General features: G+C 36.1%; 5 protein-coding genes, 1 long non-coding RNA gene and 1 pseudogene across 6 annotated transcripts; 4 read left to right on the top strand and 3 right to left on the bottom strand.

The window, feature by feature from the left end:
* The first annotated feature begins 10,194 nt into the window (after positions 1 to 10,194).
* On the top strand, positions 10,195 to 11,319 carry LOC137815561 (uncharacterized). Its single transcript, XM_068618676.1, has 2 exons — positions 10,195 to 10,936; positions 11,168 to 11,319. The coding sequence occupies exons 1-2, from the start codon at positions 10,195 to 10,197 to the stop codon at positions 11,317 to 11,319; spliced, it is 894 nt and encodes a 297-aa protein (XP_068474777.1).
* Positions 11,320 to 21,341: 10,022 nt separating this feature from the next.
* On the bottom strand, positions 21,342 to 21,698 carry LOC137815560 (uncharacterized mitochondrial protein AtMg00820-like). The gene has a single exon (XM_068618675.1). It carries the CDS (start codon positions 21,696 to 21,698, stop codon positions 21,342 to 21,344), a length of 357 nt encoding a protein of 118 aa, XP_068474776.1.
* Positions 21,699 to 23,108: 1,410 nt separating this feature from the next.
* Positions 23,109 to 27,765, top strand: LOC137815559 (uncharacterized). The gene is made up of 5 exons (XM_068618674.1): positions 23,109 to 23,181; positions 26,334 to 26,581; positions 26,666 to 26,866; positions 26,957 to 27,164; positions 27,707 to 27,765. The coding sequence occupies exons 1-5, from the start codon at positions 23,109 to 23,111 to the stop codon at positions 27,763 to 27,765; spliced, it is 789 nt and encodes a 262-aa protein (XP_068474775.1).
* Positions 27,766 to 28,107: 342 nt separating this feature from the next.
* On the bottom strand, positions 28,108 to 33,882 carry LOC137815558 (actin-related protein 2-like; annotated as a pseudogene).
* A 3,046-nt stretch (positions 33,883 to 36,928) lies between these two features.
* Positions 36,929 to 37,285, top strand: LOC137815557 (uncharacterized). Its single transcript, XM_068618672.1, has one exon. It carries the CDS (start codon positions 36,929 to 36,931, stop codon positions 37,283 to 37,285), a length of 357 nt encoding a protein of 118 aa, XP_068474773.1.
* Positions 37,286 to 37,744: 459 nt separating this feature from the next.
* On the top strand, positions 37,745 to 39,084 carry LOC137815556 (uncharacterized). The gene is made up of 3 exons (XM_068618671.1): positions 37,745 to 38,017; positions 38,553 to 38,974; positions 39,057 to 39,084. The coding sequence occupies exons 1-3, from the start codon at positions 37,745 to 37,747 to the stop codon at positions 39,082 to 39,084; spliced, it is 723 nt and encodes a 240-aa protein (XP_068474772.1).
* A 19,737-nt stretch (positions 39,085 to 58,821) lies between these two features.
* Positions 58,822 to 62,942, bottom strand: LOC137815455 (uncharacterized). The gene is made up of 3 exons (XR_011081751.1): positions 62,553 to 62,942; positions 62,278 to 62,484; positions 58,822 to 59,236 (listed from the first exon to the last, which is right to left on the bottom strand). It is a non-coding gene; the product is annotated as an uncharacterized lncRNA (long non-coding RNA).
* Between the last annotated feature and the right edge of the window lie 8,781 nt (positions 62,943 to 71,723).

Below are 71,723 nucleotides of genomic sequence, written 5' to 3'. Positions count from 1 at the left end.
ACTGAGCTTTAAATGTTTTAACTGTTTACGCTCCAGTCTTTAATGCTTTGACCAATCTTTAAATGCAATTAATAGTTTGTTAAGATTTGATAACAAACCACATCTTTCATATATTCAGAAAAACAGATTTGAGTTTTATGAATGCAGATTTTGAGATTTTGAAAAGTTGAGATTGCTTAGAGATTGAGATTGATCAAAGTGTGTGAGATAGGATTTCTGCTTGTATTGATTTCAGATTTACTTCTGTAACAAGTGTAATCCTTGTATCTATTGAACAAGTTTCTTCTGTGTGTTTGCTGAGAAGTGTAATCCTTGTATCTATTAAACATCTGTGTGCATTATCTCTATCCTTAATCTCTTTAAATTCAGTTTTGATATTTGTTTACTGGTATAAACAACCGATTGCTTTTCTGGTGCTGTTGTTTTTACTTATTGTTTTGGCAAACTGGATTCCTTATCAATTGTTTCTTGAGATAATTTCATTCTTGACTTAAAAGTTTTCGAAATCCCTCTTTAAACCATTCACCCTCCCTCTAGTTTAAAGCCATCCAATCTAACAATTGGCATCAAGAGCTTGGTTCTTGAAATTTATTCAAGTGTGATCCTAAAACTGTTTTTTTATGGCTGAAAAGTTTTCTTTTGGGGAAGGTGCATGTTTAAACAAACCACCTTTGTTCTGTGGTATGAAATATGATTTGTGGTGCATAAGAATGAAATTCTTTGTTGAATCTTTTGATAGGAAAATATGGAATGTCATTACAAAGAACTATCTCATGCCTATATCTGAAAATGATTCTTCTGAAACTGAACATCTTGATTGTATAGCTATGAACATTATTGTATCTGCACTTGATTCTAATGAACTGCTCAAGGTTTCAGAATGTAGGTCTGCCAAAGAAATGTGGAATACCTTTGAAGAGTATCACAAGAATCCAATGAGTGCATTGATGGAAAAAGAAGAATATTCTGCTGAATCTTTCTCTTCAGAATCCAAAAAGAAGGGTCATGTTAAAACTAAATGTCCCAACAGAAGGAAGAGAAACTTCAAGAAACATGAGAAGAAAGGTAAATCAAGAAGAGCTAATAATGATAAAAGCTCATCATCAAGTAAGGAAGAAAAGGCAAACTTATGCTTAATTGCTGAAGATGATGATGAATCATGTAGCTCAAGTAAGGTAAGTTCATGTGCTTCTTTAAATGAACAAAATTATAGTGAATTGCTTGAAGCTTTTCAAGAAACTCATGATGAAGTTAATCAATTGGTTCTTTAAAACAACCGATTGAAAGAACTTAACAACAGGCTGGAAAAGAGAGTGAAATCACTTGAAGATGAGATTGAAAAATCTAAAAATGATTTCCAAAATCTAGAAAATCATTTAAAAAATTCTTCTTGCAAGTGTGACACTCTCATTTGCGAAAATTGTGAAAATCTTGAGAAAAATGTTCATTATCTTGTTGACACTGTGGACAAGCTTTCAAAAGGGAAATCTAACTTTGAGAATGTCTTGGCATCTCAAAGCTGTGTTTTTGGAAAGGCTGGTTTAGGTTTCAATCCACATAACCAACACGATAAGTTTTCAAAAAAAAATTTAAGAAAGCCAGTAAAACAACCGATTGTTAAATCGAAACAACCGGTTGTTACATGCTTTTATTGCATGAAAAAGGGTCATTCGGTTAGATTATGCAAAATAAGAAAGTTCTTTGTTCCTAGAGGCTACATGAAATGGATTCCTAAAGGATGTGAGGTTCCAAATGAGACAAAGAATTCAATTGGACCCACATTTGTGAAGGGACCAAATCTTGTTGCTTGAACTCATGCTTGTGCAGGAATTCTAAAGAAGTGTGAAGGACTAAGTCATATGATCAAGTTTTTGGAAGAAAAAGACCAACATTGAAGCTGAATCAATGCTCTGCATCTGTCCAAAGGCCCTCAACAGTTAAAAGAGGCTTCTTGATCATAATAACACATGGCTCATTGAAAGAACAATATAAAGGATAATACCTTCCTTTCTCTGTTCTTAATTTCTGTTTTAAAGTTCTTTCACATGGTTAAATATAAAAATGCTTAACTTCATCTGCTTTGAACTCTTTCTGCTCATGTTAAAATTCAAAATCATTTTTAAGTGCTGCAGAAAAACAACCGATTGTTTTGAGCCTGACAACATTGTAAAGAAATCAATTTAATTTCTACTTTGAATTTCTATCCGTTGCAGATCAATTTAAAGTGAGAATCCTTGGTCATTGAACCTGTGTTGAAAGCTGATAACGTTCAGTGAGAAGTTACAACAGTCATAAAGGAATATATTCCAAAATTTAGAAATTCAAGAGCCTTAATGACTAGTCAAAGATCACATGTGAAGACCAAGTGATTTTCAGCTTTTTCTGACGTTTTCTGTGCAGGGCAGGGTCAAGTCCTCTCTCTCTGAGAATCTGGTACCCACTCATGTCATTGAATGCTTTTGAATTCTATTACTGCTATAAAATCTGTTGCAGCTGATCTCTTCCACAAGAACAACCAATTGCAACATCTCTTGCAAAATCTATGAGTGAGCTTTTCTCTGTTTTCTTCTCTTCCATCATGGACTCAACTCCTTCCACCTTAAAGAGAGTCAAAACCAGAGTTGTAAGGTCTGGAGGAAGGCTAGAAGGATGGTTTTCTGGAGACAATGATCTAATTGAGAGATATAGGTTTGAAACAAGCACCAAAGTGATAAACAACCCCAAGGTTGTGTGCTTTTATTGGTTGAAAAGCCAAAAGATGGACAATGTAAGGAGGCTGCTCAAAGATCAATCTCTCAGAAAGTTCCTGAAGATGAAGGGAAACAGCTACCAAGATTTAATAAGGGTGTTCTACACAAATCTCAAGTTTGAGGGAAACAACCTAGTTTCTCATGTAAAAGGTGTAGATATGGAGATAACATATGATGTATGGGCAGCTGTTGCTGGTCTAAACTACTCTGGTCTCAAAATCAACAAGGGGAACCTTGGAGTAGTGGATGATTTCAACAAAATCCAATACTACAAGAGTTGCTTGAAGAACCAACATACTCAAGTTAGGACTTGCTCGGTTGGAGGCCTAAAGCTTGATGAAAGGTTGCTAGCCCTCATTGTGACTTGAATTCTAACACCAAGGGGGAGCAATCATTCTGTTCTTACTGAGGAGGATCTGGTGTACATCTTCTACATCATGAAGAAGATCAAAATCAATTGGATCCACATCATCAAAGAGCACATGCAAAAGGCAATGAGGTTAAGTGACTATCACTATCCATATGCTGTTTTGGTATCTAAATTTCTACTCTATTATGATATTTTGATATTGCTTTACTTTTTGAGTTGCGCAAATCTCACTTTTCAGCTTCATCGTTTTTCCGTTAAACGTTGAAAATGCAAACTTTAGCTTTTAACTTTACTCAGGTCTTTAAGTCCCTTCGATAATATTTGGGAACAAAATAAGTATTAGTGAACATTATAATCTACAAAAAAAATCATGGGTATCACTGAAACAAAATCTTTATAATATCTTATAATTATCAAGACTTTCTTTTCTCAAATATTTTACTTTGAATGCAGTTTCAAATCCTTCCCAAGTTAATATAAAATCAGAACGTTGTAGCATAATTATATTTAACCTGAATATTATACCACTAACCATATTTCGAAAAAATCTTTGATATATATTTTGTTGAACCAAGTGGTGTTCAAGCTTTGAAGAATCCAAACCCTTTGAAGGATGTTGAAGGCTTGGCTGTGCTTGCTGTTGCTGAGCTGTCTTAGTTAGGATCTGGGGTAGTTTGAGTTTTGTAATCTACTCTTTGATTGAATCCAAAGCATAGGCATTCTCAATCTTTTTAAAAGAAAAGTGTTTTTCAAACTAAGTGAAAAACAACCTATTGTTTTATCGAAACAATCGATTGTTTTATATTTAGATGTTTTTAGAAAAGATTGAAAACTGTTTTACAAATGGTTGAGCTGTTAAAACTAAAACAACCGATTGATTCGAGGAAACAACCGATTGTTTGTTTTGGTACCATAACAGAAAAACTGTTTTAGCTTTGATTGAGCTTTAAATGTTTAACTGTTTACGCTGCAGTCTTTAATGCTTTGACCAATCTTTAAATGCAATTAATAGTTTGTTAAGATTTGATAACAAACAACATCTTTCATACATTCAGAAAAACATATTTGAGGTTTATGAATAAAGATTTTGAGATTTTGAAAAGTTGAGATTGCTTAGAGATTGAGATTGATCAAAGTGTGTGAGATAGGATTTCTGCTTGTATTGATTTCACATTTACTTTTGTAAAAAGTGTAATCCTTGTATCTGTTGAACAAGTTTCTTCTGTGTGTTTGTTGAGAAGTGTTGTGTGTTCTTGAGGGGATCAAGATCAACATTCTTAGTGTTGGTGTGTTAGCCAAGAGAAGTGTGTGTCTTGAGGGGATCAAGGTCACTTTCTTTGTTGTGTTTTAAGTGATCTAGGTTTGATTGCTTAGTGGAATTCCTCAGTGGTTTCTGAGAAAACTGGATGTATCTCTGGGGTTAGAGCGAACCAGTATAAACATCTGTGTGCATTCTCTCTATCCTTAATCTCTTTAAATTCAGGTTTGATATTTGTTTACTGGTATAAACAACTGATTGTTTCTGCGAAACAACCGATTGTTTTTTCTGGTGCTGTTGTTTTTACTTATTGTTTTGGCAAACTGTATTCCTTATCAATTGTTTCTTGAGATAATTTCATTCTTGACTTAAAAGTTTTCGAAATCCCTCTTTAAACCATTCACCCCCCTTCTAGTTTAAAGCCATCCAATCTAACAATTGGCATCAAGAGCTTGGTTCTTGAAATTTATTCAAGTGTGATCCTAAAACTGTTTTTTTATGGCTGAAAAGTTTTCTTTTGGAGAAGGTGCATGTTTAAACAAACCACCTTTGTTCTGTGGTATGAAATATGATTTGTGGTGCATAAGAATGAAATTCTTTGTTGAATCTTTTGATAGGAAAATATGGAATGTCATTACAAAGAACTATCTCATGCCTATATCTGAAAATGATTCTTCTGAAACTGAACATCTTGATTGTATAGCTATGAACATTATTGTATCTGCACTTGATTCTAATGAACTGCTCAAGGTTTCAGAATGTAGGTCTGCCAAAGAAATGTGGAATACCTTTGAAGAGTATCACAAGAATCCAAGGAGTGCATTGATGGAAAAAGAAGAATCTTCTGCTGAATCTTTCTCTTCAAAATCCAAAAAGAAGGGTCAATTTAAAACTTAATGTCCCAACAGAAGGAAGAGAAACTTCAAGAAACATGAGAAGAAAGGTAAATAAAGAAGAGCTAATAATGATAAAAACTCATCATCAAGTAAGGAAGAAAAGGCAAAGTTATGCTTAGTTGCTGAAGATGATGATCAATCATGTAGCTCAAGTGAGGTAAGTTCATGTGCTTCTTTAAATAAACAAAATTATAGTGAATTGCTTGAAGCTTTTAAAGAAACTCATGATGAAGCTAATCAATTGGTTCTTTCAAACAACCGATTGAAAGAACTTAACAGCAGGATGGAAAAGAGAGTGAAATCACTTGAAGATGAGATTGAAAAATCTAAAAATGATTTCAAAAATCTGGAAAATCATTTAAAAAATTCTTCTTGCAAGTGTGACACTCTCATTTGCGAAAATTGTGAAAATCTTGAGAAAAATGTTCATTATCTTGTTGACACTGTGGACAAGCTTTCAAAAGGGAAATCTAACTTTGAGAATGTCTAGGCATCTCAAAGCTGTGTTTTTGGAAAGGCTGGTTTAGGTTTCAATCCACATAACCAACAAGATAAGTTTTCAAAAAATATTTAAGAAAGCCAGTAAAACAACCGATTGTTAAATCGAAACAACCGGTTGTTACATTCTTTTATTGCATGAAAAAGGGCCATTCAGTTAGATTCTGCAAAATAAGAAAGTTCTCTGTTCCTAGAGGCTACATGAAATGGATTCCGAAAGGATGTGAGGTTCCAAATGAGAAAAAGAAATCAATTGGACCCACATTTGTGAAGGGACCAAATCTTGTTGCTTGAACTCATGCTTGTGCAGGAATTCTAAAGAAGTGTGAAGGACTAAGTCATATGATCAAGTTTTTGGAAGAAAAAGACCAACATTGAAGCTGAATCAATGCTCTGCATCTGTCCAAAGGCCCTCAACAGTTAAAAGAGGCTTCTTAATCATAAAGCACATGGCTCATTGAAAGAACAATATAAAGGATAATACCTTCCTTTCTCTGTTCTTAATTTCTGTTTTAAAGTTCTTTCACATGGTAAAATATCTTCTTTAAAATGCTTAACTTCATCTGCTTTGAACTTTTTCTGCTCATGGTTAAAATTCAAAATCAGTTTTAACTGCTGCAAAAAAACAACCGATTATTTCTTCGAAACAACCGATTGTTTTAAGCCTGGCAACATTGTAAAGAAATCAATTTAATTTCTATTTTGAATTTCTATCCGTTGCAGATCAATTTAAAGAGAGAATCCTTGGTCAATGAACCTGTGTTGAAAGGTGATCACGGTCAGAGAGAAGTTACAACAGTCATAAAGGAATATATTCCAAAATCTTGGAAATTCAAGAGCCTTAATGACTAGTCAAAGATCACATGTGAAGACAATGTGATTTTCAGCTTTTTCTGATGTTTTCTGTGCAGGGCAGGGTCAAGTCCTCTCTCTCTGAAAATCTGGTACCCACTCATGTCATTGAATGCTTTTTAATTCTATTACTGCTATAAAATCTGTTGCAGCTGATCTCTTCCACAAGAACAACCAATTGCAACATCTCTTGCAAAATCTGTGAGTGAGCTTTTCTCTGTTTTCTTCTCTGCCATCATGGACTCAACTCCTCCCACCTCAAAGAGAGTCAAAACCAGAGTTGTAAGGTCTGGAGGAAGGCTAGAAGGATGGTTTTCTGGAGACAATGATCTAATTGAGAGATATAGGTTTGAAACAAGCACCAAAGTGATAAACAACCCCAAGGTTGTGTGCTTTGATTGGATGAAAAGCCAAAAGCTGGACAATGTAAGGAGGGTGCTCAAAGATCAATCTCTCAGAAAGTTCTTGGAGATGAAGGGAAACATCTACCCAGATTTAATAAAGGTGTTCTACACAAATCTCAAGTTTGAGGGAAACAACCTAGTTTCTCATGTAAAAGGTGTAGATATGGAGATAACATATGATGTATGGGCTGCTGTTGCTGTTCTAAAGTACTCTTGCCTCAGAATCAACAAGGGGAACCTTGAAGTGTGTGTATTGAGGGGATCAAGGTCACTTTCTTGGTTGTGTTGTAAGTGATCTAGGTTTGATTGCTTAGTGGAATTCCTCAGTGGTTTCTGAGAAGACTGGATGTAGCTCTGGGTTTAGAGTGAACCAGTATAAACATCTGTGTGCATTCTCTCTATCCTTAATCTCTTTAAATTTAGTTTTAATATTTGTTTACTGGTATAAACAACCGATTGTTTCTGCGAAACAACCGATTGTTTTTCTGGTGCTGTTGTTTTTGCTTATTGTTTTGGCAAACTGGATTCCTTATCAATTGTTTCTTGAGATAATTTCATTCTTGACTTAAAAGTTTTCGAAATCCCTCTTTAAACCATTCACCCCCCTCTAGTTTAAAGCCATCCATTCTAACATATTTTTCAAAGACTTTACAGTGAAACACTGTTTATATAAAAACTTTCCAATATAATATCAAATTTAATTATATTTGAACAGTTGTATTTGAAAACATTTAAAACAAATATGGAAAACGTCATTCACTAAACATTTTAAGCACAAGGTATTTGAGATTTTCAAGTCCTCTATTTAACCTAGTTGGGCTCATGTTAAATGACTTATCTCTTAGGCGCGTTATTTCTTGCTTCGGTCAATTTGACGAGAAAAAACCCAACTTCTCTGAAGTGAACTCGCCTAGGCGAATTTAACTGAATTTTGAGCGTTCCAACTTTCCCTTTTCATCTTGTATATCCTTCTTTAGTCCTTCGATCTCCATTCTACCCTACAATCCTGAAATTAACACAAATTTGGGAATAAATAGTTCTTATTCATATTCTAATTACAAAATATGTAAAAAAGTTTAAATTCATAAATTAGGGATTAAATTATAATTATTTTATCAATAAATATCCATAAGTGTCTCTCTTTTAATATGAAATATTACTGAAATATGACACTTATTACTTTCCAAAATCATTTAATGAGTAATCGTATTTAAAAATGATGTTTTCTATGATTTAGAAATGTCAAATAAAATTTAGAAACGTAAACGCAGTGTCATAAAACATTCTAGTAATGTAAATATTAAGTATGGACACTTTCCTGACGCAGTGATTAATTTGATGAGTTGAAGATGCTCGTATTGTCTGATATGTACAATCTTTAGTGTTAGTCTGATGGCTTGTAAGCAAGTTCTTTCATATTGTTTTCCTTGTGTTAACCAAGGAGTTCGATTATCAAGATCTTATGATGAGGTTGTGTGCATTAGGATCTTCTTTACTACTTCGTCTGATCCATTCTATTAGTATCGTTTGTCTTAGTTTCCTGGAATCATCTTGTTTGTCCTTTGATATTTTTTGTCACGTCTTTTGTTCTTTAGATCTTATCATTATTATCTCTTATTCATTTATCAGAGATTAAAACCAAGATAGAATCGTTTGATGGTCTTCTATTGTGAGCGTGTGTCATTGTTTCATCTAACAGTGTTTTGTTGTTTGTATCGTCTGATGCATTGACATTAGTGGGTCTTTCTCATCTTCTCTGTTGTTTTTGTCTAAACTTATATTGCACATGAGTGAGCTTTGTCATACCACAATACACCTTATAGTGTTTGTTGTCATCAAAACACAGGGACGCTCATATCATGACCATCTAATGAGTATTAGACCGTCTACTAACTTAACATGTTACCATGTTACAATTACTATGTTTCCATTATTGAGGCATATTCTAAGTTCACATGGATTTATTGTTTAAAATCCAAATTTAAAAATCTTCTTATTTTTCAACAATTTAATATTGTGATTGAATTTTAGTTAAACACCAAAATAAAAAAAGTATTCAATATCGTGATTTACCATTTACTGATGTTTGTTTAGTCATGGTATCACTTAATGATTAACATGTCCACACACACACCATCAAAATGATATTGTGAAAATAAAACACAAACATAACACTAGTCTTCTCCACCTTGTTTCTTTGTGTCTCTAGTTTTGCTTTCACTATTGAAATGTATCTAATTAATAGACTATTGACTACTTTGTTGAATTTTAACATTCCCTTCATAGTGTTGTTAGAAGGATCCATAATTATAGCTTCTTAAAAAAAAATTGGGTTTGCTTGTTTCCCTTTTCTAAGAATGTGTTTTTCTAGGCTATTCATCCTTTATAAGGATTATATTTGTCTTTCTGATTCTAATAGGATTTAAGTTTTCAAAGATATGATTTTCAATGAACAAAGGTTCCCTAATTGTGATATTTTCTAACAAAGTCCTATAGAGGATATTTCCTTGTCTAAATATTTTCTCTTAATTCGCTCATATTCCTTTTGTTGCATCTTCAAAATCAACCTATTTTGTCCTCTTATGCTAGTCATAATATTAATGACCATCATTCATTTGTGTCACCCACTATTCATCCTAACTCTACTTCTAGACAGGTTCATCTTATGCAAACCATGTCCAAATTAAGATTACAAAATCCTCGTTCTTCATCCCTCATTGTTTATTTTTCACAGTGAACAAAAAGAATTAGACAAGCTTTACCTGGTCCAAATTGGCTTTCTACTACACAATGAGAATATTTTACTCTTCTAAAGAATTACAATTGGGATTTCATTCTCGTGCCCTCTAGTAGAAAAGAGTTGGCTATAAGAGAAAATTTTATCATGTTTTTCTCATTATTTTATTGTAACTGTTTACTATTTTTAATTATGTAGATTAACACTTTAATTTTTTCAAAAAAAAAATGTTGTTCAATTGTGTTTTGCAGGCGCTAGTTCGCATGTTGGTGGCGTGTGGCTAGGTGTGTGATGGAGTTGCGAGAGATGCAATGTTGTGTGGGTGGCGACGGTGATGCGGTGGTGTGTGTCCGCTGTTGTGCACGACTGTGACGCGTTTCACTACAAGTCGGAGGTGTCTTTTTGGAGGCGGCTTGGTAGCCTTTGCAAATGGTGGAGGGCTTTACAAGTTTTCTCATCCCATGGGATTGTTTGATGGATCGAGAAGTGTCTGCTAATAAGAAAGCATTTGCAATGCCAGGCCAAAGGAAGAAATTTTCTCAGGCTTTGGGAAATACATGTGACATTCATTTTTCCCAACTACCTACTCCTTGTATCAAGGGAGACATGGTTGTTGTTTGGGTTGATGAGGAAGATTACATGATTGGTCTTGAGGATTGCAAGATCCATGTACATGGTCGGATTATTCTATCTAAGGGGGATAAACCTTTCACACACCTTGATTTAACTAAAAAGCTACAACTTGTGTGGAAGGCTATTGGACCGTGGAAAGCAATCCCTCTTGGGAAGGGTTTCTATGAGTTTGAGTTCTCTTCTTTAGAAGACATGCGATTGATCCTCGGGATGGGTTCATTGCAGTTATCTCCTGATTTCTTGAGATTGTTTGCCTGGACAAAAGACTTTGTTCCATCTACTATGAAGAGTACTAAAACCCAGACCTGGGTTAGAATTTACCATTTTCCTTTAGAATATTGGAGACCAAGGGCGATATTTTCCATCACCAGAGGCATTGGTACTCCTTTGTCTTCGGATGATCATAGTTTGTTTGCTAGAGTGCTGGCGGATATTGATTTGTTGTCCCCTCTTCCCGATCACCTATTGGTTGAACGTTTATACTTTGCTTTTGAAGCCGACGTGGAATATGAATGGCTCCCTCCATTTCTCTCAAACTGTAAGATGATTGGGCATGAGCTTGCTTAATGTCGTGTGATTCATGATCAGGGTCGTGATCCTAGACATCAACATAAGCCTTCTTAGAAGAAAACTTCTGATGAACGGGAACATGGGAAGGTCGCGGTTCCTAAACAACATAAAGAGTATCGGAAGAAAGATCTGCATCTGAAGCTCGTGGAAGACCCTATTGGTAATTTGGCAACTAATGCTCCTGGCGGGGTTAATGCAGGGTCACTCTTGGGTCATCTTGCTTCTGATAAAACAGATGGAGGGGATAATGATTTTGCAGATATGGCTTCTCTCAAGGATGCCTCGGATCATGATAGGTCATCACCCAGGCAGGGGTTTTTCACTCCCACTTTTGATACAGTTACGGTTTAAGAACCATGAATAGTAAGGAATTCACCGGCTGTTATGCAAGCCAAGGGCTTAGAGTCACAACTTGTAGTAGATTCAGTTACACCTGCTATTGATGGTCATCATGTGAAGGTCTCTGCTCTTGTGGTTGTACCATTTTCGTCGCTTCATACCTCTCCTCGAAAGGCTAAATCACTTGGGGATGCTAAAGCACGAGTGACGACTCTTATTGTTGGTCATCATGTGAAGGTCTCTACTACTGTAGTTGTACCATCTCCGTCGTGTCATACCTCTCCTTGGAAGGCTAAATTACTCTGGGATGTTAAAGTACTACTCCCCAATAATGATATGTTGGTTCTACAAAATCACTTTTCCTCTCTTCATGGATTGGAAACTACAGATGTGGGAGGTGATCCTCATACTGGTACGCCAATTATTCTGACTGCCATTGTTGAATTTAATTATGAACATATCATTGTTGAAAATCAGGTCGTGATGGAAGAGGCCCCAATACCAACTCTATTGAAAGGCCACCAACATGTCAAATGTGTTAGATTGTATGGCTTTAAACTAGAGGGGGGTGAATGGTTTAAAGAGGGTTTTTACATACTTTTTAGTCTAGAATGAAATTCCTTTGAGAAAACTTGATTCAGAATTCAGTTTGCCAAAAACACAAAGCAATTTAACACAGCACCAGAAAAACAATCGGTTGTTTCGCAAAAACAATCAGTTGTTTATACCAGTTGAAAATATACAAACTGAAATTAAAGAGTTTAAGGGAGAGAGAGATTGCACACACAGTTTATACTGGTTCACTCTTAAACCAATAGCTACATCCTGTCTTCCCAGAAACCACTGGGGAATCCACTAAGTAACCAAACCTAGATTACTTACACACACCACCAAAAAAGTGACCTTGATCCCCTCAAGACACACATTTCCTTTGGCTTAGCACATACACCACCAAAAATGTTGATCTTGACAACCTCAAGAGCACACAACACTTCTTGGCCTAACACACCAGAGTTTATACAAAGTACAGAAGGATTAAACTTGTTACAGAATGATTTGAAATCAATACAATTGAAATCCTAACACTTTTTCTAGAGAAAGACACACAAGAACCAATCAATTCTCCCCCTATTTGTCTTCCCAAATAGACTATAACAGTTATAAGACAGATTTATGAAAGATTTTGAAGGTCAAGGATACCTAACTCATTTCGCAAAAAGAAAAACATTTCTTTTGGTAGAGGTTTTGTGAAGATATCAGCTAGTTGCAGCTTTGTCTCAATAAACTTCACTTCACAGTCTCCATTGCTCACATGATCCTTGATGAAATGATGATGAATCTCAATATGCTTAGTTCTTAAGTGTTGAATCTGATTTTTGGTAAGATTTATAGCACTTGTGTTGTAACACATCAAAGGGACCTTGCTGATTTGTAATCCAAAGTCTGCAAGTTGGTGTTTGAGCCAGAGGATTTGTGCACAACAGCTTCTAGCAGCAATGTACTCAGCCTCTGCAGTAGAGAGAGCCACACAAGCTTGCTTCTTGCTATGCCATGAGATGAAGTGATGTGATTCCAATAGCCACATAGAACAAGATTCTTGACATTTTTAGGAATCACCTTGAGCTGGAAAATATAGAGGCACTTTTCTTAGAGTTGGATCATTGTTCTAAGACAAGAACTCACCAATAACTAGTACCAAATCCCAAACTCATTTGGATGAACCAAATATTGTCAAATTGAATCAACAAAGAGATTAAAACTGGAATTGACCGAACAGAATTGAACAAATGATCAAATGAACCGAACCAAAACAGAAATTAAAAACAGAAACAGAACATAGTGCTGGAAAAAATAGAAAAACCGAAACTGAAAAACTCAAGAACACAAAGCAACATGAACAATTGAAGAAGAAGAAAGGAAGGAGAAGAGAATGCTCATGAAGATGGAAGGAGGATGGATGATCTCGCCACTAGAAGTGTGGAATGCTCCTAGATGAGAGTGATGCTGCCACTTGAGGACTCCATTGATCCATCAAGATAAGACTAGAGAAGAAGGCTCCAAAAGCTCTCCAAAGGTCACTCAAAATTTGAGTAGAGTTTTCTTAGATTAATTCCAATCTGAATTTTACAAAGAGAGCACCTCTATATATAGCCTAAGGTGCTGAAAAACTAAGCTAAAACATTTTAAAATTCCCTCCTAAACTATTCTAGAAACCGGCGCCTAAAACAAACCTCCTAAGGCACCTCCTATTCTACTCCTACACCTCTCTACTAATACACCCCCCTAAAGCTCCTAATTAAAACCTACAAGATGCTAAAACAAAAGAGGTTTCTAATGTTTTCCTCTAAGCACCTTTAACTAAAGAAATTACAAAAAGAGAAAATAAATGTCCTCTAGCTCCCAAAGCTTTGAACATGCTTCTTGTAATCCTTTGAGGTGGACTTTGACCTCCATGGGCGTCCTCCATTTGTGCCTCCACCTCTTCTTGAGCTTGATGATTGGCCTCCATGTCCTCTTGAGCTTGATCTCCATCATACTCCCCGAGTTGGGGAGAATTCGACCACGAATTCTGGAGACCTACAGAAAAAGGAGTTAGATCTCTGACATTAAAAGTATGACTACCTAAGAAAGTATCAGGCATATCTAACTCATAAGCATTGTCATTAATCCTCTTGAGGACTTGGAAAGGTCCATCCCCTCGAGGCATTAGTTTGGACTTCCTTTGAGTAGGAAAACGATCCTTTCTCAAGTGAAGCCAAACCCAATCGCCCTCTTCAAACAACAATGCTTTTCTCCTTTTATTGGCAAGTTCAGCATACTTGTCAACCTTCTTCTCAATTCTCTTCTTGATGTCTTTATGCAAAGTTTTCACAAAAGAAGCCTTTTCATCTCCATCTTTGCACAAGACATCTTCAAGAAGGGGGATAGGAAGAAGATCAAGAGGTGTTAGGGGATTAAACCCATAGACCACCTCAAAAGGAGAATGGGAGGTGGTAGAATTTACTACTCGGTTATATGCAAACTCAACATGGGGTAGTAAATTCTCCCACACTCTAGGATTCCCCGAAATAAAGCATCTCAATAGTTGTCCCAAGGTTCTATTTACCACCTCGGTTTGACCATCAGTTTGTGGGTGGCAAGTGGTAGAAAATAAAAGCTTAGTTCCAAGCTTGCCCCACAAGGTCTTCCAAAAGTGACTCAAGAACTTAGGATCTCTATCGGACACTATAGACCTAGGAATCCCATGCAAGCGAACCACTTCTTGGAAGAAGAGGTTTGCAATGTGGCATGCATCATCCACTTTGTGGCAAGGAATAAAGTGAGCCATTTTTGAAAAACGATCCACTACCACAAAAATGGAGTCCTTTCCCTTTGATGTCTTGGGTAAGCCTAAGATGAAATCCAAAGATATATCTACCCAAGGCATTGAAGGGATAGGAAGAGGAGTATATAGACCATGGGGATGCATTTTAGACTTAGCTTTGCGGCAAGCTATGCATTTATCACACAAACTATGAACATGTTTATGCATATGAGGCCAAAAGAAATGTTCATGCAACACATCCAAAGTTTTAGCAACCCCAAAATGTCCCATTAAACCCCCCTCATGAGCTTCTCTAACAAGAGATAATCTAATAGAGCATTGGGGAACACAAAGACGTTTTCCTTTAAAAAGAAAGCCATCTTGAATAAAAAAGTCTTTGTGTCCTCCTTTAAGACACTCTTGATAGATGGGAGAAAAATCAAGGTCATTATGATAAAGTTCCTTAATGTGATCAAAACCAAGATATTGAGAGGTTAAAAGATTTAGCAAGGTGTATCTTCTAGAAAGAGCATCCGCCACAATATTTATTTTGCCTTGCTTGTGTTTGATCACAAAAGGAAATTGCTCAATGAATTCCACCCACTTAGCATGCCTCTTGTTAAGTTTGTTTTGGCTTTTCAAATATTTAAGAGATTCATGATCACTATGTATCACAAACTCTTTGGGAAAAAGATAGTGTTGCCAAGTAAACAAAGCCCTAACAAGTGCATATAATTCCTTATCATAGGTGGAATAGTTGAGATGACTTCCCTTCAATTTCTCACTAAAATAGGCTATGGGGTGGCCCTCTTGAAGGAGAACAGCCCCAATACCTATGCTTGAAGCATCACACTCAATCTCAAATGTCTTAGTGAAATTAGGAAGGGCCAAGATGGGAGCATTAGTCAATTTTTCTTTCAAAGTATCAAAAGCATTTTGTTGTGCTTCTCCCCAATGAAAGACCACATCCTTTTTCACTATGTCATTGAGTGGTGCGGCAATGGTACCAAAGTTTGGGACAAATCTTCTATAGAAAGAAGCAAGCCCATGAAAACTTCGAACCTCATTCAAAGATTTCGGTGTAGGCCAATTTTGAATGGCCACCACCTTTGTTTTGTCCACATGGACCCCTTTACAACTCACAACAAACCCTAGGAATTCTATATGATCAAGAGCAAACATACATTTAGCAAGGTTAGCATACAAATGTTCCTTCCTAAGGGTTTCTAAAACTTGCCTAACATGCAACCTATGGTCATTCAAAGATAAGCTATAAATGAGAATGTCATCAAAGTAAACCACAACAAACTTACCAATGAAAGGTCTAAGAACATGATGCATGAGGCGCATGAAGGTACTTGGTGCATTAGTTAAACCAAAAGGCATAACTAACCACTCATATAAACCAAAGTTGGTCTTAAAAGCCGTCTTCCATTCATCACACGGTTTGATACGGATTTGATTGTAGCCGCTTTTAAGATCAATCTTTGAAAAGATTTTAGAACCATGTAATTCATCCAACAAATCATCTAGTCTAGGTATGGGATGCCTATACTTAATGGTTATGTTATTTATGGCCCTACAATCTGAACACATTCGCCATGTGCCATCCTTTTTTGGCACTAAGATGATAGGCATAGCACAAGGACTCATGCTATCTTGCACCCACCCTTTCTCAATCAAAGCCTCAACTTGTTGGCGAATTTCCTTGGTTTCACTTGGATTGGTCCTATATGCTGGACGATTTGGTAAAGAAGAGCCCGGTATCAAATCAATTTGGTGCTCAATCCCTCTCAAAGGTGGAAGTCCTTTTGGAGGATCTTGAAACACATCTTTGAACTCTTCTACCAAATTTTCCAAGCAATGAGGACTATCAACAAGTGATTCTACTCTAAGAGTTCTAGGGATGGCTAAAAAAAGAGGATGACGAGCCACTATTTCCCTTTCAATGTCACGCCTAGACACAAGGAGTGTAGGCTTAGAACTCTTATCTTTTTTATTTTTTTGATCTTTTTCACTCTCCCTCTTTTTCTTCATGATAACTTGGTCCTCATGGACTTCTCTTGGAGAGAGAGATTTTAAAGTAACCTTGTGACCATGGAATTCAAAAGATAGTTTTTTGGTAAAGCCATCATGTAAAACTTTTCTATCAAATTGTCAAGGCCTTCCCAAAAGAACATGAGTGGCTTCCATGGGCACAACATCACATAATACCTCATCTTTGTATTTTCCAATGGAGAAATGGATGAGGACTTGTTTATTAACAATTATTTCTCCTACTTCACTAAGCCATTGTAACTTGTAGGGCTTTGTATGAGAGATAGTAGGCAATCCAAGCTTATCTACTACTCTTGTACTAGCCACATTTGCACAACTACCCCCATCCACTATCAAGGAACAAATGTTGTTTTGAATAAGACATCTTGTATGGAAAATATTTTCCCTTTGACTTTCATCAAAAGGTTGTGAAACTTGTCCAAGAAGTCTTCTCACAACTAACAAGTCCCCTTCAAGTGGACATTCGCTCTCTTCCTCACTAGATGCATGAGAATGCAATGAATGCTTTGGAGAATCCGAATCATGCTCACTAACTACAATGCCCTCATGCATGTACATACTTCGTTTGGAAGGACAATTTGCAGCAATATGACCATAACCCATACATTTAAAGCATTTAGTGTTAGATGTTCTAGTGGGAGACTTAGGTCTAGAAGTAGATGGCTTAGATTCCTTGGGTTTGAAAGAAGAATCTTTGGAAGGATGTTTAGAAAAAGAAGTTTTGTTTCTCCAAGACTTGGAGTAGTATCCATCATTGGAAGCATTTTTAAAAGAGTTTTTCTTAGCAAGTTGGGCTTCCACCTTCATTGCAAGATGAACTAAAGAGCCCAATGATGAATACTCTTGTAACTCAACAATGTCTTGAATATCCTTCCTAAGACCACTCACAAACCTAGCAACCATGGCTTCTTCAATTTCTTCTAATTCAATTTTAAGCACAAGCGTCTCAAGCTCCTTATAATATTCATCCACATTTAGCGTGCCTTGGTGAAACCGTTGGAGTCTCAACATGAGGTCTTTCCTAAAATGTGGGGGCACAAACCTAGCGCGCATATGATCCTTTAAAGAGTTCCAAGAGTCCACGGGAGGACCCTTGTGATAGATAATGTCCTTTACAATTCCATGCCACCATTTCATGGCATAATCACTAAACTCTAGGGTGGCTAGCTTGAGCTTATGCTCATCTTGGATCTCATGGATCTCAAAAATTTGTTCACACTTAGCCTCCCAATCTAAATATACATTTGGATCACTAGAACCATTAAAACAAGGTAGCTTGACCGAAGGAAGCTTGGACTTTGCATCATGATAGAAGCCATTGCCGTAGTGATTTCTTTCTCCTTGATGATGATGTCTTTGTCCATGGACTTGGTGTGGAGGTCTCCTTCTCCTATGCTCATCTTCACGGCCAACATCATTTGAAGAAGCTCTTAAAGATGGTCTATGAGAATGATGTCCATCATGAATAGAAGGAGATGGTCTAGCTTGTTGGACCTCCATCTTTTGCATTTTCTCCTCCAACTGTCTAATTGTTCTTTGAGCTTCATGTAATTCACCAAGAATTGAAGCTTTGGAAGGAGAATTCTGCTTGTAGGATGCATCACTTGAAAATCCAGCCATTTGTAATTAAAAACAGCAAACACACAAAAACAGCAAACAAGTTAAAAATTAGCAAAAACAGTGAACTTTTGGCAATGAAACTGCCGAAGTGAACTAAGGCTGAAAAAGATATCACTCTCAAAGAAATAATGTTCTTGCACCAATCTGATCTTGAGGCCTTGGAATCCTCAAATGAAATAGGTCAAAGCAAGCACACCAATCTTAAGAGCAAACCACCACAAAACCAAAGAAACAATAAAGACAAACAAGAAAAGGTATAAGCAAGGAAAGGTAATTGCAAAAGGAATACTATATGTAAGACAAACTCAAAGAGTAAGAATGAAAGACAATCAAGAAAATAAAGAACTCAATGAGAAAAGTAGGCACACAAAAGAATACCTAAGGAAAAGCACTAGAGTAGATGAAGAAAACAAAAATATTAGCTACTGGAAAAAAAAAAATTATGCAAATTGTGCTTGATATTCACTGATTTAACTGGAACGTTGTAGAGCGAACTGGATTATGAAATTTATACCACAGAAACTTCAAGATGTTAAATCAATAATGGCACTGGAATCAATTAAAAACAGTAAGCCAATTGAGAGAAATAAATTTTTTAAAATCGCTGCCAGATTACCGTATTTTTTTCGGCAGGAATGTACACTTTTTTTATTTTATTTATCATTTTTTGTGTACTTCATATTTTTGAATGATTCTTTTTTCTATGCTTTTCTAACAATTTGAATATCTCAAATCCAGAATTTCAGAATTTTACAGTACGTAAATCAGTTGCAATAAGGAAAAAACAGTAAGCACTTTTTTTCAGAAACAGAGGAATCCTAATAGGAATAAAAAACAGGATTATGAACTAGCAAAGACATAATAGAAAATGATGTATTGGAACTTGTATAGGTCTAGAATACAAGTATGAACTCAATTCTAAAAAGAAAATGCACAAAGGATCAACATCAATTCAGAAAATTATATGACACCAAAGCAAGAAACAATCAAAACAATAAAAGTACTACTAGAAGTAATGACATATATGGAATAACATGACTAAGACAAAACTTGACATGATTCAAAAATTAAAAGACACATCACAAATTGTAACAAGTGAAAGGAAGCTTAAGGTAAACTCTAGGAAGGATAATGCCATTCCAAAAGAGCAACCATACTCATAAGAATTATGAGTGCCATAAACCTTTCCACAAACACTTGGTGTAAAAGAAAAACAGCAAGAATACTCAAGTAAAATTCTAAAACAGAAACTTAAATTGCAAGAAATTAAAAGAGCTCTTGAAATAAAGTGCACACAACTCAACAATTAAACAAGAATGAACCTAAGACTCATGATACCACATGATGTGATTCCAATAGCCACATAGAACAAGATTCTTGACATTTTTAGGAATCACCTTGAGCTGGAAAATATAGAGGCACTTTTCTTAGAGTTGGATCATTGTTCTAAGACAAGAACTCACCAATAACTAGTACCAAATCCCAAACTCATTTGGATGAACCAAATATTGTCAAATTGAATCAACAAAGAGATTAAAACTGGAATTGACCGAACAGAATTGAACAAATGATCAAATGAACCGAACCAAAACAGAAATTAAAAACAGAAACAGAACATAGTGCTGGAAAAAATAGAAAAACCGAAACTGAAAAACTCAAGAACACAAAGCAACATGAACAATTGAAGAAGAAGAAAGGAAGGAGAAGAGAATGCTCATGAAGATGGAAGGAGGATGGATGATCTCGCCACTAGAAGTGTGGAATGCTCCTAGATGAGAGTGATGCCGCCACTTGAGGGCTCCATTGATCCATCAAGATAAGACTAGAGAAGAAGGCTCCAAAAGCTCTCCAAAGGTCACTCAAAATTTGAGTAGAGTTTTCTTAGATTAATTCCAATCTGAATTTTACAAAGAGAGCACCTCTATATATAGCCTAAGGTGCTGAAAAACTAAGCTAAAACATTTTAAAATTCCCTCCTAAACTATTCTAGAAACCGGCGCCTAAAACAAACCTCCTAAGGCACCTCCTATTCTACTCCTACACCTCTCTACTAATACACCCCCCTAAAGCTCCTAATTAAAACCTACAAGATGCTAAAACAAAAGAGGTTTCTAATGTTTTCCTCTAAGCACCTTTAACTAAAGAAATTAAAAAAAAAAAAAAAAATGTCCTCTAGCTCCCAAAGCTTTGAACATGCTTCTTGTAATCCTTTGAGGTGGACTTTGACCTCCATGGGCGTCCTCCATTTGTGCCTCCACCTCTTCTTGAGCTTGATGATTGGCCTCCATGTCCTCTTGAGCTTGATCTCCATCATGAAGCTTGAACCAAGAAGATGGCAAGTGCCACTTGTGCTTTTCCTGTCCAGCTTGCATCCTGCAAAATCAGAATCTGAATAGCCAATTAAATGAATGGGAGAGTGAGAAGGATACCATAACCCAACATTTGTTATTCCTTTGAGATATTTCAGAATTCTCTTTGCAGCTTTGAAGTGGGATTCCTTTGGATTTGCTTGATATCTTGCACAAAGACATACCGCAAACATTATGTCCGGTCTACTAGCTGTTAGATAGAGCAAAGAGCCAATCAAACCTCTATATTTTGTTTGATCTACCCCTTTTCCAGCAGCATTTGCATCCATATAGCAGCTTGAGGGCATAGGTGTGTTTGCTTCCTTGCAACTCTCCATTTCAAATTTCTTGAGAATTTCTTTACAATACTTTGATTGGCATAGAAAGATTCCATCCTTTGTTTGCTTGACCTGCAATCCAAGAAAGAAAGACAGTTCTCCCATCATAGACATTTCAAACTCACCTTTCATAGCAGCCACAAATTCTTCACACAATTATCTTGTGTAGCACCAAAGATGATGTCATCAACATAGATTTGCACAAGAATAATTTCAGAATTTGACTTTTTGTTGAAGAGAGTCTTGTCAATCATTCCCCTTTCATAGCCATGTGACAAAAGGAAGTTGCTAAGCCTTTCATACAGGCCTTGGAGCTTGCTTCAGCCCATACAAAGCCTTTTTCAGCTTGAAGACATAATTAGGATATTAATGATCTTCAAAGCCCGGTGGTTGATCCACATACACTTCCTCATTGATGTAGCCATTGAGAAATGCACTCTTGACATCCATTTGAAAGAGTTTAAATCCACTCATGCATGCAAAAGCCAGCAGCAACCTCACAGCTTCCAATCTTGCATCAGGAGCAAAGGTTTCCCCATAGTCAATTCCCTCCTCTTGATTGTAGCCGTTGGCAACTAGCCTTGCTTTGTTTCTTGTGATCATACCATCCTCATCCAGTTTGTTTCTGAAGACCCACTTCGAACCAATGATTTTCATCTCAGCTGTTTTAGGGACAAGAAACCATACCTCATTCCTTGCAAACTGATTCAACTCTTCATGCATATCTTTAACCCATTTTTCATCCTTGAGAGCTTCATCAATTGACTTTGGTTCAATTTGAGAGACAAAAGCAGTGTGACTGCAGAAGTTTGAGATAGAGCTACGTGTAGAAACACTCTCCTTTATCTGCCTAATGATGTTCTCCACTGACAGATCTCTAGAAATCCTCCATTCTTTGGGCAACTCACTCTGTTGCAGAATTTCAATCAGTTGTTTCGAGCAATCAACTGATTGTTTTTCTGCACAGATGTCCAGCTTCTCCAAACTGATGTCCTGCTCATCCTTTTCAGCACTGTTCTTTGAGATTTGATTGCTTTAGCCATCCACTTCATCAAAGACCACATGAACAAACTCTTCTACAATCATTAGCCTCTTATTGTAGATTCTGTATGCATGACTATTTAGGGAATAACCAATGAAGATACCATGATCAGCTTTTTCATCAAATTTCCCTAGGTTTTCCTTTCCATTGTTTAGAACAAAGCAGCTGCAATCGAAAACTCTGAGATGATTGATGTTTGGTTTCCTTCCATTGAAGAGTTCATAAGGAGTCTTCTTCAATATTGGCCTTATTAGCACTCTATTCATCACATAGCAAGAGGTGCTAACTGCATCAACCCAAAAATAATTGGGAAGAGAAGATTCACTTAGCATTGTTCTTGCTAATTCTTCAAGGGATTTATTCTTCCTTTCCACTACACCATTCTGCTGTGGAGTTCTTGGAGCTGAAAAATTGTGCAGAATTCCCATCTTTTCACAGAATTTGCTGAACTTTTCATTTTGGAATTCCCCTCCGTGATCACTTCTTATTGAGCCTATGTTGTTGTTCTTTGTGTATTGTAATCATCTAGCAAGCTTCTTGAATGCAGAGAAGGCATCACTTTTTGATTCCAAGAAGAGAGTCCAAGTGAACTTAGAAAAATTATCCATAATAACAAGAGCATAATAGTTGCCACCAAGGCTCATGGTTCTTGAAGGTCCAAAATATCCATGTGAAGTAGCTCAAGAGGTTTTAAAGAAGAAACAACATTTTTTTATTTTAAAAGAGTTTCTCACTTGTTTCCCCTTTTGACAAGCTTCACAAATATGGTCCTTCTCAAACTTGAGCTTGGGCATCCCAATCACAAGATCTTTAGATATTAATTTGTTCAAGTGATTCATGTGAATGTGAGCAATTCTTCTATGCCATAGCCAAGACTCATCATGCTTAGAAAGAAGACAACCAATTGAACAAGGAGAAGAAATATCCAAAAGCTAAACATTATTGATTCTCTTACCAATCAACATTACCTCTTTTTTGTTGGGAAGACAGATTTCGCAGGAGTTTATTTTAAAGATAACTTGATATCCTTTGTCACACAATTGACTAATGCTCAGCAGATTATGCTTTAAACCTTTTACATAGAGAACATCATGGATGATCAAGATGTCTTTGTCTCCTATGGATCCTCTTCCAAGAATCCTTCCCTTCTTGTTTTCCTCATAGGTAACGTGCCCTTCTTGCTTAAAGGAGATGCTTAGAAACTTTGATTTATCCCCAGTCATGTGCTTTGAGCACCCACTGTCTAGGTACCATTGTTGCATGCTCTGCTTCAAGGTTTCCTACAAAGTAGATTGTCAAGTACAAAGATTTGGTCCCCTTATGAATGTGGGTCCATTTGGTTTACATTCATCATTTTAACCTTTACAACATTTGGGAATCCATTTCATAAAGCCTCTAGGAACAACATATTTTCTGATTTTACAGAATCTGACAGAATGACCTCTTTTCATGCAATAGAAGCATGTAACAACCGGTTGTTTCAATAGATCAATCAGTTGTTTTTCTAGCAGTTTTGAAAATGACTTTGAAAATTTATCTTGCTTGTTTTGTGGATTAAAACCTAATCCTGCTTTTCCAAAAAACACAATTTTGAGATGCCAATACATTCTCAAAGTTGGATTGACCTTTTGAAAGCTTATCCACAGTTTTAACAAGATAATGAACTTTCTTTTCAAGATTTTCACAATTTTCACAAATAAGAGTATCACTTGCAAGAAGAGTTTTTGTAAACGATTTCAAGGTTTTCAAAATCTGTTTTTGAATTTTCCAATTCTTCTTCCAGTGTTTTGACTCTGTTTTTAAGCCAGCTATTCATTCCCTTTAACCGGTTGTTCAAGAGGGCCAATCGGTTAGCTTCTTCATGTGTTTCTTGAAAAGCTTGAAGCAATTGACTGTAATTTTCAGAATTTGAGGAATTAGAGGAACTTACACTGCTTGAATCATCTTCCTTTTTACCATGAAGCAGAGGTTGAGGCTTTTTCGGTTTTGTCTCCTTTTCCTTCGTGCTTGACTTCTTGTCTTTACTTCCTTTGATTCATTGATGTTCCCATGAGTAGCTTTGAGTGTGTCCCACATTTCTTTGGCAGATTTGCATTCTGATATCCTGAAAAATTCATTAGAATCCAGTGAATAAGCTATTATGTTTTGGACAGTATAATCAAGCTTGGCCATCTTACATTCTTCATTGGTCCATTGGGACCAAGGTTTTTTAATAAAAGATCCATTCTTTTTAAGCTTTGGAATGAAAGGGCCATTTTCGATTGAATCCCAAATTCCTGGATCAATGGATTTAACAAAGATTTTCATTCTAGCCTCCCAATTCTTATAATTCAAACCACATAATAAAGGTGGTTTGTTGATTGAAGCACCTTCCTCGAAATATATTTTTCCAGCCATTGAAAAAGATTTTCGGATCAAACTTTAGTATTTTTCAAGTACCAAGCTCTTGATGCCAATTGTTAGATTGTATGGCTTTAAACTAGAGGGGGGGGGGGTTGAATGGTTTAAAGAGGGTTTTCGCAAACTTTTTAGTCTAGAATGAAATTCCTTTGAGAAAACTTGATTCAGAATTCAGTTTGCCAAAAATACAAAGCAATTTAACACAGCACCAGAAAAACAATCGGTTGTTTATACCAGTTGAAAATATACAAACTGAAATTAAAAAGTTTAAGGGAGAGAGAGAGATTGCACACACAGTTTATACTGGTTTACTCTTAAACCAAGAGCTACATCCAATCTTCCCAGAAACCACTGGGGAATCCACTAAGTAACCAAACCTAGATCACTTACACACACCACCAAAGAAGTGACCTTGATCCCCTCAAGACACACACTTCCTTTGGCTCAGCACATACACCACCAAGAATGTTAATCTTGACAACCTCAAGAGCACACAACACTTCTTGGCCTAACACACCAGAGTTTACACAAAGTACAAAAGGATTAACACTTGTTACAGAATGATCTGAAATCAATACAATTGAAATCCTATTCCACTCTCTCTTTATCAAAGCAAACTTAAAGCAATCTTTAACTTTTGAAAGCAAAATCAGTGAAAAACTCAAATATGTTTTTCTATGATTAAATCTCAGTTCTTTTTGTTACAAAAGCTAAACAAACTCTTTATAGCTTTCAAAGACTGGTCAAAGCATTTAAAACAGGAGCGCATTCAGTTACAAAATCATTTAAAGCTTAGTCAACACTCAAAACAGTTTTCTGTTATGATTTGAAAACAAACAATCGGTTGAATGTGCGAATCAATCGGTTGTTTTGGTTTGACAGCAAGTCAACCACCAAAAACAGTTTTCAACCTTTCTCAAAACACCTAAGAGTAAAACAATCAGTTGTTTCGACAAAACAACAGGTTGTTTTTCACTTAGTTTGAAAAACACTTTCAATTCAAAAGGTTTGAAAATACTTAAGCTTTGGATTCAATCAAGAGTGGATTTACACAGATATTCTACCCCATATCCTATTCTAAAACACCTCAGCAACAACAAGCACATCCAGCCTTTCATCAAACTCAAAGGATTTGGATTCTTCAAAGCTTGAACACACTTGATTCAACAAAATGGAGTCAACCACTAGAGTTATGGTCAAGATGAACCAAGAGGACGCATTTTATTTCTTGTCAAAAATTAGCATATGAACTTTATTTGTAATTTTCTTAGAATTGATTTTGGCACCTAAAACACCAACCTAGGTAAAGTTATAGTTTCTAAAAACCTCTAAATTTACCTAGGTCGGTCTAGAAAGCCCATGGAAGGGGTGAGCATACAAACTAGACACACCCCTCCCCATGTGCTAATTTAGGCTCCACTTTTGGGAGGGAATTCATTTGAATTTCCCTCTAGTTTCTTTTGAATTTCTAGTCATCTAAACACTATAAATAAGAGGGTTTGGCTCATGTATTTGCAAGATTAATATACTTAGTGAATGGCTGCCAAATTGTGCCAATTTCACTTCTTGCCCAAAAACCTCTTAGGTTAGGCTATTGATCTTCAAATCTCCCCCTTACCAAAGAGAGTTGGCCTCACCACTCTCATTCCCTACCTTTCATGCACCTTCAAGGTCACCATAGCTCCTAGGAGAACCTTGTTTCGCTTACACTCCATGAAGCTTCCGCCAATCACCAACAATTCTACAAATCATGAAGCTTATTCTACACTTCATGCATGAAGCTTATTCATGATTCTTGGGTTGTTGGTTGTCCCATGTTTATTTTGCAACATAATTTAAAAAGGTTGAAAATTGAGCTTCGAGACTGGAATAAAAATTCTTTTGGTAATGTCCACAATGCAGTTCTTCTTAAGCAGGGTCTCCTTTTGGTATTCAACAAACCTTAGAGACTGTTAGTTTGTCTGATATTGATGGGCTTCTCTATCAAGAAAATATTGCTAAGGAGGAGCTTGATCATGCTCTTCACTATCAATATTTGTTTTGGAAAAAAAGGGCTAATATGATATGGTTTAAAGATGGGGATCGAAATGTTGTTTTTTTTCATGTTGCGGTCAAGAGGATACATAATTCTAGTGGGATTCATCGTCTACGGATTGATAATGAGGTTATTGAGCATCCTAAACTCATTGAGGATCAAATTTTGGACTTTTATAAAAATCTTTATGTTGAGTCTATTTCTAATGTCTAGGATATAAGTAATATGGAAGATTTTATTGGTACTTATATTCCTGAGCTGGTTTCCTCTAAGGAGAATATGATGTTGATTAAATGTCCTAATTTTTTGGAAATCAAGAATGTTGTTTTTAATCTTAACGGTAATAGTGCTCTTGGTTTTGATGGTTTTGGTGGTATTTTCTATCATTCTTGTTGGGAAATTATTGGGACAGATGTTTGCAATGTTGTTCAACAGTTTTTTAAACAAAACTGGGTTCTCCCTGGAATGAACAGTAATGTGGTATCTCTTATTCCTAAGATTCAGGGTGCTGACTCCATTAAAGATTATTGGCCAATTATTATTAATTTCAAATTTAAGATTATTTCTAAGATACTTGCGAATAGGCTTGAACTTGTGGTTGCTAGAATCATTTCTCCTAATCAATATGGGTTTGTGAAGGGTAGAAAGATTCAGGATTGTATTGGTATTGCTTCTAAAACTATTAACATGCTTTCTAAAAAGGTTAGAGGAGGTAATGTGGCTTACAAAGTTGATATTCATAAAGTCTTTAACACTCTGAGTTGGAAGTTTTTATTATTAGTTTTGACATGCTTTGGTTTTCTCCCTCGTTTGTCGGTTGGATTAGTACAATTCTCCGTTCAGCTATGCTTTCTATCAGAACAAATGGCAGTTTGGTGGGTTTTTTTTCTTGTTGTAGAAGTGTCAGACAAGGTGATCTTTTGTCTCCTTTACTTTTCTTTCTCGGAGAGGAAGTTCTTCATAGAGGTATCTCTAAGCTTGTGAATGATAAGAAGATTCCACATATGGCTAGTCCACAAGGTTATTTCACTCCCTCTCATATTTTATATTTTGATGACATTTGTTTTTTGTAGGGCGAATAATAAGTCTCTTAAAAATTTGAGTATTTTTCTTAAAACATATGGTGCTTTTCTGGTCAATATGTTAATAATTGTAAGAGTAGTTTTTTCACCATGAATAATTGTACAAGATTTGTCACCAAAATTCAATGTATTCTTTCTTGTAGTCATGGTTGCTTGCCTTTCACTTATTTAGGAGTGTCTGTCTTTGTTAATGCTCCAAAGTGTCAATTTTTTCAACCTTTGACTGATTAACTCAAATTGAAGCCAACATCTTGAAAAGGTAAATCTCTTAGCATGATGGGTTAGATTTAGTTGGTCAATACAGTGATTACTAGATTTCTAGCTTATAGCTTTAATATGTATAAATGGTCTTTTTCACTTGTTAAGCAAGTTGAGTAATGGTGTCGTAATTTTAACAAGCGCAGCTAGCCTCAAGTAGCCACAGGGACACCTATAAAAGGCCAACAACAATTAACGTAAGATATATCTTAGTAGGCAGTTTTAACAACTTTGAATATTCATCACTCAGCCACTTGGAGCGCTTTTGCTACCCAAAATGATTTCACGTTTTCAGAGTGATCACGGACCTCAAAGTCATGCCTGGCCACACCTGCTCAAGCAAGCAATTCCTTCTTCTGGATAATCTTCCCTGTTCATCCAAAACTCTGGTCCATCATGATATTCAAATATGCCAACAGTCATCACATCTGCATCGACACATAAGCCTATGATTTGAGAAAAACCAAAAAATTAACAGCTAACTCAAACCTTCATTATTCCTGCAAGTACAGCGCCGCCAAGGTACACCATGTGCTTCCTACGTGGTGGATCCTCTATTCTCAGTTAATTTCTGATCACCATCACAACATAAAAGATGAGAATACGGGAATAATAAGTCGACCGAATTCGTGACTATAAACTTTCACACGTCACATACTGTTATCTTTCTTTTTTAAAGCATCCCGTACTACCTTAACTTACATCTGTATTTCCTTAACTTATATGGTTGCATGTTACAGCCACTATTGGAGGAAGTACCTAAAAGGAAAGTGATAGATCCATAAACCGAGGAGGACGTCTTGCTACAATCAAGATCCAAAATCATGAGCTGGGAATCTCACAATTTAAGGCTGGTACATAATATTGGGGCCACAAGGATTTAATTCACAAGACCACAGCAACCTTTTCCTTCCATTCAGTTCAATATCTTCCGAATTTACTCAACAAACAACAAAATAATTCTTACTTGAGGTATTGATAAGTACTTGGAGCACACACCCTCAAAAGTTAGCTATTAAGGGGAGAACCAAACATTTAAATCTTCCATTGAGCATCCCATAAGACTCAATGTGGGTCTTGAGGACCCCATAATACCATATAGCTCATCCCAATAATTAACTCTATTGGCTAACAAGAATGACTGATTGTTTCTAAATTAACAAGAAACAACAACAAAACTTAAATTATAATAACGTGTCTTCAATAATACACATGCTACATTGGATACACATGCAGAAGCAAAAGAAAGAAGATGCCCAAGCTTACCTTCAATGCATCTCTCTTACCCTTCAGGACAACATCAAGTTAACGATCAAGTATTTCCTTTTCCAATCTGAAAAATGAGATGGAGGAAGAATATAGATTTACCAACTTTAACTTTGAAACGCAATATAAAGAAAGGGATGATGGAACTGGGATCAGATTAGAATCTAGAAACACTAACCAAAGAAACAAGAATGTACTTATTGGTATTAAAGAAATCCTCAAACGGATGTCTTGAAGTGGAGAAAGCATTGGAAAAAAATAGCACTTTGGGAAATTATTTACAAACTCAAAGAAAGTAATATTGTTGACTTCAAATGGATATGAAATATAAGGCTAACGAGTTTATTGAGAGGTACAAAACAAGTTTCGTTGTCAAGGGATACACTCAGCTTATATGGTGTAGACTACAGCAAGACTTTTGCACTAATTGTTAAAATGAATACTCTAAGGATTTTTATCCTTAGTTATCCCCCATCAATTGCACTAATTGTTAAAATGAATACTCTAAGGATTTTTATCCTTAGTTATCCCCCATCAATTGGAAACTTCTAGATGTTAAAAATGTCTTTCTTCACGGAGACTTCATGGAGACGGAGATTAAGAAACAAATCTACATGTATATTCTACATGGTTTAAAGGAGAAAAAAAAAATAAGGTGTGCAGACGAAAGGCTCTAAAACAATCCCCTGGAGTTTGGTTTGAAATATTCAGAAAAGCTATTTTGGTCACAAACAAAGTCAAGGAGATCACACTTTGTTTTCTAAAGAGGGGCAACAGTCCTCCCAGTTTACGTTGATGATATTATAGTAATTAAGAATGATGAAAAAGAGAAGGAAGAAGTGAAACAAAGATTATTCCAAGAGTTTGAACTAAAAGAGTTTGGAAGATTGAAGTAGTTTACTCTAACAAACAAAGGAATTTTCATACCTTGGCAAAATATAACTAATTTGCTGGCAAAAACTAGAAAAATTGGGTGCAGAGTAGTATCAACTCCAGTGGATCCTAATCATAAGTTATGTAAGGCTGAAGAGAAACCAGCAGTAGACAAAAAAATGTATCAAAGACTGGTTGAAAATTAATATATATATATATATATATATATATATATGGCTCACGCTACCAAACATTGCCTCATTTAGTGAGTGTCATAAGTCAATTTATTCATAAACCAAAGGAATCTCATATTCAAGCTGCTTACAGAATTCTACATTACTTGAAGGGCGGCCCCTCTGAAAGAAAATATTGTTCAAAAGAAATGGAAAGCTGACTCATGAAACCTACTGGTGCAGATTATGCAAGTTTTCTTGTTGATAGAATATCAACAATTGCATATTGTACTTTCCTAGGTGGCAACTTAGTGACAAGGAAAAGCAAAACGCAGAATGTGGTTGCAAGATCATTGGCTGAATCAAAATTCAAGTCCATTACACACAGGCTATGTGACTTATTATGGTTAAAAATGATCTTAGATGACTTGAAGATTAATTAGAAGGGACCCATGATGCTCTACTGTGATAATAAGTCAAAAATAAACATTGCACATAATCCCATTCAGCATGACAAGACAAAACATATTAAAATAGACAAACACTTCAATAAGAAAAAATTAGAATGTAGTTTGCATGTAATAGATTTCATCTAAGCAAGAGGTGGTTAATATGCTAACAAAAAGGACTCAATACCAAATACTTCAATAATCTCATAACCAAACTGGGAATGGAGGATGTTTATTCCTTAGCATAAGAGAGGGAAGCTAAATATTGCACATTTATTGTACAATAAATTATAAAATAAATTATAAAACAAAGATTTCAATTTAGTACAATAAGTAATGACATTTTGTTTTACTACAATATGTATAACAAAAACAATTTTAATACAAAAACTTTAATTTCTTTAACTTTTTTAACTTCGTAAATGGTTAATGGTTGAGATAACTAAGAACATGTTTGCTCTTTAAAAATTGTGACATATGTTAATAAAGAGAAAATTAACATTAATATGCAATTAAAAATTAAAGTTTTGTTTTAAGATTATTTTTTTTTATTGTACTCAAAATGAAATATGTCAATACTTATTATACTGAATTGATTATTTATCCAATACAAAATATAGATTTTGTTTTTAAAAAAAATTTAAAATTAAGGGATTAAGATTAAGAGTTAATTTGGTAAATTTGTCCCTAAAATTAGTCTTTCTTTCTGGAGATCTATTTCTTTTATTAGGATTTTGTTTTTCCTTTTGAGATTAAGAAAAGTAATTCCATAATTATATTGCTTACTGCTTACACAATTTTTCACATTAACAAGAGAAGGAATCTGCTTTTATTAGTTCTTAAAAGATCAATATAGAATTCTAGAAGATACTTTCAGCTAAACAAAAATGCACTAGGAGGCACTTTAAAAATTCTGAAAAATGGACAAAAGGCTTTCACAAATATGTATCCACACAGATATGATGCACTAGGAGGCACTCTAAATATTCAGAAAAATGGACAAAAGACATTCACAAATATGTATCAACACAGATACGACATCACCTGTCACTTACATTAGGTATGATTATCACTACCATGGATGTAGCAGAAAAACATACTTAAGGGTTGAGATTAGTGTTGTGTATTACATGTGTGGGCATATATATTACATAATACTTAAACTCTTGAAGTTTTAGAAAGAAAAGCTTTGGTTTTTAACATAGATGTTAACACACACAGTGTAGTTAAAGTTTAAAGGGTATGTATAAAGAGTGCAGACTATTGCACCTGCCGAAACAACTAAAGGAGATACTGATCAATTGCAAGTAATAATATAAAATGCAAATACATATTTAAAATTAATAATAATAATAATATTAACTAAAAACTTCAATATACAAGGGACAATTAGAAACAATGTAAAGAAGAAATGACTTCGCCGGACAAGACTAAGACCAACAGAGCAGAGCAGATCAACCCACTCTGATACCAATCTGACATGTCCTAACATTGACCCACCATTGATCTCAAACGCGATGGTGACGCCACGTGGCAACTTCATTGGCAATGTGAATACAGACGTTGCGATCGTCTGCAAGGGGTCCACCTTTCTGACCCACCACTAACCTCAAAGGCAGCAGACAATGGCAGTGCCAAAAGTTTAGGTGGCAGCAGAGAGTTCCCAATACTGGGAGCACTTATACCAACTCGAACCATGTAAGAAAAAAAAAAAAGAATTATTTTATTGATGACTTTTACATCAATAATATTCTCATCACCTCTATTTCTAACATCAAACTCTCTAAAATAAGAAAATAAAAATATGTTCAATGGATATGAAGATTGTAGAGATATTTTCAACCGATCAATATGAATATACTGAGGATATTTTTATTCTAATAACTCGCTATTTACCATCATCCCATTGTCAATATCCATTTCCTGAATGCAGCGAAAAACCATGTCAGCCATTTCATCACCATGAGCTCTTTTCACTCACCTTTAGCTCTTTTCACTCTCCCATTGTCATATACAAGTTGTAATCATATACAACTGTTAAACCCATGAGTGAAAAGAGCCTGAGGAGCTTGGAACCTTTGGGTCCCTACTTTAATGACCCTTCCATTTGGAAGCTGATTCAAAAAGAATACATCAGCATGCAGGGAAAAAGGGGATGATTGTTGTGAGAATGATATTGACTTGATATGATGTGATGTACTACAATGTGTGATGTAATTGTAAAACCCAAAGCATGAAACCTAAGTATACTAATTATGTAGATAAAAAATCATGAGATAAGGAAACTGAGGATATATGGAAGCTAGTCTTAAACATAATCTAAGATTATGACATAACATCAAAATAATATTAGATATTTCTTATGTTCTCACAATATTAATGACAATTACCTTATGCACACATGAAATTTGGAAAAGAGGGGAGGCGATTTTTTAATATTTCCTAGTTTAGCTCAAATTAGAAGGCAAGGAGAAATGAGGTTTTCACAACTTTGTTTCCTGTGCTGTGCTGAATGAATTGCTCAAGGAATTGATTTCACCTCCATCCCCTTCACTCATGCTCATAGGATTAACAATACATTACTCATATTTTCCCTCATCAGTACTTTTCTTAGACCAAAACAAACAACAGAACTCTCCCCTTCCACCCTTCCAACCAAATGCGCTACATGGACAACAACAATGAAATTAATAATAATAATAGTAAATAGCACAAAGTACTTTCATGCATTCAGGAAGAAAAAGAATGAATGTAATTACCAAAAGTTTTGAAAGGCATAAGAATTGAGATTCATTCAAGTATCAACATAACACATGACTATTGTCCCTCTATCTTTAGGAAAAGCATTTTAACCAGAATTTCATACTAAATCTAGAATTATTTACACAACTATTCATAAAAAGATTTCAACAAATGCAAGACATCAACTTACAGTATAACTTTTAAGAAGGATGGTGATCTCAAGCCCCAACTAGTATTCCCTCTTGTAGTCGTAACTGGGGGAAAAAGATGTACCTACTCAACAAAGATTACAGGGCACATGAAATCAAAGTGTGGCTTGAGATTTGTGCCCCAACTAGCTTCTCTTTGATTCCTTGACAGTCTCAAAATCAGCAGTCCTATTTAATCCATACCTGAGGACAGAAAATTGTGTTCCAATAAGAATTTAAGCATACATAAGACATTACAACTAAAATGAAAGGAGTTAGTCCCTACCCCCTCCTTGAAAACAAATCAACAAGATAGGAGGTTATATGTCGACCAACAACATTCATTCGTTTAGTTACATAAATAATTTTCCCAACAGGAACCTGGACGATAACTTTCATGATTAACGGTTTTGGACAGTATATAAATAATAATAATAATAATTTAGTATTACGCTAATGGCAAAATATTGAACATGTTAGCCACCTTTTGAATAATATGCATATAGCACAAAGAACCAAATATTTTCAAATGGCTAACAGTTGGTTTAAGTCCAGACCAAATTGTTTTTGGTACAACTGTCTCCAATTTTTTGTAGTACACCTATTGAGAATATAGGTTGCAGTGGTGACAGTCTCTCCCCAAAACCTATGAGGCAGCCCCTTGCCTTTGAGTATGCACCTTGCCATATCAAGCAAAGTTCTATTTCTTCTCTTTGCAATTCCATTATGTTGTGGAGTGTAACGAGCTATAACTTCGTGTTCAGTTACTTTTGTAACACAAAATTCTTCCAGCTCTTTGGATTTGAATTCTCCACCTCTATCAGTTCTGAAAATTGTTAAGGCATGGCCTGATTGCCTTTCAACCTAAGCACAAAATTTTACAAATCTTCCAAACACCTCACATTTCTTCTTTAATGGGTAAATCCATATTTTTTTGGTGAATTCATCCACAAAAGTAAGAAAATACCTATTAGCTCCAAGTGAATTACTGTCAAGAGGGCCACATACATCTGAGTATACAACCTCCAAAGGCTTCTTTGCTCTTTCCAGTACAGAGTTCTTGAAACTCTTTCTTGAAGACTTCACAAGTCTTATGAGATAGGTTGGTTGGTGGCAGCCTTGTGACCATTTGTTTACTACTTAGCTGGTTCAAACTCTTGAAATTCAAATGGTCAAATCTATAGTGCCACAATAGATTTGTTTCCTCTTGATCTACAATTGAAGACAATCATTGTACAATTGATGTATTAAGGTTAGTCTTAAAAGTCCTACTTTTAGACAAAGGTGCCTTAAGAACTAACCTTGATTTTTTTTTATCATAGATCTTGATGGAATTTTGCTCCATTGACATTTTGAATCCCTTTTCCAGTAGTTGGCCTAAGTTGAGAATATTATTCTTCATTGATGGCACGTATAGGACATCATTCATGTAGCCAGCTCTTCCATCTTTACAAGTGAATCTGACCTTGCCAATTCCTTCAGCAGAGATCATACTATTATCTACAAATCGCACATTGTTTTTTACATTAGAATCAAAATCAACAATCCACTTCCTATTACCAGTCATATGATTGGAACAACCTGTGTCTAAATACCAACTTGAAGCATCATCATCCTGATTTGTAGTGACCAGCAATTGTTGAAGATGGTTGTTGCCCCTTCAAGACACGTGTTTGATGAAGCCATTTGTGTAAATTTCATTTGTATTTACATTTGCTTTAAGAATGTCTTAGGTATAGTTTAGAGGTTGTTTAGAGTAGGCTTTTTGCTAGGTAACTTACCTCTTAACCCCTGACCATGTGATAAGAGCAAAGCACAAGTTTTATGAAACTATTTTTCCCATGTTTTGCAAAAATATCCTTACTGCATAAAAAATGAATTTGTTCTTTTCTAAATGAATAGATTCTTTTCTTAAACTGATGCCTTGATTAAATGTTTTTGAAAATCATGGTTTGTGCATCAAGTATTTTCACTAAATCTTCAATTCATCAAAACGACTGTGTTATACTTGTTAAGAAGTTTTTGTTATCGTTTTGAAAATAAATTTGTTCATCTGTAAATGAATAGAATCTTTTTAGTCCGGTACCATGTTTACCTTAAAAGGCTTTTTTCGTTTTATCCTTGCACCAGGGTGTTTGCCTAAGTCTCCTTCACATAACAGATTCTCTAACTGCTTTTGAAAATAAATATGTTCATTTTATTTTCAATTTTTTCTTCTTATAACAGCTTTAACTATTTTTTGAAAATCTATTATAAGTTGTTTTTCTATAAAAGAAGAGCTTGTTTCTGCGTTTAGAAGTTAATCATACAATTGAGAAAACAAGTTTTATAACAGAGAACTAAGGATTTTAAGAGAATTAACATGTGTTCTTGAAAGATTTTCCAAATCAAAAAGTGTGTTTGTTCTTGGTTGGCCCTAAGGTTTGGCTAGAGGTGCTGCTACTGTGTGAGCAATCTGTTCTACTGGTCTAAGGCATATTTTTGCATCCTCTATCAGGTGTATTCGTTTCATATTTCATTTCTTGTAAAAGTGTGGTTGTAAACTCTTCTTGATAGGATTTCTTGAAGAGTTGTGTGTGCTGGAATAATGTTTTAGGGTTTAGGGTTTCTTGAAGAGTTGTGTGTGCTGGAATAATGTTTTTCAGCAAGGTTTGTCATGTTCTTGTAGGGTTCAAGAATAGTTGTGTTTGTAATTCTTTGAATTGTGATTTAGTGAATTTCACCTTGGATTCGGTGAAGACTGGATGTAGCTCATAGGAGTGAACCAGTATAATTGTGTTGTGTTCGTTCTCTCTTAATCTCTGCACTCAATAACTGTTGAATAAACTAAACTGTCAAGAAATAAATATGTGCAATTGTAATTGAATCTGTTCTTTCTGGGCACGTATAAACTGTTCTTGATTTTCTAAAGAGCTTCTGCATAAATCTGTATGTGATGAAACATCATTGAATTTCATGCTCTGTGAAGGTTAATTCAATCTGTCAAGTGTTTTTTAAAAAACGAGCATTGGCTTTGTATTCAAAGGTTGTGATTAACTGCTGAAGCTCACTATTTTAATTCTGCAAAAATCAATTTGAACTTTGCTTGCAAATCATCTAACTCAATCTTAAAATCAAAGTTTATTCAATTGGGATCACCATCTTAAAGTACATAAGTGTAAAAATAAATATGTTCATTGCTAAATAAATCGATTTATTTTCTATGGACTGTGACAAAATCTAATTCTATGTGAAACTTTTAAAAGGTCAATTCACCCCCCCCCCCCCCCTCCTCTTGAACTTTGACACTATTGAACCCAACAATTGGTATCAAGAGCTAGGACTTGTATTTTAATCAAGTTTGTTTGCAATAATGTCTGAGTTTAAAGTGCTTTTTGTTTAGGGATCATCTATCAGTAGACCCCCTATGTTCAATGGAATGAATTATGCCTTTTGGAAAATTAGAATGAAAATTTTCATAGAATCTATTGACTCGTTTATTTGGGAGGCTGTGGTCCATGGACCCTATGTGCCAATACAGGTTGTCAAGGATGAAGAAGTGGCAAAGCCAAGATCTGAATGGAATGAGACTGAAAGGAAGAAGGCTCAATATGATCTTGTAGCCAAGAACATCATAACTTCATCATTAATAATGGATGAGTTCTTCAGGATATCCCAATGCAGTTCAGCTAAGGAGATGTGGGAGGTCTTGGAAGTTACTCATAAAGGTACTGAAGATGTGAAGAGATCAAGAAAATATTCTCTCATCCAAGAATATGAATTTTTTAGAATGCAACCCGAGGAGAGCATTGCTGATGTGTAGAAAAGGTTCACTCATATTGTGAATCATCTTACTGGATTGGGAAAGGAATTTGGCAGAGAGGAACTCAACATAAAAGTGCTGAAGTGCCTCGACAGAAGCTGGCAACCCAAGGTAACTGGCATATCAGAAAGTCGTGATCTGTCAAAGTTGTGAACTGCTGCACTCTTTGGGAAATTAATGGAGCATGAGTTGGAGCTCAAGAGACTCAAAGAGCAAGAAACAGTGGAAAGAAAACCTAAGGGACTTGCACTGAAAGCAAGTGAACAGAGTGAGATCAATGAGGAAAAAGAAGATGCTGAACATGATGAAACAATCAGCTTACTTACAAAGAGGTTCAACAGATTCCCGAAGAAGAAAAGCAGAGATAGGAACCAACAAAAAAGAAGGTATCCTAAACCTAATGAATCAAATTCCTCTAACTACACTTGATTTGGCTGTGGTAAAACAGGAAACATCAAAATGGATTGTCCAAACAATCAATCAAAGGACAAATCTGCCAGCAAGAAGGTTGAAAGGAGCAAGGGGAGAAGAGCTTACATTTGGTGGGAAGAGAATGAAGTATCTTCAACGGGCAACTCTTCTACTGAGAGTGAGGAAAACAATATGTGCTTCATGGTGAAAGATGAAGGGTCAATCTCTGATTCAGTAAGTGAATTCTCTATGGAATCTGATAACTATGATCAATTGCTTGCTGCTTTCAAAGAAACACATGATGAAGCAAATAGACTAGCTGTAATATGCAGTAAGTTGCAAAAGGTAAATAATGTGCTTGCACCTAAAGTAAAAACACTTGAGGAAGAACTACATAAGGCCAAAACATATATGGTAAGCCTTGAACTAACATGCTTGCATGCCTCTATTAAAACCTGTGAAAACTGCAAAAAATTGGAAAAACAAGTGGAGTATTTGTTAAAACCCTTTCCAAATTCACCAAGGGAATATTGAGTCTCTCCTTGGTTCACAGAATGTTGTTTTCAATAAAAAATGGTATTGGTTATAATCCTGGAAATGTAACCAATGTCAAAAAGCTTTCAAGTTTTTTTGTTCCAGCAAAATCAGGTTTCTAGCTTTTAACAGTGGCAAAAGGCATCTCATGTTACCTGTTTTTACTGCATGAAATCTGGTCATACCTCTAGGTCATGCATTGCTAGAAAACATCTTGTTCCTAAGAACTTAGCAAAATGGCTACCAAAGGAAAGGTTTTAATCTGTGTTGGACCCTATACTGAAAAGGGTACCATTTGTATCATCTTTGCTCTGTTTTGCAGAAAGGCAACAAGAGAAATCAATGGTACTTGGACAGTGGTTGTTCCAAACATATGACTGGAGATCTGACAAAATTCACTAGCTTGAAGCTCAAGGCAGAGGGACATGTAACCTATGGTGATAATAACCGTGGAACAATTCTGGGGAGAGGTACGGTTGGAACAGGGAATTCAACCACTATTGAGAATGTGCTTTATGTAGAAGGACTCAAGCATAGCCTTCTCAGTATCAGTCAACTTTGTGACAAAGGATACAAGGCGAACTTCAAGTCAAATGGTTGCACAATCTCAAGTGACTCCTCTGGTAAGGTGTTGTTTACTGGTAAGAGAGTGAATAACATATATCTCTTGGACATTATGGAAACTAATTCTTCAAATGAGTGTTTACTGTCTAGAAGTGATGAGTCTTGGCTGTGGCACAAGAGGTTAGCTCACATACACACTAATCACTTAAATAAATTGAAATCTAAAGATCTTGTTTCTGGTTTACCTAACATTAAATTTCAGGATAACAGACTCTGTGATGCTTGTGTGAAAGGTAAACAAATCAGATCCTCTTTCAATTCAAAAGACATTGTTTCTACTAAAAAATCCATTGGATGTATTGCATATGGACTTATTTGGACCCTCTAGAGTTGTTAGCTTGGCTGGAAATTTGTATGCTTTGGTTGTTGTGGATGACTACTCTAGGTTTACATGGACTTTATTTCTTGCACATAAAAATCATGCTTACAATGCCTTTAAGAAATTAGCAAAGGTTTTACATAATGAAAATGGTTGTTGTATAAAATCAATTCGAAGTGATCATGGGGGAGAGTTTCATAATGCTAGATTTGAGAGGTTTTGTGAGAAACATGGGATATCACATAGCTTTTCAGCCCCTAAGACTCCCCAACAAAATGGTGTAGTTGAAAGGAAAAACATATCATTAGAGGAACTAGCTAGAACTATGTTAAATGAATGTAAGCTTCCTAAGTATTTTTGGGCAGATGTAGTCTATACTGCAGCTTATGTGTTAAACAAAACCTTAATTAGACTCATTCTTAAGAAAACACCATATGAATTGTATAAGGGCAGGAAACCTAGTGTGAGTCACCTTAGAGTGTTTGGGTGTAAATGTTTTGTATTTAATAATGGCAAAGAGAATTTAGGCAAGTTTGATGCTAAATCTGATGAAGGTGTTCACATTGGTTATGCTTTGAATGGTCATGCATATAGAGTCTTCAATAAAAGATTGCTCATAGTAGAAGAATCAATGCATGTTGTATTTGATGAAGTTGATCATAGCATATCTAAAACTGCTGCAGATGACCTTGAATGTGATGAATTTAAATTTGTTTTAAATCAAAATGAATCGATTCATCTTGATACTGCTGACTCACATGTTATCCAAGAACCTACTGTTTCTACAGGTTTGTCAAAAGAATGGAAAACCCCAAGAGATATAACCCTTGACAATGTCATTGGGAACATTGAGAAAGGAGTATCAACTAGGAAATCTCTAAATAACTTTTGTGAGACAATGGCCTTTGTATCTCAAGTGGAGCCCAAAAATCTGAATGAAGCCCTCAAGGACAGTAACTGGATTCTGGCCATGCAATAGGAACTGAATCAATTTGCTCTGAATGTGGTTTGGACTCTTGTTCCCAGAATACCTGAAATGAATATCATTCGAACAAAATGGGTATTCAAAAACAAGATGGATGAGCATGGGGTGATTACCAGAAATAAGGCTAGGCTAGTGGCTAAAGGGTATAATATGTTGAACCAAGTGGTGTTCAATGTTTTGAAGAATCCAAATCCTTTGAAGGATGATGAAGCCTCTGCTTTGCTTGTTGCTGCTGTGTAGGTTTAAGCTTTGTTCTGGAGTAGTTCAATGTTGTAATCAACCCTTAGATTAAATCTCAAAGCAATTAGCATCTCATTTTTATCAAAGCAAAATGTTTTTCAAACTAAGTTGAAACAACCGATTGTTTTGTCGAAACAACCGATTGTTTACACTTAGGTGTTTTGAGAAAGTTTGAAAACTGTTTTTGAATGGTGATTTTGTTAAGTAACAAAACAACCGATTGATTCGAGGAAACAATTGATTGTTTGTTTTAAAACCATAATAGAAAAATTGTTTTCTTTGACTGAGCTTTAAATGCTTTAACTGAATACGCTCCAGTCATTAAATGCTTTGACCAATCAATTTTAAATGCAATTAAGAGTTTGTTAAGATTTGATAACAAACTATATTCTTAGATATATTCTGAAAAACTGTTTTTAAGTTTTAAGAATCTTGAAACATAGTTTTTGATCTAAGAGTTTTTGTAAAGAGTTCTGAGATTGCTAAAGAGTTGAGAGATTGATCAAGGTGCTGGATAGGGATTTTACTTGTATTGATTTCAGATATTCATCTGTAACAAGTGTAATCTTTGTAAACTGCTGAACAATTCGTTTGTATGTGTGCTGAGATTGGCTGTGTGTTCTTGAGGTGTTCAAGATCAGCAATCTTAGTGTTGGCCAAGGAGAGTGTGTTTCTTGAGGTGTTCAAGGTCATTCTCTTAGTTGTGGTGTAAGTGATCAAGTGGTGATTGCTTAGTGGATATCCTCAGGGTTTCTGAGAAGACTGGACGTAGCTCTTGTTTGGAGTGAACCAGTATAAACAACTGTGTAAAATTTCTCTATCCCTATCTCTTTAATTTAGTTTTGATATTTTAGAACTAGTATAAACAACCGATTGTTTCGCTAAAACAACTTATTGTTTTTCCAGCTTTGTGCTTTTGCTGTTTGTTTTGGAAAAACTGAATCCTTAATCAAGGTTCTTCTGAAGTATTTTCATTCTAAGCTTAAAAGTTTTCAAAAATCCTTCTTAAACAATTCACCCCCCTCTCGTTTAAGGCCATATATTCTAACATAATCAAGAAGAAGGAATAAACTATGATGAGACATATGCACCAGTGGCTCGGCTAGAAGCTGTCAGATTGCTACTTGCCTTCTCTTGCATCAAAGGATTCAAGCTATTCCAAATGGATGTGAAGAGTGCCTTCTTGAATGGTTATATAAATGAAGAGGTATTTGTTTCACAGCCACCAGGTTTTGAAGACCATCAGCATCCAGGACATGTGTACAAACTCAAAAAGGCTCTTTATGGGCTTAAGCAAGCTCCTAGGCAATGGTACGATAGGCTAAGTGATTTCCTTATCTCACAAGGCTATGACAGAGGCACACCAGATAAGACCTTGTTCATTAAGAAGAAAGGAGATGACACAATTCTAGTACATGTCTATGTGGATGACATCATATTTGGATCAAACAATGGAGAATTGTGTGAAACTTTTGTGGAAATCATGAAGAGTGAGTTTGAAATGTCAATGATGGGTGAGTTGAACTATTTTCTAGGCTTGGAGGTCAAACAACTCAAGGAAGGTATATTCTTGGATCAAGCCAAGTATTGCAAGGATCTGCTGAGAAAATTTGAAATGGATAAGTGCAAACCAATCAGCACACCCTTCTCAACTAGTTGTCACTTGGATCATGTTGAAGCTGGAATTCCTGTTGATGAAACTAAATACAGAGGACTCGTAGGATCACTATTGTATCTCACTGCCAGCAGGCCTGACATAATGTTTGCAGTGTGCATGTGTGCTCGGTTTCAATCTGCTCCTAAAGAATCACATTTCAATGCTGCCAAAAGGATTCTGAAATATTTGCAAGGAACTAAAGAAGTTAGCTTGTGGTATCCAGGTAACATTTCATTGAGTTTGACTGGCTATTCTGATTCAGACTTTGCAGGTTGCAAAATTGATAGGAAGAACACCAGTGGTACCTGTCACTTGCTTGGATCAAGTTTGATCTCATGGTGTACCGCCCTGGTAGTCGGGAGTGATGACGTGGCATCCCGCTACAGTATAGGCGTGTTGGCAAGGCGCCAGGTTGGCAGAAGGGAAGGAAGTCGGGGGGCTCGTGAAGTCGCCAGTTATTAAGTTGGCGTGTTCCGATCTCCAGCATACCAGAATAGGCGATCACCGGGTTAAAGATGAAGTCGCCAGATGTAAACTCAGGCGACCAAGCGATTGGAGATCGCCAGAGAAAGCACATCGCCGAAGATGAAGGAGAAGCAGATTATGAAGGCGGCCGGCGAGACCACAAGGAAGGTGTATGAAGGCACCCTAACTCGCCAGTTCCAGTAGAAATCGCACTCCCAAGTTGGCTATGTACTGGGTAGTACCACGCATGGGTAACTTAGTAAAACAAGAGTAGAAGCAGCGCCCAAGTCAAGGAGGCTCCAGATGATGGCACGTGTACAGTTGGATACGAGCCACGTGTCCAAGTCTGTAACTGCCAGGAGAGAGAAAGTAACCAGGTATATAAGAGTTCTCAACGAACTTTCTAAGGTACGCACGTTCAGATTATACTCTTTACGCTTGCGAGTTATAGAGCTGACTGTGAGAGAGGATTTGCACGGATCTTGTTCTCTTAGTATTTGGTGATTCGGTCACTGACTTGGGCGTTGGAGTGCGATCGGCCGCAGCGGCGCCGCTCTGTTTCTTTGCAGGTTCTTGAGGTGGATCTCGAAGAGGAACGGAGGTGTGAAGCGGTGCACACGTCGATCCTTTGACGAGGCAGTTTCCAGCGTTCTGGTCAACAGGCAGGATCACATGGCAATGCAAAAAACAGGCATGTGTTGCTCTCTCCACTACTGAAGCATAGTACATTGCAGCAGGGAGTTGCTTTGCTCAAACCATATGGCTAAGACAACAATTAAATGACTTTGGTATCTTACTTAACCATATACCTTTGTTGTGTGATAACACAAGTGCCATCAACTTAACCAAAATCCTGTCATGCATTCAAGAACCAAACACATTGAAATTAGGCATCACTTTCTAAGGGAACACATATCAAATGGAACATGTGAGATTAAGTTCATTGGTACATATTTACAACTTGCAGATTTGTTTACAAAACCATTGGCTAAAGATAGGTTTAATTTTCTGCTTAATGAATTGGGAATTATACATGTTAATTTTGCCTCGCAATGAAAAATTAAATATGTTTATTTGCAATTAAATGTGTTTATTTTTGGTACTGATATGCTTTGATGACTAGGAAAGAGAAAGTTTAAACTTTGACTGATTGACTGACTTAGTGGGTATTAACCATTGTACCTTTGACGGTTTTGGTCATGGTTATGTAACTGATATGATGCATTGGTTGCTCAATTAAGGTGTGATATGTGTGCATCGTGACCCCAAATATTTGCTGCACCTTTTCAAAGATTCTCTACACATGTTTTAGAGAATAAAATCCTCGTGCATATCTATTCTTAACTGCTCCATCAAACCCATTCATTTTTCAATATAAATTTGTGTGAAATTGCTACCCACATTGGTTGCCCATACTCGTTGCTCACTATTTAAATTACAAGAAAAATTCTGGTTCAACCATGGCTTCCTCTTCAAGACAGAAAAAGAAAAACCAGGATAGAAAAAGCACCTTTCAAGGAGTTCTAGAAAGTTGGTTTGCTGGAGATGAAGAAGGAATCAATGCCTACATTCACAAGATGAGCAGAAAACATATCAACATACCCAAGGTGTTGGATTTCAACTGGCTGAAATCTGAAAAACTGGTTGAAACAAGATCTGCACTGAAGCATCAGAAACTGAAAAAGCTGCTGGAATTAACTGGTAATGTATACCCTGACTTGGTTAAGGTGTTTTACACAAATCTAACTCTGGATGGAAAGAATATTGTATCCTATGTGAAAGGGATCAAAATGGAGGTCACCAGTGAAGTCTGGAATTCAGTGGCTGGAATCAAATATTTTGGTCTAAAGGTTGGAAAAGGGAACACAAGTGGGATTCAGGAGTTCAACAAAATTCAATATTACAGAACCTATATGAGGAAACCTACCCAGAGTATAAGCAAATTCCATGTAGGTAATGAACCTAACTCCACGTCTAGTTGCCTACATCATAGCATGGCAGCCCATCCCTAGAGGTACAAATCATGTTGTTCAACATGAAGAGGATTTAATCCTTTTATACTGCATCATGAATCTGATCAAGGTTAACTGGGTGTTTATCATCAATGAGCATATGCTGAAATCCAAAAGATTAACTGATTATTGCTTTCCTTATGCTATACTTGTTTCAAAATTGATTGATTACTTTGGCATTGACACTTCTAATGAGCGAAATGAAACCATCAAAGTTGTAAGTGAGATTGATAACTCAACTCTCACAAAAATGGGGTTTCATAAAGTGGAGGACAACTGGGTGTTTCTCAAAGGCAAGAATCCTCAAGAAGAACATGGAGCCTCAAACCTCAACAATGAAGATGGAGATGAGGTTGTTCCCATGGAAGATGACACTGTTCAAGCTGCAGAACATTCTTGATATGTTATCCATCACACCTACGGGCAAGAGCCATCTGCTGATCATGCTAGAAGTCAAAGGATAAGTTCTCCATCTGTAGAAATCAGAGGAGATTCACCTGCTCCCCAATCAATGCATGAAGAGGCTACTGCAACTCATCAAAATGCTATTGTTTCCTATCAAACCCCTGAATACAAAGGTGAACCCTTATCCATGTTTGAGAGGCAAGTTCTATATCGCCTTGATGCCATGAGAGCAAAACAGAGCGCATACTTTGAGACAACTCAAGCAAGGTGTCAGCACCTTAATGATCAAATTGAAGGAGTTCAGTTGCAGCTGGCAGAGTTATACTACAAATATTAGGAGTATCTTGCTTTCCATGCTTTCCTTTCATCAGTTTATATTTCTGTAATGTTGAACAATTTGTATTCGTTTCTAGACTGGTTGTGTTATCTTTCTATTTTTATCTTTCTCTATGCTTAAATGTTGTTTGATGAATCCAAAGGGGGAGAAAAATAGCTCATCATGCTAGGTGAAGCTAGGTGAAACAAGAAGTTACATTCTGCACCTTAAAACTGATTCACATGTTATGCATTGTTTCAACTTTCTGGTTTGGTATTTGGTGCAGTACAGGTTCTTAAAGCAACAGAGCTATGGGGATTTGTCTCCATCAAACATAGGGAGATTGTTGAAGATGGTTGTTGCCCCTTCAAGACATGTGTTTGATGAAGCCATTTATGTAAATTTCATTTGTATTTACATTTGCTTTAAGAATGTCTTAGGTATAGTTTAGAGGTTGTTTAGAGTAGGCTTTTTATTAGGTAACTCACATCTTAACCCCTGACCATGTGATAAGAGCAAAGCACAAGTTTTATGAAACTGTTTTTCCCATGTTTTGCAAAAATATCCTTACTACATAAAAAATGAATTTGTTCTTTTCTAAATGAATAGATTATTTTCTTAAATTGATGCCTTGATTAAATGTTTTTGAAAATCATGGTTTGTGCATCAAGTATTTTAACTAAATCTTCAATTCATCAAAACGACTATGTTATACTTGTTAAGAAGTTTTTGTTATCGTTTTGAAAATAAATCTGTTCATCTGTAAATGAATAGATTCTTTTTAGTCTGGTGCCATGTTTACCTTAAAAGGCTTTTTTCGTTTTATCCTTGCACCAGGGTGTTTGACTAAGTCTCCTTCAAATAACAAATTCTCTAACTGCTTTTGAAAATAAATTTGTTCATTTTATTTTCAATTTGTTCTTTTTATAACAGCTTTAACTGTTTTTTAAAAATCTGTTATAAGTTCTTTTTCTATAAAAGGAGAGATTTTTTCTGCGTTTAGAAGTTAATCATACAATTGAGAAAACAAGTTTTATAACAGAGAACTAAGGATTTTCAAAGAATTAGCATGTGTTCTTGAAAGATTTTCCAAATCAAAAAGTGTGCTTGTTCTTGGTTGGCCCTAAGGCTTGGTTAGAGGTGTTGCTACTGTGTGAGCAATCTATTCTTCTGGTCTAAGGCAGATTTCTGCATCCTCTATCAGGTGTATTCGTTTCATATTTCATTTCTTGTAAAAGTGTGGTTGTAAACTCTTCATGATAGGGTTTCTTGAAGAGTTGTGTGTGCTGGAATAGTGTTTTTGAGCAAGATTTGTCATGTTCTTGTAGGGTTCAAGAACAGTGGTGTTTGTAATTGTTTGAATTGTAATTTAGTGAATTTCACCTTGGATTAGGTGAAGACTGGATGTAGCTCATAGAAGTGAATCAATATAATTGTGTTGTGTTCGTTCTCTCTTAATCTCTGCTCTCAATAACTGCAGAATAAACTAAACTGTCAAGAAATAAATCTGTTCAATTGTAATTGAATCTGATCTTTCTGGGAACGTATAAACTGTTCTTGATTTTCTAAAGAACTTCTGCATAAATCTATATGTGGTGAAAAATCAATGAATTTCATGCTCTGTGAAGGTTAATTCAATCTGTCAAGTGTTTTTTAAAAAAACGAGCATTGGCTTTGTATTCAAAGGTTGTGATTAACTGCTGAAGCTCACTGTTTTAATTCTGCAAAAATCAATTTGAACTTTGCCTGCAAATCATCTAACTCAATCTTAAAATCAAAGTTTATTCAATTGAGATAAACATCTTAAAGTACATAAACATTGTAAAAATAAATTTGTTCATTGCTAAATAAATCGATTTATTTTCTGTGTACAGTGACAAAATCTGATTCTATGCAAAACTTTTAAAAGGTCAATTCACCCATCCTCCCCCCTCTTGAACTTTGACACTATTGAACCCAACATCAATAACACTTGATCTAAATCAAAATCTTCATCTTATTGAACTAGATGTGCTTCATCTTTCTTGGATTATTTTGCAGTGTTGTTACTGTTATCAGCTCCCCAACATTCAACTGCAAAATTACCATACTTACCACAATTGTAACACTGCAGTTTTCTTTTATCATGGAATTTCTTGGATCCATGATCTTGACTCTCTCTGCCAGCAACCAACTTTTTCCTCTGCACACTGTTTTGACTCTTGGTCTGATTGCTTGAACCAGGCTAGTCACTTAATTAACCCCCTTTTACTCTTCCTCTTCCTTTCTTTTTCTATCCATTTATTCCTCTGCCTTTGTGATACAAACCGACAGATAACTAAGGACACAACAAGCACTTCCCAAAAGGGCCAGTCATCTCAATATACAAAGCCAAGCCCCACCAATCCTCGAGAAAGAATCAGCAAAAGAAGAAGTTATAAACCCGAATATTAGAAGTTCTTCCTTTTGGTCTTCTTAAGAAATAGAATATGTTTGTAAATAATTTGGGCTCACTCTAGGTGATGGAGATCAAGCCCAAGAGAACATGGAGGCCACTCATCAAGCTCAAGAAGAGGTGGAGGCACAAATAGAGGACGCCCATGGAGGTCAAAGTCCACCTCAAAGGATTACAAGAAGCATGTTCAAAGCCTTGGGAGCTAGAGGACATTTATTTTCTCTTTTTGTAGTGTCTTTAGTTGAAGGTGCTTAGAGGGAAACCTTAGAAACCTCTTTTGTTATAGCATCTTTTAGGTTTTAAATAGGACCTTTAGGGGGGTGTATTAGTAGATAGGTGTAGGAGTAGAATAGGGGGTGCCAAAGTGAAGGAAGGGATCACACCTTCCTTGCTTAGGCAATTAGCGCCGGTTCTAGTGGCTTTTGGAGGGAATTTTGAATTGTTTAGCTTTCATTTTTCAGCACCTTAGGCTATAAATAGAGGTGCCTTCCTTGTAAATTTCAGATTTGAATTTTATCTAAAGAAACTATACTCAAAATTGGAGTGAGCATTTGGAGAGCTTTGAGCTTCTTCTCTAGTCTTATCTTGAAGGACCATGGTTTCCTCAAGTGGCGGCTTCCACACTCATCTAGGAGCATCCATTCTTCTAGTGGCGTGATCATCCAACCATTCCTCCATCTTCATGAGCATTCTCTTCTCCTTCCTTTCTTCTTCTTCAATTTGTTCATGTTATCTTGTGTTTTGAGTTGTCTAGCTTTCGGTTTTTCTATTTTCAGCACCTATATTCTGTTTTGTTTTTAAATTCTGTTCGGCTCTTTTGTTTTAAGTTCAATTCTGTTCGGTTTCTTCTTTTCCTTCTCCTTTGTTGATTCAATTTGACAATATTTGGTTCATCCAAATGAGTTTGAGAATTGGTACTTGTTTTGGTGAGTTCTTGATTTTAGAACCATGATCCAACTTCTAAGAAAGTGCCTCTATATTTTCCAGCTCAAGGTGATTCCTCAAAGTGTCAAGAATCTTGTTCTAAGTGGCTATTGGAATCACATCATGTGGTATCATGAGTCTTAGGTTCATTCTTGTTTAATTGTTGAGTTGTGTGCACTTTAATTTCAAGAGCTCTTTAATTTTCTTGCAATTTAAGTTTCTGTTTTAGAATTTTAATTGAGTATTCTTGCTGTTTTTCTTTTGCTCCAAGTGTTTGTGGAAAGGTTTATGGCACTCATAATTCTTATGAGTATGGTTGCTCTTTTGGAATGGCATTATCCTTCCTAGAGTTTACCTTAAGCTTCCTTCCACTTGTTACAATTTGTGTTGTGTCTTTTAATTTTTGAATCATGTCAAGTTTTGTCTTAGTCATGTTATTCCATATATGTCATTACTTCTAGTAGTACTTTTATTGTTTTGATTGTTTCTTGCTTTGGTGTCATATAATTTTCTGAATTGATGTTGATCCTTTGTGCATTTTCTTTTTAGAATTGAGTTCATACTTGTATTCTAGACCTATACAAGTTCCAATACATCATTTTCTATTATGTCTTTGATAGTTCATCATTCTGTTTTTTATTCCTATTAGGATTTCTCTGTTTCTGAAAAAAGTGCTTACTGTTTTTCCTTATTGCAACTGATTTACGTACTGTAAAATTCTGAAATTCTGGATTTGAGATATTCAAAGTGTTAGAAAAGAATAGAAAAAAGAATCATTCAAAAATATGAAGTACACAAAAAATGATAAATAAAATAAAAAAAGTGTACATTCCTGCCGAAAAAAATACGGTAATCTGGCAGTGATTTTAAAAAATTTATTTCTCTCAATTGGCTTACTGTTTTTAATTGATTCCAGTGCCATTATTGAGTTAACATCTTGAAGTTTCTGTGGTATAAATTTCATAATCCAGTTCGCTCTACAACGTTCCAGTTAAATCAGTGAATATCAAAAACAGTTTGCATAAAAAAAAAAAAAAAATTCCAGTAGCTAAATTTTTTGTTTTCTTCATCTACTCTAGTGCTTTTCCTTAGGTATTCTTTTGTGTGCCTACTTTTCTCATTGAGTTCTTTATTTTCTTGATTGTCTTTCATTCTTACTCTTTGAGTTTGTCTTACATATAGTATTCCTTTTGCAATTACCTTTCCTTGCTTATACCTTTTCTTGTTTGTCTTTATTGTTTCTTTGGTTTTGTGGTGGTTTGCTCTTAAGATTGGTGTGCTTGCTTTGACATATTTCATTTGAGGATTCCAAGGCCTCAAGATCAGATTGGAGCAAGAACATTATTTCTTTGAGAGTGATATCTTTTTCAGCCTTAAATTCACTTCGGCAGTTTCAAGTGCAAAGCTCACTGTTTTTGCTAATTTTTAACTTGTTTGCTGTTTTGTGTGTTTGCTGTTTTTTTTTAATTACAAATGGCTGGATCTTCAAGTGATGCTTCCTACAAGCAGAATTCTCCTTCCAAAGCTTCAATTCTTGGTGAATTACATGAAGCTCAAAGAACAATTAGAAGGTTGGAGGAGAAATTGCAAAAGATGGAGGTCCAACAAACTAGACCATCTCCTTCTATCCATGATGGACATCATTCTCATAGACCATCTTCAAGAGCTTCTTCAAATGATGTTGGCCGTGAAGATGAGCATAGGAGAAGGAGACCTCCACCCCAAGTCCATGGACAAAGACATCATCACCAAGGGGAAAGAATTCACTACGGCAATGGCTTCTACCATGATGCAAAGTCCAAGCTTCCTTCGGTCAAACTACCTTGCTTTAATGGTTCTAGTGATCCAAATGTGTATTTAGATTGGGAGGCTAAGTGTGAACAAATTTTTGAGATCCATGAGATCCAAGATGAGCATAAGCTCAAGCTAGCCACCCTAGAGTTTAGTGATTATGCCATGAAATGGTGGCATGGGATTGTAAAGGACATTATCTATCACAAGGGTCCTCCCGTGGACTCTTGGAACTCTTTAAAGGATCATATGCGCGCTAGGTTTGTGCCCCCACATTTTAGGAAAGACCTCATGTTGAGACTCCAACGGTTTCAACAAGGCACGCTAAATGTGGATGAATATTATAAGGAGCTTGAGACGCTTGTGCTTAAAATTGAATTAGAAGAAAGTGAAGAAGCCATGGTTGCTAGGTTTGTGAGTGGTCTTAGGAAGGATATCCAAGACATTGTTGAGTTACAAGAGTATTCATCATTGGGCTCTTTAGTTCATCTTGCAATGAAGGTGGAAGCCCAACTTGCTAAGAAAAACTCTTTTAAAAATGCTTCCAATAATGGATACTACTCCAAGTCTTGGAGAAACAAAACTTCTTTTTCAAAACATCCTTCCAAAGATTCTTCTTTCAAACCCAAGGAATCTAAGCCATCAACATCTAGACCTAAGTCTCCCACTAGAACATCTAACACTAAATGCTTTAAATGTGGGTTATGGTCATATTGCTGCAAATTGTCCTTCAAAACGAAGTATGTACATGCATGAGGGCATTGTAGTTAGTGAGCATGATTCGGATTCTTCAAAGCATTCATTGCATTCTCATGCATCTAGTGAGGAAGAGAGTGAATGTCCACTTGAAGGGGACTTGTTAGTTGTGAGAAGACTTCTTGGACAAGTTTCACAACCTTTTGATGAAAGTCAAAGGGAAAATATTTTCCATACAAGATGTCTTATTCAAAACAACATTTGTTCCTTGATAGTGGATGGGGGTAGTTGTGCAAATGTGGCTAGTACAAGAGTAGTAGATAAGCTTGGATTGCCTACTATCTCTCATACAAAGCCCTACAAATTACAATGGCTTAGTGAAGTAGGAGAAATAATTGTTAATAAACAAGTCCTCATCCATTTCTCCATTGGAAAATACAAAGATGAGGTATTATGTGATGTTGTGCCCATGGAAGCCACTCATGTTCTTTTGGGAAGGCCTTGGCAATTTGATAGAAAAGTTTTACATGATGGCTTTACCAACAAATTATCTTTTGAATTCCATGGTCACAAGGTTACTTTAAAATCTCTCTCTCCAAGAGAAGTCCATGAGGACCAAGTTATCATGAAGAAAAAAAGGGAGAGTGAAAAAGATAAAAAAGATAAAAAAGATAAGAGTTCTAAGCCTACACTCCTTGTGTCTAGGCGTGACATTGAAAGGGAAATAGTGGCTCATCATCCTCTTTTTTTAGCCATCCCTAGAACTCTTAGCATAGAAACACTTGTTGATAGTCCTCATTGCTTGGAAAATTTGGTAGAAGAGTTCAAAGATGTGTTTCAAGATCCTCCAAATGGACTTCCACCTTTGAGAGGGATTGAGCACCAAATTGATTTGATACCGGGCTCTTCTTTACCAAATCGTCCCGCATATAGGACCAATCCAAGTGAAACCAAGGAAATTCGCCAACAAGTTGAGGCTTTGATTGAAAAAGGGTGGGTGCAAGATAGCATGAGTCCTTGTGCTATGCCTATCATCTTAGTGCCAAAAAAGGATGGCACATGGCGAATGTGTTCGGATTGTAGGGCCATAAATAACATAACCATTAAGTATAGGCATCCCATACCTAGACTAGATGATTTGTTGGATGAATTACATGGTTCAAAAATCTTTTCAAAGATTGATCTTAAAAGCGGCTACAATCAAATCCGTATCAAACCGGGTGATGAATGGAAGACGGCTTTTAAGACCAACTTTGGTTTATATGAGTGGTTAGTTATGCCTTTTGGTTTAACTAATGCACCAAGTACCTTCATGCGCCTCATGCATCATGTTCTTAGACCTTTCATTGGTAAGTTTGTTGTAGTTTACTTTGATGACATTCTCATTTATAGCTTATCTTTGAATGACCATAGATTGCATGTTAGGCAAGTTTTGGAAACCCTTAGGAAGGAACATTTGTATGCTAACCTTGCTAAATGTATGTTTGCTCTTGATCATATAGAATTCCTAGGGTTTGTTGTGAGTTGTAAAGGGGTCCATGTGGACAAAACCAAGGTGGTGGCCATTCAAAATTGGCCTACACCGAAATCTTTGAATGAGGTCCGAAGTTTTCATGGGCTTGCTTCTTTCTATAGAAGATTTGTCCCAAACTTTGGTACCATTGCCGCACCACTCAATGACATAGTGAAAAAGGATGTGGTCTTTCATTGGGGAGAAGCACAACAAAATGCTTTTGATACTTTGAAAGAAAAATTGACTAATGCTCCCATCTTGGCCCTTCCTAATTTCACTAAGACATTTGAGATTGAGTGTGATGCTTCAAGCATAGGTATTGGGGCTGTTCTCCTTCAAGAGGGCCACCCCATAGCCTATTTTAGTGAGAAATTAAAGGGAAGTCATCTCAACTATTCCACCTATGATAAGGAATTATATGCACTTGTTAGGGCTTTGTTTACTTGGCAACACTATCTTTTTCCCAAAGAGTTTGTGATACATAGTGATCATGAATCTCTTAAATATTTGAAAAGCCAAAACAAACTTAACAAGAGGCATGCTAAGTGGGTGGAATTCATTGAGCAATTTCCTTATGTGATCAAACACAAGCAAGGCAAAATAAATATTGTGGCGGATGCTCTTTCTAGAAGATACACCTTGCTAAATCTTTTAACCTCTCAATATCTTGGTTTTGATCACATTAAGGAACTTTATCATGATGACCTTGATTTTTCTCCCATCTATCAAGAGTGTCTTAAAGGAGGACACAAAGACTTTTTTATTCAAGATGGCTTTCTTTTTAAAGGAAAACGTCTTTGTGTTCCCCAATGCTCTATTAGATTATCTCTTGTTAGAGAAGCTCATGAGGGGGGTTTAATGGGACATTTTGGGGTTGCTAAAACTTTGGATGTGTTGCATGAACATTTCTTTTGGCCTCATATGCATAAACATGTTCATAGTTTGTGTGATAAATGCATAGCTTGCCGCAAAGCTAAGTCTAAAATGCATCCCCATGGTCTTTATACTCCTCTTCCTATCCCTTCAATGCCTTGGGTAGATATATCTATGGATTTCATCTTAGGCTTACCCAAGACATCAAAGGGAAAGGACTCCATTTTTGTGGTAGTGGATCGTTTTTCAAAGATGGCTCACTTTATTCCTTGCCACAAAGTGGATGATGCATGCCACATTGCAAACCTCTTCTTCCAAGAAGTGGTTCGCTTGCATGGGATTCCTAGGTCTATAGTGTCCGATAGAGATCCTAAGTTCTTGAGTCACTTTTGGAAGACCTTGTGGGGCAAGCTTGGAACTAAGCTTTTATTTTCTACCACTTGCCACCCACAAACTGATGGTCAAACCGAGGTGGTGAATAGAACTTTGGGACAACTATTGAGATGCTTTATTTCGGGGAATCCTAGAGTGTGGGAGAATTTACTACCCCATGTTGAGTTTGCATATAACCGAGTAGTAAATTCTACCACCTCCCATTCTCCTTTTGAGGTGGTCTATGGGTTTAATCCCCTAACACCTCTTGATCTTCTTCCTATTCCCCTTCTTGACGATGTCTTGTGCAAAGATGGGGAAGAAAAGGCTTCTTTTGTGAAAACTTTGCATAAAGACATCAAGAAGAGAATTGAGAAGAAGGTTGGCAAGTATGCTGAACTTGCCAATAAGAGGAGAAAAGCATTGTTGTTTGATGAGGGCGATTGGGTTTGGCTTCACTTGAGGAAGGATCGTTTTCCTACTCAAAGGAAGTCCAAACTAATGCCTCGAGGGGATGGACCTTTCCAAGTCCTCAAGAGGATTAATGACAATGCTTATGAGTTAGATATGCCTGATACATTCTTAGGTAGTCATACTTTTAATGTCAGCGATCTAACTCCTTTTTCTGTAGGTCTCCAGAATTCGTGGTCGAATTCTCTCCAACTCGGGGAGTATGATGGAGATCAAGCCCAAGAGAACATGGAGGCCACTCATCAAGCTCAAGAAGAGGTGGAGGCACAAATAGAGGACGCCCATGGAGGTCAAAGTCCACCTCAAAGGATTACAAGAAGCATGTTCAAAGCCTTGGGAGCTAGAGGACATTTATTTTCTCTTTTTGTAGTGTCTTTAGTTGAAGGTGCTTAGAGGGAAACCTTAGAAACCTCTTTTGTTATAGCATCTTTTAGGTTTTAAATAGGACCTTTAGGGGGGTGTATTAGTAGATAGGTGTAGGAGTAGAATAGGGGGTGCCAAAGTGAAGGAAGGGATCACACCTTCCTTGCTTAGGCAATTAGCGCCGGTTCTAGTGGCTTTTGGAGGGAATTTTGAATTGTTTAGCTTTCATTTTTCAGCACCTTAGGCTATAAATAGAGGTGCCTTCCTTGTAAATTTCAGATTTGAATTTTATCTAAAGAAACTATACTCAAAATTGGAGTGAGCATTTGGAGAGCTTTGAGCTTCTTCTCTAGTCTTATCTTGAAGGACCATGGTTTCCTCAAGTGGCGGCTTCCACACTCATCTAGGAGCATCCATTCTTCTAGTGGCGTGATCATCCAACCATTCCTCCATCTTCATGAGCATTCTCTTCTCCTTCCTTTCTTCTTCTTCAATTTGTTCATGTTATCTTGTGTTTTGAGTTGTCTAGCTTTCGGTTTTTCTATTTTCAGCACCTATATTCTGTTTTGTTTTTAAATTCTGTTCGGTTTCTTCTTTTCCTTCTCCTTTGTTGATTCAATTTGACAATATTTGGTTCATCCAAATGAGTTTGAGAATTGGTACTTGTTTTGGTGAGTTCTTGATTTTAGAACCATGATCCAACTTCTAAGAAAGTGCCTCTATATTTTCCAGCTCAAGGTGATTCCTCAAAGTATCAAGAATCTTGTTCTAAGTGGCTATTGGAATCACATCACTAGGGGTCCAAATAGCACAGATATGCTAGACTAAAGTGCCTTTAGCATAATAAGGGGTGTAGATATCATTTTAGCTTGTTCCTAGCCCATTATTAAGGCAATTTGACCTAGTTTTTAAAAGGACAAGCCTAGGGTGCGGGTTTGACAGTCAAACCCTAAGGCTGACCTTTTTTTCCCTTTTCCCATCCTACCCCTCTTACTTGTTTTCCAATGCTCCTTTTCCTATATATCGGAGGTCTACCCATTGTATTTTACAAGTTGAATTTGAATGAAGTAAATAAACTCTACACAAATTGTGTAAGCTCTTAGTGAGTGGTCAACACACTCATCTTGGAGCAAAACTACCCTCCAAGTGGCATGACATTTCTCACCCACCACCATAAGTTTTCTCATTCTATTTTCTTTTTGTTTCTCTATTCCATTTATGTTTTTGTCTCTTAGTCTCTTATTTGTTGTTTTTGGGTTTCACTCATAATCATGAGTATGGTACATCATTTGGGAGGCCATGACCACCATTGATGTTTTACCTTGTGCTCATTTCAATTTCGCAATTGCATCTCATCCTTACCATATCTTGTTTTTCATCTTTGTCTCTATGAAGTGAACATTCACACTTACTTAACCACTTGGTTAAGTTCGTGTCTAGTGGGAATCTTCCTTAGGTCCTCACAATTAATTGTTAAAATCCTAATCTTAAGTAAAAGTGTCACCATAAATGAAAACATCTAAAATCAACTCACATCATGTTGTATTCAGCACATTAGTTTTTAAGCTTATCTTGTTTAGAGTTGATTGGCACTTTACTTTCTTGCATCTTTAATTCTTTGCCTTTACATTCAAGCACCTTTAATTCCTTGTCTTTACATTCAAGTACCTTTAAATTCTTGTCTTTACTTTCAAGCACTTTTAATTTCAGCCTTTTACGTTCTTGCTTTTAAATTCGGCATTTACCTTATTCAATAGCATTGTTTCGCTTTTTGAATGTTCCTTTATGTCTTTTATTGTTCTTGCTTCTTTTCCTTGAGTCATAAGTTCTTTAGTGTTCTAGGAGTCCTTATATTTTTGCCTCTACTTACTCGCTTTTAATTGTGAAAGTTTATAAGTAATAAGAAACTTGTTTTAGTAGAAGTAGATTTAAGTTCGAAACAAAAGATTTCAAGTGATCAATTATTTTGAATCCCAAACTTTTTGTGAAAATTGGAGTTATATGAAAATATGCATGGTCAAAACTATGGATATTTCATTTCCATAATCCAAAAACAAGTATAAAAAAAAAGTAAGAGAAGTTGTGCAAGCTATTTTGTGTTCGAATCTTTCAAAGAGCAACATTTTCAAAATTTTAGGCTCATCTTGATTGGCAAATTGATTTCAACCTTGTGGAATTTTTTATCCTTTTGCTTTGACAAATTTCTAAAGAAAGTTTCATTGTTAAAAGTTTAGTAAGTATCTTAGAGTCTTTTTGTGTGCCTTTTTCTTGTTTGTCTTCCTTTTCAAGTTTTGTCAGCATCTCTTTTCCCCAAAACTGGTTTAACTTTCTTGTTTTGAGCTTTTCTTGATTGTCTTTTCAAATTTCTTAAGTTTTGTTGTGGTTCTTTGAGATCAAGTGGGTTTGGCTATGTCATCTTTCACTTGAGAAATTTTCAACACCAATATAGACCTTTTTGAGAGGATAAAATTCTTTTTGAGTGCTTTGAGTGTTCTCCTCTCAATTTGTTTTCACCAAAAGTGACGCAAAATTGAGAGAGTGTATTCTAAGTTCTTTTTCACTAATTGTTTGATTTCTTTGTGCAAACATTATGGGTCATTTGTCTTTAGTTGAATCTTCAATACCGCAATCACATCATAAAGCCCACCTTTTGGGAGAACTTGTAGAGGTTAAGAAGCGAATGGTCCATAAAGATGAGGAAATAAGCCAACTAGCGAAAAGATTGCAAAGACTAGAAGAATCTCAAGCAAGGCAAACTCAAGAAAGAAGATGGGAACTACTAAGAACAACTAGACATTTCATGCACTATGGGAGTCAAGAACATGATTGGCAAGTGCTAGGGATGGCAAAGCGGGCTAGCCCGCCCCGCATTGGCCCGCCCCGCGCTTGGCCCGCAAAAATGCGGGACGGGTTGGCCCGCCCCGCAAAGTTATTGCGGGCTAGAATTCCAGACCCGCCCCGCATAAGAGCTGGCCCGCATGTTTGCAGGCCAGCCCGCGTTCTTTTTTTTAAAAATTAAATATTTATTTTTTACATTTTGTTATTAAAAAATTGTCAAATTAAACCTATATATTTGTTATTATCAAACCTAATTTTTTTTTCCTTCCTTTTCAAATATAGTCAAACATCAAAACATTAAACATTAACATAAATATCAAATATCACTATTCTTCCACTTCCAAAACATTAAAAATACCTAATTCAAAAACATTAAACATAAACATTATTGACATTCTTCCATTTCAATAACATTGAATGCCACCTTAGTAGAACCTTCATCCATTTTTTCATAATTATAATCTTCCCCGTCATTTGCATATATTAAAACAATGACAATTAATTAATTAATTTTTCATAAAAATAATACAATAAAAATAAGATAACTTTTAGCTCAATTGAAGGCTTGGTCATGGGTAACTTCTAAAATACCCTCTGCTTACTTCTTCTTTTCTGACTGATGTCTTGCTCCTTTATCGTGTTTGAAATCGATTTAATTGGCATGACCTAGTTTAGGTTGCCCTACTGCTACTAAGTGTCAATATTTTTTTCTTGCGGGTTTGCGGGTCAACCCGCCCCGCGTTTTTTACCTGCGGCCCGCGGGCCGTGCGCTTTGCCACCCCTTGCAAGTGCACAATTTTGACAAACAACACCATCAACACCAACAACAACCACAACATTCTTTTGATTTTGTAAAGTTACCTAGTTTTAGTGGGTCTAATGACCCTACTTTGTATAGAATGAGAAGCTAAAGTTGGACATCTTTGTAATGTGTATAAGGTCACCGAGGACCAAAAGGTTAGGTTAGCTTCCCTAGTTTTTTAAGACTATGACAACCAATGGTGGCAACAAACTGTAATGGACATTAGGCTAAACAAGAGGCTAGTCGTGGTCTCTTGGTATGATTTGAAAGCATGTATATGCGCGCGGTTTGTTCCTCCTCCTTATAGGAAGGAACTCTTGTTGAAGCTCCAACGACTTCATCAAGGACCTACGACGGTAGACAAATATTTTAAAGATCTAGAAACAATTTTGAGTAAGATAAATATGCATGATAGTGAAGAGTCAAAGATCACTAGGTTTGTGAGTGGTTTAAGGAGAGAAATTAAAGATGTTGTAGAATTATATGAGTATTCTTCTTTAAAGAAGTTGGTTCACCTAACCATCAAAGTGGAATCATATATTTTGACGAAAACAACTTTCAAAACTACTCATCATGATGTTTTCTACAAATCTTCAAGGAAGGATAAAAATAACATTTCTACAAAAACTTCTCCTTCCAATTTTTCAAAAGAAACCACTTCTTCCTATGGTGATTTAGATGGGACAACTTTTTCTCAATAAGACTCTGAGTTCAGGTGCCCTAATTGAGTTGGGAGAAATCCATCTCGGGGTAGATTCTTGAGGCTTGGGCGACAGTGTTTTCAAAGCCCGCCATGTAAGAGTTTGCAACATCATCCGTAAGGGCTTCCCTTTCTTTCACCATTTCCTCGCCCTTCTGGACTAACTCCTCATTCTTCTTAGCTAGCTCCTCCTTCAGCCTCTTCACCTTGGCTTGAAGCTCTGCGTTCTTGTTGGATAATTCTAAGGCCTCCCTGGACTTTTCAGTCAAGAGAGCTTTAGCTTCTTATTGCGATCGCTGGAGCTCTTCGTGAAGCTTGGATGTTTCCTACTTGAGACCCCCAACGTGTTGCAACAGCTCAGTGAGCTCGTGAGACTTCCTCTTGGCTGATCTTTTCCACTCTCTCAACTTGGAAATGGCTAGGCATTTTATGTCTAAGGCATGTCCCAGCTGCCTCACATCCTGCTCTACCAAGTGGTCTTCCTCTAGGCCCTCTAGCTTCTCCTTGGTCTTGGTAGGTAGCAGGTTCTTCTCAAGGTAGGAAGGGGCATCCAAGTTGGGATACCACAGTCCTTCCTCTGGAGCACTTGTACCCTCGCCCTCTTGCACCACTACTATGTCGCGAGGAGGAGGTGGGCTTGGCGGAGCAGCCTGCGTTGAAGGTGCATGCCCGTCTGAGACGGAAAGCTCGGAGGGTTTGATGGCGGCCTTTTGCCTCCTTTTGAAGACCGATCCAAAGTAGGTCTCCTCGTTGTCAGCAGAAGCAGGGGTGGCCAACTTCAAGCCTTCAGCAAGGAGAGCTTGGGCAACTGTCTTCATCTTCTTGGCTCTAGCTTCCAAATCTTTCTTGTTAAGCTTACCCAACATACTGTCTGCAAGAAAAATAGGACAATTTCAGCAAGCATATAAGTAAGTCCACATCAGTAGTAAAGGAAGAAAAGATACCGATGTATGTTTTTAGTCCCCATAGGGAGAACTCTTTGCTTATAAGGGTGGATGTATAAAAAACCACCTTCAAATTGGAGAAGAAGAGGCACACTTCCTGGTCCTGCTGTGGCATGCTCTCTAGGCATCGAGAACCTTGGAAGCTTGGTTTCTGGGTCTAGTACAAAGGGAACCCATATAGAAGAGTTGGGTCCCTCTTGTTGTAGCGTATTTTCAAAAATTTACCTTTGAAACCCTTATAAGATTGTTGGAAGGGTGATCACAATGCTCTCCCATTCACTCGTTGAATGAAACCAATAAATTGCAGCCCAAATTTTTGGCCTCAAAGAAATATAGGAAGACCCCCACAGATGGCAAAAGGCCGAAGTGGGCACAAAGGATGGAAAAACCCAGAACAAATGCCCATCTATTTGGATGTAGTTGGCTAGGGCGACATTGATCTCGGTAAGGAGCTCTTTTTTGAAATTATACAAAGGTAGACGAAGAAGAACTGTCTTGAAAACAGTGGTATAAAAATAACAAAAAGGACCATCAGGGTCCGAGGACTCATCACAACAAACAAGTTCGTCCTCCCTGCATGGGACTAACTTAAGACCTCTATCGTTTTCTCCCAAGATACACTTTTTAGGGCGTTCACTTTTCATATAAAGCACTATCTGCTCAGAAGAGGTGTATATGGAGGTTTCCTCTAGGAGGTTCTCAGGAGCCCAGGGGTACATGGTTTGGTAATTCATCACAACAGAGCATCTAAAACAAAAAAAACAACAAGCAAATACAGACACACATTCAGGCAATGAAAGCAACACACATTTCAGATTCAAGCAAAAAGATGAAGCTAACAGAGATAGCAATTAGTATTATCATAACAAAATGAATACAGAGTAGTCCCAACACAGGTAATATGAATATAATGATAGCGTCAGATGATACCAGTACATAGTCATGAGTTGGAGAAGGTACCCCGATTAAAAGAGCGAGTGGAGGCGAGGAAATTTGCCAGGTTAAGGGAGGAGGTGTAAAGAGTCTGAGAAGAGGCGCGAGAGCTTCGAAGGGGAGAAATGAAACAGTGCAAAATGTTGAAGAGTTTTGAACATTAAGAAACGCAATGTTGGGAAGGGTAAGCGGCAATGCCTTCCAGCCGTTGATAAAGGCCACATGTACGCTCACGATGGAGTGTGGTGAGATGTCCTCTCAAAAACGCTTCGTGCGTCACGCCACTACACACAAGACACGTAAGCCACCAAGAGCGAGCAAGAAGCATCTTCGCTAAAGCAAGCTCAGCTCGAGCCTGGGGGGCTTGTGTTCTGGACCAGAGCGTTGAGAGCTCAGCGCTCGGTGGTCAGACTTCAGCACCTGCCATAGACAGGTCAGCTCGGCTCTTGGGCCAAGTTGGTGGGCCATTTGATTAGGCCCCAGATGTATGTATTAGTTCCTTTTTCGTATAACAATTTATGCATAAGGCCTAGGCGGCTAGTGAAGGGTGTGGACCTAGGGGTGTGCTTAGTGCGCAGGGGGTCTAGCTTAAGTAAACGTTTTCTTTTAAACCTAAGCTCATGTGTGGTAGGGCACGTAAAGGTTAGGTTGCATGTATTCAGAAGAGAGGTGTAGCACCACGCTGAGGGTGGCTACGTAAACAAATTGGACCCCTGATACCGGTATATGAGTCGGTACCCTGGTTGTTATTCTGTTATTATTTTATGCACTCTCTGGAGGAAAGATTCTGTTTTGTTGCAACATTGTGAGAGTGTGCCCTTGAGCATAATATTTTCATGTTGAGTATGTTTTCAGTTAAGATTATATTCTCATGATAGAAAGTTGTTAGAAGAGGTAAACTTTAAAAGGAACTGGAGATCCCAGGTTAAGGTATGTTGTTTCTAAGACTGAAACTTATTACTTCTTGTTTCTTATAGGTCCTGTATTGACTTGGTCGTCGAAATGCAATCAACAGGTAGGGTCTCTCTATCTCAACGGAATCGCACTCCAACACAACAAATGGAAGAGCAGATTCCAACAGAGACAGACGGAGCCAGAGCTTGTCGTCAGAGTCAACTGGCGAGCAGGTCAACCAGCAAGAACATGCACCAACATAATTAGCCCAATGTTACAGCATAGAAACCAGAAAAACATGGCTGGTGCAGAACTGCAACTCCAAACCAGTCTTCAATTTCTAAACACCAATTGCGCACCAACTGTTTGACGCAATGTTTAGCCAATTCCAATTACCAATTACCAATTCACAGACCAATTGCATTTAGCGTGGCTAGTGCACTCATTCTTTGAGGAATATGCACCTCAATTAGCACCGAACGAATTAGGGCCGATTCCCTTGTTATTGCTTCAGCTACAATCACCGCTTAATGTCTCAGGATGAATTGCCACTGGAATTTCACTGCACCTTTCTCCGTTTCAATATTACGTTCGAACAAGACAAATTCACCAATCAGAAGGTTGCGTGTTGGTTTCACGTCAAGTTCACCAATCAGAAATCAAAAAATTTGTTTCACCGATCTCTGTTCAACAGATTGTGCACATCAGAGAGTAACAAACAATGGACTCTTAACAATTAAATTTCAATTACCTATGTCTCCGATTCCTCGGATTTCAATTTTTCTTTTTGCGATGAACTTTTGCAGTGTCGGCGAAGAAGTAATTGAGAATCTCTACCGATTCAAGAACCATCGCGCTCGCAAATGATGAATTGCACTTCAACGAAATCAAACAGAAGATGGACGCTAATGAAAACGAAAACAATCTCAAGTAAATCTGAAAAACGTTTCAGATTCAACAATCACCACCGCACCATAAATTTCAAGAATTTCACAAACAGATCCAAACGAACTGATATTCTCACCTCTTAATTCTTCTTTTCGAACCACAAAATATTTTGAAAAAAGAAAAACAAATTGTGCAAAAAATTGCGATAATGAAATTTCAAGAAACCAAGAAAATTGATAATGATCTAATAGCAATTAAAGAACTCAAAGATAAGAATAAAAACACTCAAGAATTTGAAATTATATAGAATTTTGAAAAAAAATTACAAAAGTTCACTAAAGGATGTGATGACAAATTCATGACTAATCATGACTCTAGACAAAACTTCATGATAATAAAATTAAAATGACTCAATTATAAGAAAAAATTTCACCAAAGAAATTTGAAGAAAACTCAAGAAAATTCAAAAGAACACATGAACATGAACAATGTTGAATATTGGAGATTTGACGTTTCAAAACCACATTAAGCCTGAAGCTGTGCTGCTTTTTGGTTTGGGTGTAGATTAGGTTGTTTAGAATCTTTGTTAAGATCAGTTCTAATTCCTACACAAAGCTTGATCAGTCAGGTTTAAAAGAAACAAAGTATTTTTTCCAAACAAAGGGAAAGCAACCGGTTGAATCATCGAGATAATCGGTTCTTTGTCACTTAGCTAGCTTGAGGTTTTTGAAACTGCTTTTTGAATTAGTTATGCAATAGTTTAACTCATTCAACTGGTTAAATCGTGGTTTCAACCAGTTAAATGTGTGTTTTCAGAACATTTTTTTTGAAAACATGTTTTAACATATTCAATGATTAAAACTCTCTTAAATGGCTACATTTCAGAGCTATAAATATAGTCTCTCTTTCAAAGAAAAATATACATTCAAATACAACAAGTATTGATACAGATTTGAGATCAAAGAAAGAGATTCGTTTTTTGAAAAGATTTTTCAAAAAGTGCAATATTGCTTTTCAAGCTTTGTTGTGGTGACAAGATCTGATCATATGACTTCCTATATTGTGTTAATCCAGGTGTTTTCTATCCTTTTGTAGATTCTTGTAATTGTACTTCCTTTATATACTGTGTGTGTTTGAAATCCTGTAAAGACAGAGGTTGTTGTGTCTTGAGGTGTGAAGTGTTGCAAAGAGGGTGAGTAGGCTTTGTTGGATTCAAAGTCACATCTTTGTGGTGTGTGTTGTAATCTGATTGTGATTACTAGTGGAACTCAGAGGATTGTCTGAGAACTAGATGTAGCTCAAGGATTGAGTGAACCAGTATAAACCTTTTGTATAAATCTCTCTTCTCTCAAACTCTCTATAACTGTTTGTGTTAATTCATTTCTGTTGTTGGTATAAACAACCGACTAAAACGAAGTTTTAACTGGCTAAAATTCTGATAACAATTTTTGTTTGATCCCTTGTCCCTAAAACAACCCAGATGAATGTAATAGGCACAAAATGGGTTTTCAGGAACAAATCGGATGACTCAGGCATCATCACAAGGAACAAAGCCAGGCTCGTTGCCAAGGGTTATAACCAAGCTAAAGGAATTGATTATGATGAGACCTTCGCAACAGTAGTAAGGTTAGAAGTTGTAAGACATTTATTAGCTTTTGCTTGTATGAGTGGTTTCAAATTATTTCAGATGGACGTGAAAAGTGTTTTTCTCAATCGAGTTGTAAATGAAGAGATCTATGTTTCACAACCACCTGAGTTTGAAGATCACAAGCATCTTGATCATGTATACAAGCTAAAGAAAGCCTTGTATGGTCTCAAGCAAGCACCATGGCAATGGTATGAAAGGCTAAGTCACTTTCTCCTATCTCATCAATATGAAAGAGGAAAGGTTGATAAAACTTTATTCATTAAAAAGGCTAACTCTGATGTTATCTTAGTACAAATATATGTGGATGATATTATATTTGGCTCTTCTAATGCAAAACTTTGTGAGGAATTTGTCAAAGCTATGCAGGGAGAGTTCGAGATGTCAATGATGGGGAACTTTCCTTCTTACTTGGACTGCAAGTCAAGCAATCCAAAAAAGGTATCTTTGTATGTCAAACCAAGTACTGCAATGACATACTCAAGAAGTTTGAGATGGAAGCTTGTAAAGCTGCAACAACGCCTATGTCAACAAATTGCTACTTAGATAGTGATGAAGCTGGACCAGAAGTTGGTTAAACCAAATACAGAGAATTAATAGGCTCTCTATTGTACCTTACAACAAGCATACCGGATATAATGTTCGTTTTCTGCCTCTGTGCACGATTCCAATCTTGTCCCAAGGAATCACATCTCAAAGCTGCCAAGAGGATCTTGAAGTATCTGAAAGACACAACATCCATGGGGTTATGGTATCCTTCGCATTCTCCTATTCATTTAATAGGATACTTTTACTTTGACTTTGCAGGTTGCAGGTTGCAAATTAGACAGAAAGAGTATGAGTGGAACATGCCACCTACTTGTACCTAGCCTTATTTCATGGCACAGTAAAAAGCAAGCATGTGTAATTTATCAACAGCTGAAGCTGAATATATAGCTGCAGGAAGCTGTTGTGCACAGATTTTGTGGATCAAGCAACAGCTTGAAGACTTTGGATTGAAGATTAACAAAGTTCCTTTGTTGTGTGACAACACAAGTGCCATAAATCTTACGAAAAATCAGGTTCAACACTCAAGGACAAAGCATATTGAGATTAGGAATCACTTCATCCGTGATCATGTCAACAATGGAGATTGTGAAATTAAGTTTGTCGCAACAAAAAGTCATCTTGCAGACATCTTTACCAAACCTCTATAAAAGGACATGTTATATTCTCTAAGGAATGAATTGGGTATAATTGATATGCATGCCTTGTCTTAAAATTGTTTTTAAACCTGCCTTTTGTCTATTTGATGAGACAAATAGGGGGAGAAGTTTGGTTGGTTCTGTAATGTTCTTAATAACTGCCTTTTTTACTGCTTTGAACATTGCTGCTATGAACTACTTTAAATTTGAACATTGTTTTAAACTGTTAACTCTGTTTTACAAAATTTCAACCAGTTATTCCTGCAAAATAACCGATTGTTTATCTGTTTTGCACCTGTGTATGTGTGCTGGTTTCTCATCTAATTTGGCTGATGTTCCTATTTTGGAAATCACCAAGAGAGAACTAGTTTTTGGTGCTTATTTGATTTGGAATAGATTACCCTATGTTTCTGTGTTTGCTCATGAATGATGGTTGAACAGATTCTAAACAAAGAACATTCCTTAAAGCATCCCAAGGATTTGTCTCCATTAAATAGGGGGAGATTATTGAACATTGGAGCTTTGATGTTTCAAATCAACATAAAGCCTGAAGTTGTGCTGCTTTTTGGTTTTGGGTTTAGATTAGGTTGTTTAGAATCTTTGTTAGGATCAGTTCTAATTCCTACACAAAGCTTGATCAATCAGTTTTAAAAGAAACAAAGTGTTTTTCCAAGTACAGGGAAAACAACCGGTTCAATCATCGAGATAATTGGTTGTTTTGTCACTTAGCTGGCTTGAGGTTTTTGAAACTGCTTTTTGAATTAGTTATGCAACAGCTTAACTCATTCAACTGGTTAAATCGTGGTTTCAACCGGTTAAATGTGTGTTTTCATAACAGTTTTTGAAAACTTGTTTTAACTTATTCAGTGATTAAAACTGTCTTAAATGACTACATTTCAAAGCTATAAATATAGTCTCTCTTTCAAAGCAAAATATATATTCAAATACAACAAGTATTGATACAGATTTGAGATCAAAGAAAGAGATTCGTTTTTTGAAAAGAGTTTTTCAAAAAGTGCAAAATTGTTTTTCAAGCTTTGTTGCGGTGACAAGATCTGATCATAGGACTTCTTGTATTGTGTTAATCCAAGTGTTTTCTATCCTTGTGTAGATTCTTGTAATTGTAGTTCCTTTATATACTGTGTTTGTTTGAAATGTTGTAAAGACAGAGGTTGTTGTGTCTTGAGGTGTGAAGTGTTGCAAAGAGGGTGAGTAGGCTTTGTGGGATTCAAAGTCACCTCTTTATGGTGTGTGTTGTAATCTGATTGTGATTACTAGTGGAACTCAAAGGATTGTCTGAGAACTGGATGTAGCTCAAGGATTGAGTGAACTAGTATAAACCTTCTGTGTAAATCTCTCTTCTCTCAAACTCTCTATAACTATTTGTGTTAATTCATTTCTGTTGCTGGTATAAACAACCGACTAAAACGAAGTTTTAACTGGTTAAAATTCTGATAACAGTTTTTGTTTAATTGCTTTCCTTAAGTACTTATCTGGATTGTTTGTTAAAGATTCATTCTAAACCAAGCCTTTGCGAAAATCTTTCATAAAACAATTCACCCCCCTCCCCCCCCCCCCCCTCTTGTTTAAGCCATCAATTCTTACACACAAGAACACCTAAAAACACATACATGAAGGTTCAAGTAAGAACAATTCATTTGAACAGAACAAAAATATAAAAAACACAAATCAATGAGTAAACATTCAAAACAATCTAGAAAATTCTGAACAAAGCTCTGATACCACATGATGCAATCCTAACTTGCATCTTCATTTGTAGATCTTCTTTTCATTGTTTTAATTTGAATATCTTCTACGGATGATGAACATTATTGCATAAGCTTGAATAATTGTAGAAATTTGGAAGAGATGAAAATTATGTCGGTGAATCTAAGTGAGGTTAGGCCAATACTACTAGGAAGAGTCAAGAAATTTGTCTAACAAGAAGACAACTATAGAGAGATTTGAACAAGTAAATGTTCAATTGGACAACATTTCACTCCTCAAATCAAAGTTAAAAATCATGTACAAGAGACTCTTATTTATGGGAGAAAGTCTTTCAAGATCTCTCAAATGAGAGTGTGACAAGTGTCACCACCTTATTGGTTGAAATCCTCTCCATTGAGGAGAAGACATTTTGGAACCTCGCCATGATTATTCTAGGTTCTTCTCTTATTCCTACCCTCATTAATAATAACTCTGTTTCTGCCTATAATCCTCTACAATAATGTTCTTTTGCTTGAGTTTTTGGAGTTTGTACATCAACTCCCTATCATAGTAGTTGGGCACGTGACATTTTCTTAGGGCTACCCTAAGTTCGTTCCAATATATTATTTAAGGGTTATTGTGAATCCTAAGGTCTTTTCACTAGAGTTGTCCACCAATACATTGTTGGTCTCTGAAAGCTAAGTGTAGTCAAGGACACTTTCCTCTCATGGTCTATTTGGTGACACTAAAAAATTTGTCCCACCTTCATCTCCCAATATAAATATTCCACAACATTTTCTCAACCATGGAAAGGGGGAAGTACCTTGGGTTCTTTAGGGATTATTATTTAGGTATATGATAATGTCTTGGGGGTGGTTGATAATAATCATCATTATGGTGACTACTATACACTCGTTCACTTTGGGATTGGGGTTCACGACTATAATTTCTTCTGTGACTAGGCCCCTCATCATGTTTGCTCTTAGCCCTTTATTGGTTCCTCATTAGTTCAACAAACATGTCCCTTATTTCAGTTATTTATCTATCTTTCAACATTTTCTTTAAGTCTTCTAAGCTTATTTCTCAAATTAATTTCTTCTCTTGGATCCCTAATACTACCATGCACACCAAACGAATGATAAGAATTATCAATCACTGTTGAATTAAATACTTGATTTGATTCAATAAAGAGGGATAAAAGTTTTTACAAAAAGGTTTTTGGTATTAAAAGTGTCCTACATGGTCAAGAAGTCAACATTTCTCTAAGTTCACTCCCGTGAAAGAGAGGTGAGTCACTAGAACAAGCTTATAAACCAGGGCTTTCCTAGCCAGAGATCCCCTGATAGTTTCCACAAATTTTCCTTGAAATAAACTTCAAAACAACTATTCCAAATTGTGTGTGTACAAAAAATCCTAAAAAACCAAAGGAAGGTCAACTATTTGCCTTAAAGAGAGGATTTCCTATTTGTCAAGAAGACTTAAAAATAATAAAAGAGAGTTAAGAAATAAAATTGCAAACAAATTGATATCTCAAAGAAATCAATAAACTAGGTGATTTTTCCTAAGTGAAAGTACAATTGACACTTGGAGCTCATTGACACACTTTCATAACTTAATGCGCTTTTACTATTACAATGTTTTAGTGGGATTTTTCTAAAGACATTTTCCCAATAACTTAAGCAAAAAACGAAAGTGAAAAACTCAAATTTACAAAGGTTCCATGATAGTTATACATAAAAAAATGTTGTGAGCGAAGTAACTCCAAAAATATGTGCTTCTTTATTGCTTTTCTTATGTTTTGCTTTACTTTTCTTCTAATTTTAGCACACATCTCCATTCCTCGGGTGCTTGCACTCCAAATTCCCTTTTCTTCCAAAGTCTTAGCCATAAGAATGATCTTCCACAAGTTCTTCACCAACACACCTAATTGCCACCTTAGGGAAAGGTGAGTTCAAGCCAAAGCTCAAGTAAAAGCAAGGTGTAAAGTCCAATGACTTCAAGATGAGTACAAAGAAAATTAAAAATAGAAAATGCTCAATTTATGAGTTCAAACATCAATTCATAGATTGCATGGCAAAACTCAAAGAAGATAGAAGAAAGTGACAAGCAATAATAGGCACAATTTTAAAAGTGAGCACTAAAAATGTGCCTAGTGAAAGGTGCCATATAGTAGGATTTCAAAAACACAAAAAAATTGAAGACTCAAATTGAACCAAATACAGTAGGTATATCTCGGCACATGTTCAAAATTTCTCAAACAAAGATGTCAAAGTTCACTATCAACTCAAATTAGCATACAAAATTCACCAAAGCATGTTTCTAGTATGGAGTTGCTCTCATTTCTTGCCTTTTTCAATTAGGCAATGTGGCTTTTTAGTGCAATTGTTCTTTTTAAAAAAATTCTTTTTTAGACCTTAAACTTTTGGTCCAACAGGTTACAACACAAAACTTTTAAGAAGAACTCATTTCATACAATCCGAAAGCATTTTGTGGGTACTATGTTGTTGGTTCTAGATTTTTAAATTTGGAATAAAGAGATAATCATTCTAGAAACTCTGTTATGAAAGATGGTTATTTGCTTCTCAGAAGTGTAAATCTGGAAGATATTTTTGTATTGGAAAAAATATTCCGAAAAGAGAAATCCAAAATGTTAGTTATGAATTCTCGAAGAAAAAACACCAGGAACTATCTGATAAAACACCAGAGAACCACTGAAAAACTCTTAAAGTCAAAACCCTAAGAGTTTTTTTAAAAACTTATGAGGGTATTTATGTCATTTGACTTCAGTGATATAGTGTTGGTTACAAAACAGTAAAAGTCATCCTTACCTCAATCACCAAACCCAGTTTCCAACCACAACCACGACCTCCAATGCACCTTGTCATAGCTCAGCCTTGCCTCCACCTGCAATCCACCAGTACCAAACAACCAACATTCTCACTCCTTCATTTCAAATTAAAACTTCAAGGGTAATTTGTGCATTTAAAAAAAATATATAGTGCAGGTCCCAAATGATATGGTGTAGGAAGCAAAAGTCTTACGGTTTTGACTTCCCTAATAAAGAGGGTTGCACCTTGACTTTCAAATTGAGGCTTTGACTTCCAAGTTAAACCCCAATCAAGCGCAAATTGAGCCCACTTATGTGTTTATTTTAAGAAATTCCTATTCTTATACATTTTTCTACTTTCTATTTTATACACACACCACTTCTTACATTTTTATAAAGTTGAGAAAAAAGGAAAAATATTCTTCAAGTATGGGTTCTCTCCCCCAATTAGGCTTCATCTTCTTCATTCTTCTCAACCCAAGATGTGGTGGTTCGATGATCCTCTATCATAACGAAAGAGTAAATCTTAAATAAAAGAAAAATAAATTAGAAGTTCAAGTTAAAAACTACAAAAATTGATCCAAGCAAAACCAGAAAAGTTGGTTTGTTTTGGATTAATTTTTTTAATATGGATTAAATCTTGGATTAATTTTTTTAATATGGATTAAATCAAATTGTATATATTTTTATGTTTAGTTCAAATGTATTTTTAACCAAAAACTGAAAAGGACCGTACTTCACACACCTTTATCTAAAGTTTTAATATCACAAAGTGAAATAGGTTCTCTATTATCTCTCAAATTGTACAAGAAATTAGAACACATAAAATGCAAGCTTATACAAGAAATTAGAACACATAAAATGCTAGCTTAAATACTTTGTAATAGATTTTAGAATTGTAGTTGTGTTTTATATTCTCAAACAATTGTCTTCTTTATGCCTTTATAATTGCTCATGAATATAATTGTTGTAGAGCAATCTTTGTCCTTAATATTGTTAAGTGATTTTTATATTATTCTCCTTCAATTTTGGTGTAAATAATTACTTGATTTAAATTTTACAACTTTACATGGATCTTTGTTGAAAATGTCCTTTTTTTTACTTGTTGCTTAAGATAACTATAGAAACTAAGTGTAAGATATTATATCATAAAATATATGTTTCATTTCCTTATAAGTGATTCATTTGATTAAGAAATGTTATTTCCTTGTAAATGTAAAGATATTCATTAGAAATATTCATTCAAATGTCATTATCTTATTTATAGAAGGTATGTACTTTGGAAATAATTTTCAAACACCTTTAAAGGTTAATTTTTGTACTACTAGGGACCATGGATTTCAAGTTGCAAGTGCACTCCCCAACCTAAGGAGAATTTTTGGTCGAGAAGGTTTTAACGAGACACTCAATAAAATGACTATTTACCATAATACTTGTGTTAACCTAATCCTTGTAGAACTAGGACTCAACATGACCATATAAATATGCACAACAACCAAGGCAAATGTATGCATTTTTACTACAATATTTATTGTCTTTGACAATCAAGTGCTAACTTGAGCGTCAGTGAACCTTTTAGTCAAACTCTAAGACTGTCCATTTTTTTCCTTTTCCCATCCTACCCCTTTAGCTTGTTTTCCAAGGCTCATTCACCTATAAATAGGAGGCCTA

This window comes from Phaseolus vulgaris, chromosome 1, assembly GCF_000499845.2.
Source record: "Phaseolus vulgaris cultivar G19833 chromosome 1, P. vulgaris v2.0, whole genome shotgun sequence".
NCBI classification, from domain to species: Eukaryota; Viridiplantae; Streptophyta; class Magnoliopsida; order Fabales; family Fabaceae; genus Phaseolus; species Phaseolus vulgaris.
The sequence above is the reverse complement of the archived record's forward strand: the minus strand, read 5'-3'. Positions and strand labels throughout refer to the sequence as shown.

Excerpts from the sequence above, each read along its gene's own strand:
- LOC137815557 (XM_068618672.1), top strand. The coding sequence starts at position 36,929 with ATGAAAATTTTCATAGAATCTATTGACTCGTTTATTTGGGAGGCTGTG.
- LOC137815561 (XM_068618676.1), top strand. The coding sequence starts at position 10,195 with ATGGTGGAGGGCTTTACAAGTTTTCTCATCCCATGGGATTGTTTGATG. Across the intron at positions 10,937-11,167 it reads CCCTCCATTTCTCTCAAACT|GGTCACTCTTGGGTCATCTT; the intron begins GTAAGATGATTG and ends GGGTTAATGCAG.
- LOC137815559 (XM_068618674.1), top strand. The coding sequence starts at position 23,109 with ATGGATGATCAAGATGTCTTTGTCTCCTATGGATCCTCTTCCAAGAAT. Across the intron at positions 26,582-26,665 it reads GTCTACGGATTGATAATGAG|GATATAAGTAATATGGAAGA; the intron begins GTTATTGAGCAT and ends TCTAATGTCTAG. Across the intron at positions 26,867-26,956 it reads GGGAAATTATTGGGACAGAT|GGTGCTGACTCCATTAAAGA; the intron begins GTTTGCAATGTT and ends CCTAAGATTCAG.
- LOC137815560 (XM_068618675.1), bottom strand. The coding sequence starts at position 21,698 with ATGCATGAAGAGTTGAATCAGTTTGCAAGGAATGAGGTATGGTTTCTT.
- LOC137815556 (XM_068618671.1), top strand. The coding sequence starts at position 37,745 with ATGGATTGTCCAAACAATCAATCAAAGGACAAATCTGCCAGCAAGAAG. Across the intron at positions 38,018-38,552 it reads ATGAAGCAAATAGACTAGCT|AAAGGCAACAAGAGAAATCA; the intron begins GTAATATGCAGT and ends TCTGTTTTGCAG. Across the intron at positions 38,975-39,056 it reads TCTTGGCTGTGGCACAAGAG|GATAACAGACTCTGTGATGC; the intron begins GTTAGCTCACAT and ends ATTAAATTTCAG.